General features: G+C 37.0%; 5 protein-coding genes across 6 annotated transcripts; 2 read left to right on the forward strand and 3 right to left on the reverse strand.

Annotated features, from left to right (window-relative positions):
- Positions 1 to 18559: 18559 nt before the first annotated feature.
- On the reverse strand, positions 18560 to 34846 carry LOC110935650 (putative germin-like protein 2-1). 2 transcript variants are annotated; one of them, XM_035989707.1, is made up of 3 exons: positions 34701 to 34846; positions 34078 to 34615; positions 18560 to 18688 (listed from the first exon to the last, which is right to left on the reverse strand). In XM_035989707.1, the coding sequence occupies exons 1-2, from the start codon at positions 34810 to 34812 to the stop codon at positions 34080 to 34082; spliced, it is 648 nt and encodes a 215-aa protein (XP_035845600.1). In that variant the 5' UTR covers positions 34813 to 34846; the 3' UTR covers positions 18560 to 18688; positions 34078 to 34079. The 2 variants fall into 2 exon arrangements, with proteins under 2 accessions (XP_035845600.1, XP_022033719.1); XM_022178027.2 differs by lacking the exon at positions 18560 to 18688 and having other exon boundaries at positions 33955 to 34615.
- LOC110935651 (putative germin-like protein 2-1) lies at positions 18561 to 19456 on the reverse strand. Its single transcript, XM_022178029.2, has 2 exons — positions 19311 to 19456; positions 18561 to 19226 (listed from the first exon to the last, which is right to left on the reverse strand). The coding sequence occupies exons 1-2, from the start codon at positions 19420 to 19422 to the stop codon at positions 18691 to 18693; spliced, it is 648 nt and encodes a 215-aa protein (XP_022033721.1). The 5' UTR covers positions 19423 to 19456; the 3' UTR covers positions 18561 to 18690.
- On the reverse strand, positions 21083 to 21925 carry LOC110932826. The gene has a single exon (XM_022176082.1). The coding sequence runs from the start codon at positions 21923 to 21925 to the stop codon at positions 21083 to 21085; it is 843 nt and encodes a 280-aa protein (XP_022031774.1).
- Positions 34847 to 40843: 5997 nt separating the features above from the next.
- LOC118491415 (transcription factor bHLH53-like) lies at positions 40844 to 42698 on the forward strand. The gene is made up of 3 exons (XM_035989189.1): positions 40844 to 41174; positions 41876 to 42292; positions 42564 to 42698. Exons 1-3 carry the CDS (start codon positions 40857 to 40859, stop codon positions 42696 to 42698), a joined length of 870 nt encoding a protein of 289 aa, XP_035845082.1. The 5' UTR covers positions 40844 to 40856.
- Positions 42699 to 47438: 4740 nt separating this feature from the next.
- Positions 47439 to 51902, forward strand: LOC110935649 (uncharacterized protein At2g34160). The gene is made up of 5 exons (XM_022178025.2): positions 47439 to 47666; positions 47845 to 47893; positions 49793 to 49855; positions 49943 to 50007; positions 51586 to 51902. Exons 1-5 carry the CDS (start codon positions 47547 to 47549, stop codon positions 51679 to 51681), a joined length of 393 nt encoding a protein of 130 aa, XP_022033717.1. The 5' UTR covers positions 47439 to 47546; the 3' UTR covers positions 51682 to 51902.
- The last annotated feature ends 20187 nt before the right edge of the window (positions 51903 to 72089 follow it).

The following is a 72089-nucleotide window of genomic DNA, read 5'->3' on the forward strand; positions in this document are numbered from 1 at the left end:
CTTTTATAAGGGGGGTGGACTTGTAACACCCCAGTTTTCGTATGTCTTAATATAATAAATTAATAGTGAGAATTTAACGACAAAGAATGGTAAATATAAATTTTTACCATTATACCCTAAAATATAAATTTATGAATAGGTTAACTAAGAATGTATGAAAATAAAAGTTTAACTATCAAGTATAATGCTCAATATTTGAGGGACCAAAGTTGGACAATTAGAAAGACAATTTAATTAAATTTCACAACACAAAACACACACATCAGATATGTGTGTGCGTGTATGTGCGACCAGAAGGGGGCAAGGGAAGAACAAACCCTCAACAACACAAATCAATCAAATTGAAAGGGGATTTGGGGTCTAGATGAATGTATGAGATAAGAATGGTGATCATCTAAGTGTTTCTTGTATCAAGTAAGTCAAATTTTGCAATTTGGTGATGTTTGATTTAATGGGTTTAGTATAATTCGTGAATGTATTGCTAAATTCAGTATGATTAACAGTTTCTAAGGAGATTTAGACATCACTAGATGCTAAATTTTAGTATGAACATGATTAGGGCAAAAACCCACTTGCATGTCAAATAATGCTTGGAAATTGTGAAGTTTGGTATGTTAAATTGATGATTGAATTATGAAATTGTTATGAATATAGATTTAGAATTGTATGTTCTTGATTTGAATGATAGATCCTAACATGGTAGTATGTTTATGTTGCTCAAGAGTGAACTATGAAAGTTGTGCTTAAAATGCTTGTACATTATGCTAGTCTAGTGATATGCACACCATGTGTTTGACAAAATGCCTAAGTGAGTTAGTTATGGCTTTTGCATGAATACTTGTTAAGATGATGCAACTTTCTCATGATAATGATGTATGTAACTACTAAACGCCATAACATACCATAAGGATTGTGAAATTAATGTTGAAAGAAAGCTAAAGTACGGGATTATGACATATAGGCACAAAGAAGGAAGAAGGCGCAAGTCACTCAAAGGCACAATCATCACAAGATCGCGGTAAGTTCATATGAACTTTATGTACTATGTTGGTAGATTATGAATGACACTATTTAGAACTATGATTTTAGTGTAACTTCCCTTTATGAATCTTGAATGTATAAATGTAAAGAGCTTGTATGGAGAAATGTCCGAAAGACCAAGTTTGTGGTTAAATTTAAAGGATCCGTCAATTTGGAATAAATGTTAAATAGAATGATAGTTGGAGTGTTTAGGAATTAGATTTGTTATATGGGTCAAATGGGGTAAGTACATGAAGGAATGATATGCGATGATACATCACTAACAAATTGGAAAAATGGAATGATGAAGGTTTTCTGAATGAAGGCAAATATGCTAGTAGGGTATCATGCTATGTTAACGGGTGAAAGGAATATGGAATTAAAGGATTGTAATTGTTATGTGATTTGAACTAACAAGTGTTTGTTGTTATGAATGTTAGGTAAATCTCATGCTTGATTGCGGCGCATTCGGAGCGAACACACAATTGTCAACCTTTACACGCTTCCGGTTCATGTTGTTGATGATGAATGGGTCAAAAACTCTGTTTTGTCATATGATGTTAAATTGTGTTTAGCATGTTAGTAAGTAGCTAGAACTTTTAAATCTTTTGGTACATTTGTACAAAATTGTCCATGTTGAACCTTATGGTCACAACATTGTAGTTTTGAAAGGTGTCGTAGTTCATAATTAAGATGATGTTGTTAAAGGCAGGGAAAAGTTAAATTTTCGAACGGGTCATGTCAAATTTTTTTTAGAAATTGTATAAAATTACGTTGTACATCGTAAAGGAAAACGTGGGCGTTTCAATAACTAACGGGTCGTTTTAGAAAACAGAATGATTCACTCAGTATTTCCCCGCTGACAAAACCTTTTTCAAACATGTTTCAGGTGATCTGTGTGATCCAGGAAAAGTGCAGTAAAGCACTACAAGCTCAGAGAAGTGGCTCATTGTGAATAAATAAATAAAACATGTTTTGGCAAATAATGATTTCTGTGTGAAATCAACGTATTGTAAATTATGGGAATTTATCCCTAACAACTTTGTGTAATATATTAAACGAGAAATTTTTACGGTGAAAAGATCCTGTAATAAAAGACTTCCGCTGCCGCATAAATCAGATACCACGGGTACCACTGGACTGCTCGCGGCTCCCGATTCCGTCCAGGGTGGGTCGGGGGTCGCGACAATTGCTGTTTTCTGAACTTCTTTGATTTGTGCCCTTAAATCTACTTGTAGATTAATCCTCAGAGCACGGACTCGTTTCTGTTTCTCATGGTACTTACGACTTAAGGCATCTGCAACTACATTTGCCTTTCCTTCGTGATATTCTATCACAGTCGTAATCGCTTAGCATCTCCATCCATCTTCTTTGCCTCATGTTTAACTCTTTTTGCCCAAATATATATCTTAAACTCTTATGATCTGTATAAACAGTAAACTTACTTCCATACAAATAATGTCTCCATATCTTAAGGGCAAAAATTATGGCTCCTAGTTCTAGATCATGAGTCGTATAATTCTCTTCGTGCTTTTTCAATTGTCTAGAAGCATACGCAATTACCTTCTTGCGTTGCATTAACACACATCCGTATCCTAATTTTGAAGCATCACAATATACTTCAAAGTCTTCTGTTCCTTTGGGTAAAGCTAAGATTGGTGCATTCGTCAATCTATGCTTTAAAATCTTAAAAGCTTCTTCTTGTCTAGGTCCCTATTCAAACTTAGCAGCTTTATAGGTTAACTTAGTTAAAGGTACGGCTATCTTAGAAAAATCTTTGATAAATCGTCTATAGTATCCAGTTAAGCCTAGAAAACTTCTTATCTCCATAGCTGTTTGTGGGATTTTCCACTTTGTAATTGCTTCTATCTTAGCAGGATCTACATGGATACCTTCATGATTTACCACATGACCTAAGAATTGTACTTCTTGCAGCCAAAATTCACACTTCGAGAATTTGGCATAAAGCCTTTCTTTTCTTAACAAAGTTAAGAGAACGTGTAAGTGTTCACAATGTTCTTTTTGGCTTTTGGAGTAAATAAGTATATCGTCGATGAAAACGATCACAAATTTATCCAAGTATGGTTTACAGATTCGATTCATCATGTCCATGAATGCTGCTGGGGCATTTGTTAATCCAAAGGGCATGACTGTAAACTCATAATGACCATACCTAGTTCTGAAGGCAGTTTTAGGTATGTCTTCTTCTTGTACCTTCAACTGATGATATCCAGATCTTAAATCTATCTTAGAGAAATACCTAGCTCCTTGCAATTGATCAAAAAGATCATCAATCCTAGGTAGTGGGTATCGATTCTTAATCGTAACCTTATTCAATTCTCTATAATCGATACACATTCTCATCGATCCATCTTTCTTTTTCACAAACAATACTGGTGCACCCCAAGGGGATGAACTCGGTTGTATGAATCCTTTGCCTAATAATTCATCTAATTGCTTTTTCAATTCTAGCATTTCGGTAGGTGCTAATCTATAGGGTGCTTTGGCTATTGGTGCAGTACCTGGAATTAAATGAATTCTAAATTCTACTCCTCTATTAGGTGGTAATCCAGGTAATTCTTCTGGAAAAATGTCTGGGTATTCTGAGACTATTGGAATATCCTGAAGTTCCTTATCTTTAGTGTTAATGATTACTGAAATCATATACACCATTTCCTGCTTTCTCGAATAGCTTACCAATTTTATTACTGAAATAAATTTCAGTGGCTTTCGAGGTTTATCTCCAGTAATTAAAATTACTTCTCCTGTCGGGGTTTGAATTTCTACTGCATTTTTATCACATAGGATTCGTGCATGGTTGGCTATTAACCAATCCATTCCTAATACTACATCGAATCCGGCTAAATTCATTGGTAACAGATTTGCAGAAAACTTATGGCCTAATAGTTCTATTTTTCCTTCTTGCCAGACTTTATCTATTTTCACAGAATTTCCTTCTGCGGTTTCAACTGTGAAAATTTGCCTAAGAGTGGTTAAAGGTAACTTGAGAGCTTGACAAAATGAAGTATTAATAAAACTTTGGTTCGCACCAGAGTCAAATAATACTTTTGCAAATACGTCATGTACTAGGAACGTACCAGCTATCACATCTGGAATGAGTTCGGCTTCTTGAGTGGTCAGCTGGAATGCACGTACATTTTTCTTGGTTATTCCTTCAGCTTGTTTAGCTTTGTTGTCTACTGGTTTAGCTAGCTTAGGACATTCGGATTGAAAATGTCCCCTTTCTCTGCAGTTATAACAAATTCTTGTTTTCTTCCTGCAGTCTTCTTCACGATGTCCTTTTGCCTTGCAAAAATTGCAAACTATATTGCATTGTCCATAATGCTTCTTTTTGCAATTTCTGCAGAAAGGAGGTGATGAGGATTGCCCTGTTCCTCTTTTCTTGATAATACCCATACGAAATCCTTGGGTAATCTTCTGAGCTATTTCCTTCTTCCGGTCTTCCTCTCTTGTGCGCACCAATTCATCTGTTAGGGTGTTAGCTAATTCTACCGCATCGTCAATGGTAAGAGGTCTCGCAGCTTTAACGATGTTTCGGATTTCACTAATTAACCCCCAGATGTAGCGGGAAATGAGTACCGGTTCTGGTGAAGCCAGTGTTGGCACCACCCTTGTGTATTCAAAGAATGTCGAAGTATAGCCCCGGCAATCTACCCCTGTCATGCGGTGACTTAGGAATTTGTTTGCCATTTGATTTTTTTTCATATTCGGGACAGAATTTTCTTTCTACCAGATTCTTAAATTCTTCCCAACTCATGGCATAGGCTATTCTTCTTCCTTTGGCCTGGAGGACCGTGTTCCACCATTCTAGTGCTCCTTCTTTGAACAGATTTGATGCATACATCACTTGATCCTCTTCGGCACATTTGCTTATTGCAATTACTGCTTCGGTTTTCTCTAACCAGCGCAGTGTTGCAGTTGCCCCTTCGTTACCTGCAAATTCAGTGGGTTTGCAAGCAAGAAACTCTTTGTAAGTGCAACCAGGCGTTGCAGCTTTTATTCTCTTAGGGAGTGGGGCCTGTTGCGGATCATGATCGTCATGATTGCCGCCTCCATTTATGCTGTTACTGCCGTTATCTTCCGGAATACGTTTACTAGGAATTAATTGTGGTTCGGCAGGTTTCTGAACAGCAGCCACAATTTCTGGAATAGCATGGGCTATTCCTTGGGCGATAAAGTGCTCAATATCTTGTCGGGTTATATATTGATCTTCCGGTTCTTGCTCAGATTGATTTACTTCATTAATTGGTTCATTGTTAGCGTTTTCCATCTGCTAATTAGTAGAAATTTATTAGTGTCTAACTTATTACTAACAAATTTAGCACAGATAAACACATAAATTACTACAACATACAAACATAACCAAAATTGTCGATTTCTCGACTTTCATTTTGTTATTGTATATTGTATATGCCTCCGTACACACCGTATCTTACAAAGTTTTATTGCCCATTTTACAGAATCAGTTTTACTATATTAGTTATAATACAGACAAACTTTTTCCAGCCCTTCCTATCTTTTGGTCTACTGGCAGTTTCAGTAACGACGCTCCCTCTCGTCGTACTTCCAAGAGATCTGCTCCCCCATTTCCCGGATCCTATTCCCGGTGCCTATCAGTTCTTCACCAAACTGAGGATTAGGGATAGGTTCTGGGTCAAACTGTGGGAGAAAACTATAGGGACTATTAACTATATTTTGAAATTGCCAGTCATTAGTCCACCATTCCTCCATTTGGCCTAATGGTCTGGTGTGAACTAGTGGGTCTGGAATAGCTGGCCCTAGGTTTAGTGGGAATTGGGCTGTAGCCGGGTAAGAGAAGAGATTATCGTTGATAGGCTCTAGAACATCACAATTATCCAGTAGGCGGTCTATTTCGTCCTGGAACGTGATTTCCTCAGACTGTTTAGAGCTTTCTCCGATCTCTATTCCCTTTTGCTTTAGGTCTATTCCTAATTCCTTTTCTGGTGGTTTCGAACTTTCTCCAGTTTCTATTTCCTTTCCCTTGTTCATGCTCACAAGATTTTCTATTTTGGGAAGTCTCCTAGTGGTTGGTTTCCTACGGCGTACTTTCCTCCACCCTACGTATCTTCTTTTCTTTTTAGGTTTGGCTTTTTCCAGCGGTGGAGCTTTGAATTCCACAGGTTCTTCTATGTCAGCAATGTAACCAGTAAAGTCGTAAGAGACTTCGATAGGCACTGGATATAAGTTGAGATTCTGGAATGCTTCCGATATCTCATTCATGCTGCATAGTATATATGCAAAATACAAGAATGTAATGTTAAAACTTTGGGACAAAGTTTAACAAACAAACACTGAAGTTTTATTGCATACTAATTTATACAAAGGACAACAGAAATAAACACACTAGGATTTTATTTATTTACTGGATTGTGATTTCTCTTACTAGACCCAATTTATCGGATATTTAGAGGTTGGCATTTTCTGCTACAGTAGCTAGCATATAGAGATTTGCCCATTTCTTGTCTATTTTATCTTCCCAAGGTGTAATATTACCCAATTCTTGGACTTCTGGGTTAAGCCTAACTCTCTTGGTTCGAGGTTTCTTTTTCTCCTGACTCTTTTTAAGTATCGAATCCCTTTTCTCTGGGGAAAGAGGATTCTCATAGTTTGCCTTGCGGACAAAGATTCCTTCTTCTAGGTTTACTGGGTTCATAGAAGAAGATGCAATATCTAATTTGTGGTAGATAGCAGACAGCTTTTGTTTACCCATACTGTAACTAACAAATAATCAGTTAATATAACAAATAATCACAGAATGATAACTAGTAGGATTAAGTATTTTGTCAAATACTTAATTCCGTAATAGGCTTAAATCAGTGGCTCGCTCAGTGGCTCAATAGTTATTAATTATTAGCTCTGATACCACCTTCTGTCACGCCCCCCGACCCACCCTGGACGGAATCGGGAGTCGCGAGCAGTCCAGTGGTACCCGTGGTATATGATTTATGCGGCAGCGGAAGTCTTTTATTACAGGATCTTTTCACCGTAAAAATTGCTCGTTTAATATATTACGCAAAGCTTTTAGGGATAAATTCCCATAATTTACAATACGTTGATTTCACTCAGAAATCATTATTTGTCAAGACATGTTTTATTTATTTATTTACAATGAGCCACTTCTCTGAGCTTGTAGTGCTTTACTGCACTTTTCCTGGATCACACAGATCACCTGAAACATGTTTGAAAAAGGTTTTGTCAGCGGGGAAATACTGAGTGAATCATTCCGTTTTTCTAAAACGACCCGTTAGTTATAATTTACAGTATTAAGGGGAATTACAATGTTTCTGATATCAAACCAACTACCCACAGTATTTGTCACTCGACCAACCATTGGCTAGCCCATTTGTCCAATGGTGTCTGTGACTGTGGTCAGATCACCCCTTGGCCACCCGTTCGTACAAGTGTGACGGGAAATAAGTAATGTATACAAAACCCCACATACCGGCTGTAATATGGTGATTACATAGACTTAATCCCTGTAATTATAACCTTTGAAAATAACTTGGAGTTTTGTAAACTTACTCACAAACTGTGAGAAAACAGTTTAAAAGAAGAATGACTCACATTGCAGATTAACGAGCAATAGATATAAGCCTACTGATTAGCCTTGATTAAACCTAGTTTAACACAATGCACACACAGGCAGGTTAGTAACTAATACAGCAGTTACGTCAATTCACGAGATTAAACCCTCACAACGATTAATCAGTGCAATACTCGATAATTCAGTCGGATTCACAATGAATAACAGAGCATAGTCCAAATTCGAACAGCACTCTAATATTCAAGTCGAAATCACGACGAATAATCAAAGTACAAGCTCAATTGAGCAGCACCCGGATTATTGTTGGATAGTTATAATCGATCGGACGTTGAATCGTAATAGCGATCGAGTTATTACCCTGATTGTGGCAGCACCTCGTGATCGTGTGTGTGTGTTGTGAACTGTAATCGATCTAACTCGACGTACAGACAGCGATTCTACGTCTCTTTTGTTTCAACAGTTAAGTGCCAAGGCCGGCTATTTATAGCCAGAAATTCGACTTGCTTACGGACCGTATGCCTAACCTCTTACGGTCCGTAAGGGAACCTGGTCTGCTTACGGTCCGTAAGGACCAACCTTTACGGTCCGTAAAGGGTGCAGCCTACTTCCTAGCCTAGCTGAGTTCGGTTGTAGCCTTGGTGAATCAAAAATTTCAACCAATCAGCATCTAGCAACGACTTAAATTAGATAATTATCAATTAGGGTTTGCCCCCCTCGAGTTTTAGGGGCCCTGATCCTGATTCCGATTGTTCCGGAAATTTCAGGGTTTATGCCAAATTATTTGGGTGTCTTAATTAGGGTTTTCTTATTGGATAATTGTTATCCTAATTACGGGTTTTAGTGACAGTTGTTACATCTTTTCAACAATTTTCCTTTTAATTTCATCTTCATTTCTGTCTTTGAACGTGTCAGCAAATGAAGGAAATGTTTCGTCAACTCCAGCATAATGAAAATCAATTTCATCTTCGGATGAATCTGAAGCATCTTCAACAATCACATCATCATAATGATCAGCTTCATAGGCATATCTAGGCTCGAAATCTTTTGCTGAAGACTGAGGAATCTCATCCTCAATATCAAACTTAAACTTTCCATCTTCTAATCCCAACTCTTCTAGCATTTCAGCTCTGGTTCTCCTAACTTCAACTTCACCTTCTTGTTGAACATTCAAATAAATGACAGTTGGGTTTGACAGAAATACCTAATCAGCATGTTGCTTTCCAGATGATGAAGCTTCATTTTGTACGTCATCCTCTTGTTCGTTGATCTCATCATTCATCAACTCATTGATTCTTTCTTGAACAATTGGATCTCTGATTAATAACCCTGAAGCACCTTAATCGTTATCATCATCGCCTTTATCGTCTTTATCATCATTATCATCAGGCTTGTCATCCATTTTATCATCAATATTATCTGCATCTTCTTCTTCTTCGTCTCCAAATAGCTCTACATCTGAATCATCGTCAACGATTTCTCCACGAGCTTTCTTTGCCTTTCTTCGCCTTTCTTTTATTATCATTTCACGAGAAATTTCTTGAACACTATAAGGCACTGAAGAGGCATCAACAACAAGCACAAACTGATTTGTCTTCCATTCCAGCAACAATACTTCTCTAGCCTTTTTCTTCCTTTGAATAATAGCCACTTTTCTAAGAACATTGTCAGCATCAAAAGGTTCAGAAGACTCACCAACTATCATGAAGTCTTGATCAATTTGTTCTTGAATATTTTCTTATTCTTGAACATCTTCATCTTCAGCTTCAACCATTTCAATATCTTCTTGATTTGATGAACCACCAACTTTAGGTTGACTTGATGATCCACCAGCTTCTTGAATATCTTCAATCACACTTTTGTTCTTTTGGGTGGCTTCTTCAGCTAGATGTCTTTCTCGTTCCATTCTTCTTTCCTCAGCTCTTTTCACTTCTATTTCATTGAATGCAGCATGAACATCCATCTTTAAATGACTTTCCATGACAGAGTATAACATATGAAGTTGTTCATCTTTCACCACTTTGTCTGCCTTCATGGCTTCCATCTCTAACTTTATTGCATTCATTTCATTTGCTGAAGCTTCACTCATTTCGCTGAGAAGCTGATTGAGCGTTTGTATCACATCTTCCAAGTTCTTTATCTTAACATTCAATGAAGCAATTTCAGCTGTCAGAAGTTCAAACACTTTCGTATTGTCCTGAGCTTCATTCTTCATCTTGTTCATCGTTTCTTCTTGTTCTATCAATACTACTCTGATTTGATCGTGAGCTTTCATCAGATTATCAACTTTTTCTTCAGAATATCACGCTCTGCTTTAGTTTTGGCTTTTTCTTTTTCCAGCTTGTTGACCTTTTGTAATAATTCGTTGACAGCTTCATTGTTGAACATGTCATAATCATCTTCAGGGATGTCTTCAGTGAATATCCCTGTTGCAGTATGAAGCCCTTCAAACATGTAATCAAAACCTGTTTCCTTTTGTTGAGACGATTCTGGTTTATCTTGTGGAGGAGGTCGAGGAGTAGCAGCTTTGAACCCAGTGATTTCAACATAATCATCATCTCCTGTTCTTTTTTCAGCTTCTGCTACTGGTTCTTCAACACTTTGCACCTCAGGTTCTTTTAGGTTTTCAACACTTTGAGTCTTTTCAGCTTTAAGAACCTTTAATTTCTGAAATGTTTTTCTTTCTTTCCTCCTTTTTCTTTAGATGGTTCAGCACCAGCTTTCTTTGCTCTAACTTGCCTTGGAATAACTCCAGCTTGAACAGCTTTTCTCTTCTTTCTTTGATTCTTTGGTTCATCTGGTTCATAAGACAAATCTTCTTCATCAGATGTTTTCTTTTTCTTCAAAGGCTTTTTCTTCAGCTGAGCTTTCCCTCTTCCAAGAGTTGTTGGATCCAATTCAGATTCAGATTGTGTAGCTTCAGAATCATCTTCGCTTGAACTATCCTGAACCTCAACCTCAGGTTCAACTGATGTAAGATTTTCAACTTGAACACTCGATCTTTGAGCCTTTTGAGCTGCTGCTTCCTCATTCTTTTTCACATAGCTTTCAAATGATTGATTCAAGAGATCAACTCCCTGCTTAATAGCTACAGACGGCTCCAAGACAGTTTCATCTATCAGCCTTTGTTGTGGTTCTCCAGAAGACCCTACAAAACAAATATTGACAGAATTGTTAGAAACATTTAACAAGCATAAATTCTAACTGTCTTAAAACTCCCCCTTTCACTATACCATTTTCTCCATCCTTCGGAATAGAAACTACAGGGGATGACTTAGGTGTTCTCTTTCTTTTTCTATCTCTTACACACCACCATCTTGTCTTCTTCTCAACCATCTCATTCATCTTTGCATCTTCATTGTCGGAATCACTATTCTCATGTCTCCATTTCTCATTCTCAGGAGCAACATATTCTGTATCCTTGATTTTGCATATCATTTGTTTCGTTTTTGCATCATTTTCTTTGGTGATTCTTGAAATTGTATCATTATTTACGTTTCTCATATCCATGATGTCACTTTTGCTCTTTGGAAGATCCTTGATCTTATTATTTATCAGCATCATGATGAAACTTGGGTACATGATATATCTATCTCCTTTATCTTGGCAATTCTCTTTCATGTACTCAAAGATTACTTGAGAAATGTTGTACTTTCTGTTCAATACCAGGCTAGTGACGATGTTCATGATGTAATCAGGTACTTCATCATAAGCTCCTTTTCTGTGTGACAATGAATGTACCAAGCAGTGCAACAAGTATCTGTAAGCCTTTGAGAAACTTGTTTTAAGCATTTTTCCATTAAGATGACCGGTAAATCCCATTCTGCACCACAATCCTTTAGCAAGGCGTTCAGACATGATTGTTGGATCATCATCAGAATCTTGTAAGTCTAGAACTCTCCTAATATCTCCAACACCAAACTCAAATTCTACATCTATGTCTTTTCCAGTTTGGTCTTTCTTTCTCAAAACTGCGTGTATCATCTTGTCTGATTCTTCAAATCTTGTTGTGTTCCAGAAAGCTCTAATATGAGATTCATAAATTGCGGTTCTGTCAGACAAAGCCTTCGCAACTCTGCTTTCTCTTAAAAATTTTGCCATCTTTTCAACCACCGTACCCTCTGTGTTTTCAGCATCAATCACGCAATATACATTGTGACCTTTGTCTGTATCCTTTCCTCTTCCCTGTAAGTATATGCATTATTAATCATTTGCACAGGTATTGAGACATAAGGATGAAAGATGAAAATTTTGAAAATTTTACTAACACTGAGAATCTCTATGTGATAGTACTAAAGAATCGGATGGCTTATCCGATCGGTTAGCATTGCTGTCCGATAGGTTGGCACATTGTGAAATTGTTCTGGTAATGGCTGATCGATCGGTTAGCATGTTTTGTTTGAATCAGTTAACAATGTTGTCCGATCGGTGAGCAACGCTGTTCGATCGGCTGGCTATGCTGTCCGATCGGCTAGTGATGCTGTCCGATCGGTTATGTTGTCCGATCGAACTGTTACATGGCATAGATATCAAGGAATGATTAAATGTTGTCCGATCGGCTAGCAATGTGGTCCGATCGGTTGGCAAATCTGTTTGAACATCAATGAAGTGATAAGAATGTTGTCCGATCGGTTAGGCTGACCGATCGGCTAGCAAATGTTGTTCGATCGGTTAGGCTGTCTGATCGCCTGACAGGATATTTTGAACAGCAACGGAATGATAAGTATGATGTCCGATCGGTTAGCAAATGCTGACCGATCGGTCGGCACCTTTGTGCAGATTTCAATGAAATGTTAAGAATGTTGTCCGATCGGCTTTGCTGTCCGATCGGCTAGCAAATGTTGTTCGATCGGCTAGCAATGCTGATCGATTGACTAGGCTGTCCGATCGGCTATGCTGATCGAACGACTAGGCTGTCCGATCGGCTATGCTGATCGAACGACTAGGCTGTCCGATCGGCTATGTTGATCGAACAACTAGGTTGTCTGATTGGCTATGCTGACCGATCGGCTAGCATCATAACATAAAAAAAATTTATAACACAATCAGGCATGAATTCCAAGGCATGAATTATCCTATCAAGCAACAATACTTGAACACATACACTGATTGCTGTCCGATCGGCTAGGCTAGCCGATCGGCTGGCATCTCGTTAAAGAGCAGTTAAGAACACACAAGAGACTCAAAAATTTTCAGACAAATCAAAAGAAATTGAACACAGATCCGTGTACATAATCTTGTCGCGATCAAAACCCTATGTTCAATATAGTCTAATTCGTCTTAATCAGGGCTTAATTTCACAAAAACCCCGCTGACATCCATAACGTCTAAATATTAGATCTACACAGATTAAACATGTTTTAACACAAATTGAACTGGTAAATCTATAGATCTAAGCAATCCGAGCAAAACCCTATGTTTGATTCTCAACAAAAGTTGCTAAAACTCCCTAGATCTAAGTTTAAAGATCCGACAGCTACGAACATGAAGAACACTTAGAAATTTATCAGATTTGGATGTGAAATACGTACCTTCGGCATTATGAATGATGTGCAAACCAACAAACCAATGATCTAACCCCAAAGAGAATCAAGAATCAAGGAAATCAGAAGAAAAATTTGAGAGAGAATAGGTCAGCCGATCGAATATGGTAACCGTTTGACTGAGACCTTGACCGCCTATTTATAGGTGGCCTTGACACGGCTTGGCTGTTCGATCGGCTAGCAATGCTGGCCGATCGGTCAGCCTGTCCGATCCAAGTGATCCTTTTGACTCTCAATATTTTGACCTTTTGACTTTTTGATTTTATCAGTGTTTGAGAAATCCACTTAAGCATCTAGGTCCAAGTTAATGACCCTATGTACTTAATTTGCCTACCAAGTTCAACTTAATGACCTTGGTTAAGCCGAGACAAAAACATACTGATATTTTGATCAATCTTTTTCTGAAAATTTACAAGTTTCAAATTAATGAAGTTGCATAGACTTTGCATTTTCTTTGGTTCTATCAAGATTAGCTCCCAACCCATCTTCCAGTTTAGAAGAACTTCCTACATCTGCATCAGACTGTGAATCTGAAGATCAGCTCTCTGCTTTGGTTTGTCGGAAAATAAAGCAGAAATGTAAAATCTTTTTTAATTTTGAATAAAGTTTCTAAACAAGTAATGAAGTAAAGGAATAAAATGCAGAATTTGTAAACTATTTACAAACATAATTTTGGTGAGCGTGTTAGGGAATCATATCAGCTACCAATAAGACACAAGTACCGTTAAGCTTGATAACATTATAAGCATTAAACAATTCACATTGATTGTCAATATACTGATCCGTTTTAAATTTTCATACAAATTTCAATCTGTTCAGGATACGAATTAAGTGAATTTATGACTTAGCTAATACGCGTGTCCCACCTCTTGAATATACTCCCGTATCCAGATCCCAATATTCAGTCCTACAGGTGAGTATACCTAGATGATATCTGTTAAGGGGTGAATGCGAAACCGTGAGAGCTCAGGTCAGAACTTCCGTTCAGCAGAGAGATGACGGTTCAACTTTAGGTGTGTTCCCTTTAGAGAATATTTTCTTCAACAGCATATGATTAGCATTTTTCAATGTTTCATCATTTTTATGCTGAGGGTGAGCTTTATTTCAAGCAAGCGCAAAGTATTATACGGGGACTAGGCCATTGCTTCCGCAAAATCAGAAGTCCCGGAATAATACCCCAGATATCACTAAGTATAAAGACCTGGTATCTCAGAAAGAGGAATCTTTCAAACAAGATTTCGGGGGTTACCCATATATCCGAGAGATGTTCCCCACAAAATAAGTAAGTAAAGATTTTATGTTTATATCCCAAACAAATTTACTAAGTGTATAAAAACCTATTGGCACATCATCAGCGAGACTGTTTAATGCTATATTCATTACAAATCTTTAGCATACTATAACTGTCTAGCTGATGTACTAATTCTTCTCGAGAATATATGACTCCGTGTCTTGCCAGCTCCAACTTTAAATGCCCAAATCGCTCAATCATCTTAGAAACAGACTCATTTTTTAAACATCTGAACAAGTCAAACTCTTTTCTTAATAACTTCATTTTGTTTTTGACTATTTCAGCAGTACCAACACATTTTATTCTTAATTTTTCCCATAGATCTTTTGCGTTTGTGTATTCAATCAATGAGATTATGTCGTCTCTCACTGACTGGTGAATCAATGCTATGCACTTCTGCTCAGCCACAAAATTTTCTATATCTTCAGTTTCTGTCAGATTTTCACAATCTAGTCTTCCATTGTTGAAGCCATTCTTTAAACTTTTCCAGCTCGGGTACGCAGATGCTTTTAACCATTCATCAAATCTTTTGGCCCACCTGTTATATTCTTCGATCGCCATCAACTTTGGTGGTTTGTTATATGTACTATACGCGCTCTCCACACTTAATGCATCAGACAGAGTTTTCTTCGCACTCGGAGTATTTTCATTTGTTCGGTTTAACGTATCATCTCCCGTGTTTCCTGCAAAGGCATACATATCACTGAAAGGATTCATGAACTCGTCCATTTTCAAGTACCTGAAACAATTAACAAACACTTAGACAAATCTTTGTGATTTTCAAAAAATTTAACACAAGTGCACTTGGATCGAATGACTTGTTCGATCGGACAGTACACAACAGTTTACACTCAATCGGTTAGCTTGTTCGATCGATTAGCTTGTTCGATCGGTCAGCTTGTTCGATTGGATGATAAACAGATGAATGTAACAGCTATCAATTACCGTCCGATCGGTCGGCTTGTCCGATCGGTCGGCTTGTCCGATCGGTCGGCTTGTCCGATCGGTCGGCTTGTCCGATCGGCTAGCAATATGACGTAAGCAAAAGATAACAATTATCAACAATGCTGTCCAACCGATCAACTTGTCCGATCGGCTAACACTGATGATGTCAGCAACATAATCTATGAGCAATCTAACTCAAGTCATCCGTACAGTTTGTCCGAACGAGTTGATGATGTCAGCAAGTCTAAGAACAGCTAGGTCGTCCGAACGGCTGACATCAGCAACTAAGAACAGTTTTTCATAGTGTTTGATGAATTTAAACAAGTTTTTGAGGGAATTTTGTTACGAAAACTTGAAGGATTATACTTCTTCTGATTGCGAATCGATCTATAACAGATTTATCAAATTTTAACCGTAAAATCACTCCTAATTTTAAGTTTTTCCGATTTTATGGTGACAAATTGAGAAACAAAGCTAGAAATGAGTAGAAAGTAGAAGAATCTGTCAAATTTCCGGTGAAATTTGAGTCGAATCGGCAGAAAAAGCAAATTTCCGGTGAAATTTGGCTCTAAATCGGCAAAAGAAGCTCGAATTTCGGTGAATTCGTTGTCGTAGATCTCGATTCAGCTCCCTGAATGCTCTGATACCACTTGTAGGTCCCTTTGATAGGATCTGATCGACGGAAACTTAGATGAATCGGATTTGATCAATGCGCGGAATTCATTGAATCAAACTACAGATATACGATAAGAAATTCAACTCTGAAATGTTGTCTGATCTTTCATTTATCGAATATGAAAATACACAAGTGCCTTTGAAAGCTCAGAATGACATGAGTTCTCCAGAGAGTCAAAATAGCAAAAGTTACAAATGAGTTATTCAGACAGCTATTTATAGGCAGCAGTATCAGGATAGGATGAGTGTTGGCCGATCGGCTGGGCTAGCCGATCGGCTGACATTGCTGTCCGATCAGACACCCTGTCCGATCGGCTGGGCTAGCCGATCGGTTGGCATAGTCAACATAAGTCAGCACTTAACACTAACGCGCCATATCCTGACCTGCTAGACTAACTAACATACATACATACAAAAATTGTTCACAGACTTTACAAAATATGACTACATACTGACGGAAGCTACAGACGTTTACACTAACACAATCCTCAAGCTCAGGTAATTTAGATCTCAATCATGTTCCGGTAGAAATGGATATATGCAACCGAATATTACAAGTCGCAAAATTAGCAAGTGCACAAACTCAGGTCACGCAAATTAAGTGAGGTCGCAAAATTAGCAAGCGCACCAACTCGGGTCACAAATTTGTACCGCTTAAATTACTTTGCAAACTGGCAGCAAATTTTGTAAGCGGCTCCATTAGGTTGCAAAATAGTCGCAAAATTGAATACAAATAATTTCAAATTGAGTATAAACATTCCAGTCAAAACCGTGAAAAATAGTAAATGGTCAACTAAAAAATAATTTAAGCGTTGGTTGTAACATTAGCTGTTGGGAAATTTCAGTTGATCAGATAGGCGTGTAATCACTCTCAGATCAAATTATTTCGGTGGTTCACCCGAAAATTTCAATCGGCCCCAGCCAGGGGCTTTGCCCCTTGGACCCCGCCAGGGGCTGCCACCCCTTGGACCCTGCTCCCAGGGGCGCTGCCCCCTTGGAACCCGCGCACACTTTGAATTATAATAACTCAAACAAGCGTACACTCCCGCACCTCCTAACTTGTTTGATGTGTATTATTATTCGTTTCGATCACCAAGTCAATCCCTGATTACACTAAAATATCTAACATTAGCCAACATTATAACTCGGTCACGAAAATGGTAAACTAAAATAAATATTTAAGTGTTGGTCGTAACATGTATATATATTATATTATATTATATTTTATATTTTATATTAATTTATATTTATAACATGATGAATAGTAATTGTTTTGGCTTTTGTTATTTTGTCTTTTTGTGTTTTTTTTTTTCGTAGTAAATTTTAAGAGTTTTTGTTTTATAATAAAGTTTTGGTTTTTCATTATTTTGCCAAAAAGTTAAAAAAAGCTTATTTTTTGTTAGTTTTGTTTTATGTTTTTTTTCTCGAATTTGTTCGTCGTTCGCTTGCTACTTAGCACAGTGTTTTCTAATCAAATTGGTTCCCTCAAGTTTTTTTCCTTCTTGACTTTCTAATACATGTAGGTATAAATCCGTCTTTGTGCACGTGTCACGTGAGCCAACTGGTGTTACAAATACGTGTTTTTATTTTACACTTTTTCCGGTTTTGGTTGTCATGCCATTGGTACTTAGAATGGTTTTACGCCCTCCCTGAAACGTTGGTAACAGTGGCGGACATATAGTGTTAATAGGGGTAGCACGGGCTACCACTCAACCCTGTATTCGTAGTGTAAAAATACCCCTAACTCCAATTCTGTACTGTATAAATACCCCTCAACTCCGTTTCTGTTATATAAAGGATACCCCTGATCCTAAAAAAAAGTAAGATACCCCTAACTTTTTGTGTTAGTTCCGCCACTAGTTGGTAACATGGTTTTGCTCCCCCTCACCGCAATGCGGGGGGGGGGGGGGGGGGGGGGGGGCTCCTTTAATAAAGAAGTCATCCGTATTCATGTGATGTATATAACAGGAAACAGTTTACACTTGGTCTTAATTAGTCCTATTTGATTGTAATAGTTTATAACATGTAAGGGAAGGGGGTGGTCACTAGTGATAGAATTCTATCACTCACAAGCACCAATCAGTTCCGCCATATCATCAACCATTTTTCCATCACTCACAACCTTTTTTTAGTGGGGGTGGTCATCACTCACCACCACACCCAACAATTTCCCCCAAAACAACAATTACACTCACAAAAAAAAAAAACCATCACGCGTGGAGAAAATAACGAAAATGAATTTCGTGGAAAATATAACGCGTGAAACTTTGTTATGGGGGTGAAAAAATACAATATAACACGTTGAAGTTTGGTTTCCGTGATATTATCACGTACCGCCCCCGGGCTCTAACAAACGTCATTTTAATATTCCAGTTCCACATATTACATGTGTTCAAAATTGTAATTTAGTTGAAGATATACTCCATTGTTTTTATTGAATACGACATCCTAAAAACTTGATGCAACACAGCAAATAGAAAAGTGTTTGAAAGACATATATTATAAACCACAACCAGAAAAATAATATTCTTATTCACCTTTAAATATAAACAATAAGAAACGAAACAATGTTACAGAATTCAAAATTGCAAGCTAAAGAGATCAACATCCTATGATCACACAAACATAAATGTTCAGAATTTTGACTGGATTTGCTGAACAACTTTGATGTCAACTTGAAAGGCCTTTGCAAGAACATCCACATCGATACCAGGGTTTGATCCAAACACAGCATTTGCAATAGTAATCACACCTGGATTTTGACTACTCAAACCCGCAATAGCAAGAGCATACCCATTTCCGATGTTTTTTTGGAAGTGAATTAGACCTTGTGGAAACACGAACACGTCACCCTTCTCAAGTACTTGTGTGATGAGGCGGTTTTCAGGGTTAGACGTGACAAAACCAACCAGAAGACGACCTTCAATGACAGTCAAGACTTCAGTGGCACGAGGGTGCGTGTGTGGTGGATTAATACCCCATGGAGCAAAGTCAATACGAACCATGGATATACCAAGAGTGTTGAGTCCGGGTAACTGTGCTACAGTCACAGAAGTCACATTAGAGCCAACGTCATTATGCGTGTTTCCCATTAGGTGAAGCCCTCTAAAAAGAAAATCATCCGCTTTCACAAGCTTTGCATCTTTGCAAACCACACCATTCACGAATACTGCATAAAAAAATTAGAAGCCTTATCTCAGGACACCTATAAATATTGCATACCATAAAATCATAAGTTGTGATAATTTTTTACCTGGGCTATTAGGATCAGCCACACAGAAATCCTGGAGAGGACTAGGGTCAGAAGCGAAAGCAATCGAACATGTTGTCAACAAGAGACCGAATATAAGAAAACGAGACATCATTAGCGAGAGGTGAAAAGCTTGTTTGCTAGAAACTTTGGTAGCTCAAGAAATCTATGAAACCAAGGATGTAACTTGGTAATGTATATATAGTAAAACCATAGGATTATTATAAGGCATTATATGTTGTTTGGCCATGAATAGGTATAAGTTTGTGGAAAGAGTAAAATTACGAAGAAGTCATCAAATACATTCTCATAAGATATATTCAACTAATCAACTTTTGTTTAGTTCCAACTCAGAAGGATAACATGCACTATGATAATTTATTTGGTTTCTTTAATCAATTTTATATTAAAATTAATTGTGTTGAAGCATTGAAGTTTTATTATGAATTGAATTGGTCTAGAAAGTTGAACTAATCTCATAACCAAATTATATATATATATATATATATATATATATATATAAAGTGCACCTCTACTGTTAGTCATCACCTGTAGCGAGCCTAGAGCTATTCGCATCTTATTTGAAATTGGGTCAAAAATAAACTTAAACCGAGCCGTGCTTAAAGGAATACGGGCCCGAGCCCAAACCTAATTAAAAATAAGCTTGTTTAGTAATGAGTCTGTTCTTCACTTATGGAGCTCGAGTCGGCTCGTATGCATAAAGGAGATTCTTATTTATATAATTTTAATTAATTGATGAACTATATACTAATAAATTATTATTTATATAGACAAAAGATCAAATACAAATACCCTTATCATACAAAACGTACGAATGGGGTGAAAATGTAAAAAAATGTGGTGGCATTTTTGTAATTATTAATCGTTGAGTAATTATCAAAATTACCCTACAAATGATCTTGTAAGGTAATTTTGATCTTGTAGGTTAATTTTGGAAAATATTCTTATAGAGTAATTTTGATCTTATAAGGTAATTTTGAAAAATGTTCTTGTAGGGTAATTTTGATTGTGTAGAGTAATTTTGTAGAGTATCGTAATTGCTCTACAAATGATCTTGTATGGTAATTTTGATCATATAAGATAATTTTGATCTTGTTCGGTAATTTTATAGAGTATCATTACAAGTGTATCAAGATTACTCTGCAAGTTCCAAAATTACACTACAAAAACATTTTACAAAATTACTCAACAAGATCATTTGTAGAGTAATTTTGATAATTACCCTACAAGCAAATAATTACGAAAATGGCATCGCGTTTTTTTTTCATGTTTTTCGTACGTTTTGTACGATAAGGCTGTTTGTACGTGAACTTAACTTTATTTATATAATTGTGATAATAAATGAATTAAAATTTGATTATATTTAGATAATTATGTAATACATAAAGTTACTAAAAATAATAATACACTCAAATTAATTAATGAATAATAAACAAGCCAAGTACGAGTCGAGCTCGAGCTTGAGAAAATACTCACGAGCAGAGGTTGACCTGACATAAGTTAGTCGAGCTTGATCGGTGCATTTTAGAAACACTCTACGTTATATTAATTAGCTTATAAATGCATTGATAATAGGGTAAAATTGGATTCTTTGATGTTTTATTATCATGTGAGTTAAAATGAAACAAGTTTATATAATATTAGTAACCTAACTTTTTTTTTTTGAACGGCCAACAAATTTTATTCATTAATCAAAAGGGCCAACCAAATGTTAGCCCACACCACATTACAGCCAGTTTTTTAAAAATACTACATTACATCCATTTCCCATAATTTTCAAAATTACACCAATCTACCCAACTTATCTCTTTAAACCTCGAGCGGCTACCGATCCATAAAAACCCCAATTGCTTTATCTCGTTCATTATTTGGTCGACTTTAACTTCTTTCCCATCAAACACCAAGTCATTTCTACTTCTCCACACAACCCATAGTGCTATCTGCATAATGCCATATATAAGTTTCCTCCATTTTTTACAACCTCTAACCTGTTTGTGCCAACCCAAAATATCCTTAATTCCAAACCCATAGATACCTGATATCTTGCACCATTTCGACACCAGATCCCATACCTTCTGTGCCAGCTCACATCCCACGAATAAATGGTCCACATCCTCATCATACAAGCCACATATTTTACACCGTATTTCACCGACGATGACGTTCCTTCGAGCTAGAGCTACAAGAGTTGGAACCCGATCTAAGGATAACCTCCAAGCTAAAAAGTTAACCTTTATCGGTATCCAGTTATTCCATTCGAACTCATTCCCCAAGTCTGTAAACCGAGCCGCTTGTATGCTATTTTTTAGACTCTTAACCGAAAACATCCCAGATTCTTCGAGACTCCAGCTCCAGCGATCCTCCCCATTCCCCAATACTGCTGCACCCAGTTCCGAAGTCAGCGTCTGTAATTCAGCCGCTTCATCTGGCGTAACCGGCTGCCGTAACCAGTTAAAATCCAACACTATCCCTCCATCTACTACTTTTACCCGCTCCGATATCCTTGCATTTTTTACTCTTTCTAAGCAATACAATCCTGGGAACCTGCTTTGTAGTGTGTCTTCTCCTAACCAACATTCTTTCCAAAAAGCTACCATACTGTTTTCTCCAGGATTAGCCCGGCAACATCTAACCAGACTTATCCCAAATTCTTCTAGATCACCAGCCACTTTAAACACTTGTTTCCACGGCCCTTCAATTGTTAACTTCCTTGGTATAGGGTTCCACGTTCTCTCGCTATGATGGATGCTCCATATAACCTTACGCCACAAGCTCTCTGGATCTGTTTTGAACCTCCACCACCATTTGGCAAGCATAGCCAAATTTGCATCTTTCAGTGACCCAACCCCCACCCCCTAGATCCTTTGGAGTCATAACATTCGGCCAAGCAACCCAACACATCTTTCCTTTCTCCGGTGTTATTCCCCATAAGAACTCCCGTCTTAACCTCTCTAGCTGATCAATTACACCCGACGGAGCTCTATATAGAGAAAAGTAGTACGTAGGGAGAGCATTCAGTACCGATTTTATCAAGGTCAGTCTTCCTCCAAAGGACAGTGTGTTCGCTTTCCAAATCGCTAGCCTTTTCCGGAATACGTCTACAACCGGCTGCCAATTCTTGATTAGATTCATGTTAGCCCCCACTTGGAGCCCCAAATGTTTGAAAGGGAAACTTCCAACTCTACACCCCAATGTATTCGCCAAACCTTGTATTCTATTGTTATCAACATTTATTCCAAAAACACTGCTTTTTGACAGATTAACCCGGAGACCCGAGGCTAAGAAAAAACATCTTAATATTCTTCTTAAATTATGCACACTGGCACCCTCCCAATTCCCTACAAAGATAACGTCGTCTGCATATAAAAAATGAGATAATACCTCACCGTTGTTTACGAACCTAATACCTTCGTATAAACCAATGTTGCACGCCTTCTTCATTACCCCTGTTAAGGCTTCCATTGCAATTATGAACAAGAACGGGGACAGCGGGTCGCCTTGTCTCAATCCTCTACCACATGCGAATTCCTGTGTCGGTGACCCATTAACTAAAACTGAAGCCCGCGCATTAATAACCGTCGCCATGACCCATCTTCTATATAAAAGCGGGAACTTCATTTGATCCATAATATCTTCCATAAATCCCCAGTTCAGAGAGTCGTATGCCTTTTCTATATCCACCTTGAAAATAAAACCTTCCTTTTTATTCGATCTCAGCCATGGAACTAGCTCATTTAAAACAAGAGGCCCATCCAAGATGCTTCTATTTGCAAGAAAAGCGGTTTGTTCTTCTGAGATTAATTCGTTAATCACCATTTTCATTCGATTCGCCAAAGCCTTGGATATAACCTTGTTTATACATCCAATGAGACTGATTGGCCTATAATCCCCCAACCCACCCGGATCCGTGCACTTTGGTACCAATGCTATGAATGAAGAAGTACAACCTTGCGAGATGGTCGCATTCAGCTGAAATTCTTCAGAAACCTTCACAAAATCCTCTTGCAGAGACCCCCAACATCGTCTAATGAACCTAAAATTAATCCCGTCCGGACCCGGCGCCTTGTCTCCCTCACAATCCCACACAGCATCTTTAATTTCACATAGAGAAAAAGGGGCTACCAGGGCTTCGGCATCTGCTTCCGAAATCATCTTCATTACCGGGCACAGCAATCCTGGTCGATCATTATACGGTTCCTTGAACTTCTCAGCGAAGAAAGAGCAAACCGAATCCTTTATAAGCGGTGGAGCCGTCTCCCATATACCATTTATCATTAGGCCGTTTATCCTATTAGAACACTGATTAGCATTGACCACCTTGTGGAAAAAGTTTGTGCTCTCATCACCTTCCAATGCCCACTTTATCCGGGACTTTTGTCTCAAATCCATAGCCTTCACCTTATCCACTTCCATGATTACTTTTTTACATTCAGCCCTTGTATCCAGTTCATTTGGGGAGAGAAGCCTCTCTTCCGCTTTAACCTCCAATTCCTCCAAAATTGCAATCTTTTTTTTGTATATCGCCTCCTTTTCAGCCTTGATCACATTTACCCGTTCTTTGATCTTAAATTTTATCCACTTCAACTTAACAGCTAATCCCAAATCCGATGGGCCATCAAACACAAAACTTGACAATGATTGTCGAGTGAACTCCAAAACACCTGGCAGGTCCAGCCATGAGTTGAAGATTCTCGTTGGTATAGGCCCATAATCTGGAGATGTTAAGGACATGAGGACCGGGCAATGGTCGGAAACCACGTTTGACAAAGCAACAACCGAGGCTGTAGGCCACTTATCTCGGAAGTCTCTACATACCAGGAACCGGTCCAGTTTGCTTTTATGAAGACCGTTATCTGAATGGTAAGTGAACTTTCGCCCCCCATTTGATATTCCAACAGATCTGCTAGTTCAATAAATTTGTTGAAATACGCCGCATTTATACCCACAAATTCTGAATTGAATCTCTCACCTGGATCTCTAACGTCATTGAAATCCCCACCAAATACCCACATGCCTTCCAGTGATCTTCTCAGTACAACAAACTCTTCCCACAAGGCTCTCCTTTCCGTCGGATCATTGTAAGCATAAACATTTACGATGTTTAATAGTTCCCCCGTGTGTTTTAAACATCCTTGTACTAAGATAAACCTTTGATTTTTAATTACATCGATACACTCAAAAATAGCCGGATCCCACATGCTCACTAAACCCCCTGACCTTCCAACAGCATCCACATGAGCCATTTCAAACCTTGACCTCCCCCAATATTTGCCAATCGTAGAGTCTGTTATACCCCCCATTTTTGTTTCCTGAATTTCTAAAAAATGAACCCCGTGAGATGTTTTCAACCCCCTTATCCAATCTATCTTCCTCTGGTCCCTGACCCCCCTTAAATTGATAGTCATAAAATTCATTGGAAACCTGATTGTTCTCCAATAATAAGCTCACTTACCTGCTTATCATATCCACCAAGCTGAAATCCAACTAGCGATCCCACAATCTTAGTATTGTTTACCTCATCTTGCACCGCCCGATCTTCCATTTGGATCTGATCTGCTTCCCCAGAGTTGTCTCTCGGCTCAGTCTCTCGATCCCCAAAACCTCGGTTGGCCACACCGTTAACATTTGAGACGTCCTGGTCCTCCTCGATCACCCCTGTAACTGGCAATTGTTCCTGACTGTACGGCATCTCAGTAGCAGACGCCACTGGTTGTGTCTCCTTATTTAGGTCAAACGACCTTTCTAGATTGCGAATATGACAGAACGCCGGTTGCTCCCCTCTATTTTCTTCTGGACACCATACTTGTGGGCTTCTAGCCCTTCTAGGCCTCTTCCTAGATTGTGTACCTGGATCCAGGCCTAACACTGGATTAGTCTCCATTGGGCTTAAGCATTCAAAGTTTTCTTTCTGGGCCCCACCCCCATAGACATCCGCTTTTCTCACTTCCTTGGTCCCTACGTCCGCCGCTCTTTCTCTCTCCTGGTTCCCATGCAACTCTTGCATGGATTGCATCGTGTCCGGTTCCCCATGCACACGATCGTTCAACTTCGTCCCTTCGACTTCTTTTGGCACCTTCTCTATCACCGGCGATCCTTGGACTTCTTTCTCCGGCGAGGCTTCATCACCTTCCTTCAGTTCCCCATCTTCCAGATCCTCATCCAACTCATTTCCGTTTTCACCAAACATCGATTCCTCCGGCGACATTGACTCCGATATCATTGTGTTTATTACGTTCTCCTGGAACCATCCACTACCAGTCTCCGATACCCTGACTATGTACCTGTTGTTCTTCCAGACTATCTCCACTTCCTCATTAACAAGGCCGATATTGCTAGTGAGCACCTGACAAACTCCGCACGATACATCTGAATCAGCCCAAGAGAAATCAGATCCTTTTATAATTCTTCCAAAAACGAGCCCCAATCTGATCAAAAACTTCATAATCCCGGAACTGGACAGGTAGCCCAGTTATTTTCAGTTCAGTAACCCGTTCAATTTTAACATCTTGGCCTACCCATACCACAGCACTAGCGAAATGCTCACCCCACAATTCTTCCTTTCTGCTTAAAAATTGGTATGCTTCTTCCTTATCCTTCATGACGACCATAAAATGCAAGCCCCCTACATAACATAACGGTGCATCTGCATAGCCCCCCCCCCCTATTCAGCATAGACCTCATGTAACCGATTGCTTTGACGTCCTTTGCTTCACCAATGATTGACCTTCCTAGACAATGGTTATTATACACCGGTAGTTTATCCTTCATGACAATGACTTTCCTATTCTTCATGGTTTGACCTTTGTCACCCGTCAACATATCCTTGTAGGAAACATCCTTTACTACATTAGTCGGTTGCCATTTTTTGACCTCCACCGGCTTCTGTTGGTGATAATGTTGATACCTATAAGGTGTCGGACCGCTACCACCTTGCTGTTGCTGGTTTCCAAACCTCCTATGGTCCCGATCATATAGTGCAATTGATGCGTTAATCTTCGCTTCATATATCTTGACCGTGTTCAGACCCGCCAATACATTCTTAGCGTTTTCAACCCCTTCATACCTAACGAAGCCAAAGAAGTTCCCTTTAACGTCCCTCTTCTTTGCCACATAGGCATCCGTAACTACACCAAAAGGTTGGCAAACCTTCCGTAACATCGTTCTAGACACACCTCCTGGAAGGTTCGATACGAAGAACGTGGTCTCCTTCAAACCTTTTGTTCCCCCGGCCTTGCTCCGGTACGGGATATCTATCCATTCTCCATCCCTTCTACTGTTTCCGGCATACCCCATGTTTAGCGAATGAATTTAGCCACAAAAGACTAGCTACCAACCACGCAGAATACACTCCCCTAGCTCCTCCAAAACAAGCAAACGAAACAATGGCAACTCGACCCTAAGGGTGTTAATGGGATTCGAATCGATCTAGCTAAACTATACTAAGATAGCCGCGATCAATATCAGACCCACTAAGCCCCGAAGAAATCCAGCGACCACTGTGGGAAGAGAGGGTAGAGGAGGTTACGTTCAACGTGCCGAGAAAAGGAAAGCGGCCGAGTGGGGGAGATGCAAGGACAAGATAGAATACAAGGTACAAAACCGTAACTTCCAGGAGAAGAACGGGACCTCACACGCTATTCCGACGAGGCAAAACTCCGGTTAACACTCCGGCGACTCTTCGAGAGAAAGAGAGAGAAAAAATTCTTGATTTAAGGAATACAGATATACTTGTTTCTAGACGATTATTAGTAACCTAACTATAAGATGAAATAATTATCATGATAATACAAAGTAAGTAAATAAAAGAAAAAGACTTCGTTGACTTCACATCTAATAAAATTAATTAGTAGTTTAATTATTTTGAGTAATGATGTGATTTAATTGTTTTTTAAATGTATGCAGGTCTTCTATCAACGAATGGTATGCAAAGTGGTCATAAATTAATTTTAGTGGGCTCAATCAATTATAGTGACATGTTGTAAGAGTTAAAGATTAATGGGCTTGTGTTGGGACTTTTCGTAAAGATCACAAGGAATTAATAAAGTGGCAGCAGCCCAAGTAAGAGGTCGGTGGAGAAGATATATTTGACAACTTTTATAGAAGAGAATGAATTGGCAGCCGTCACAGGAGGAACATCAGGGACGAATTAAAGTTCACTTTTCAGCATTATTTTCATCTTTCATCCATTCAAACATGTTCGATTAATACGGGATGATAACCGAAGTTGAACGGACTACCATGAACGGCTAAATCTTTCGGTGACTTCCGCCTGGATTAACGTTTACGCTGTTTGACATAATCATTTGTTTTTCTGATTATTGTAAACTGGTACAGCTTAACCACTTGTGTTGGATTATTGGTTAACGTTTCTTGTGTTTGAATTATTTGTCATTTATTAAGCGTATTGGCAACTTTCTTGCGTTGTTAGCGGGTTGGTAAATTGGTGGGTAATTGATACAATCAAACGGGTTATTAGGTTGCATAGTGAATCTTAAAAACTATCTCTATTAACTAATCAAATTCATTAATTCCGAGGCCATGTCTATGTGGTGTTTTGAATCAGAAAACGGATTTTTATATTAAAACGGGTATTCGGGATTCTGGGTAGAGGTTACTTCTTCTCATCTTCTCTTGATAACACTTTTCATGACAAATTGTGCTTCTTTACAATCAAACAAACAAACCCCCAATTTAGATAGTTTAGTTTTAATTAATTTCTTTAACACTGACCACAAATTCCCCGTGATACGATACCCTACTTACACTATATACGTAGTTTAATTAGGTTTTTGATTGACTTTGACGACAGTCATCAGAGCTCGCTCTAGCCCGGCTCGGCTCTTTTGCACGCTTAAGCGAGCCCCATCATAGTCCAATGGCAGGCCCAGTTATTAGGCTGGGCAGCCCGGGCAATGGCCGAGGCTCAAAACTAAAAGGGGCCCAAAATATAAAATTTTGTTTATGTATATTACATAAATAATATGGGACTACACGATATAATACAATAGTTAGCATTCCATTTGGTTTTTTTTTTGAGTTTAGTTACTAAAAGTTGGGTGTTCGATTCTTGGTTTTGCAGTTTTTTTCTACCTTTTTTTTTCTGTAGCTGGCCGGTTGTCCTTTAAGTTTCTTTATTTATTTCCTAGTTTTAGAAATTTTTGTTTGTGATACAACTTTTCATGTTCTATTTTTTACACATTAAATTTAAGTTATCCCTGAATTAATACTAGAGTTTTATGCTCATATTTTGGTGTTTATCAGTGAAATTAATAAATCTTGTTGCTAGCAATATTGCTAGTAGGGATCTTGCTTGTTTGATTTTTTAGCTATCTGTTTATGGGTGATGTAGCTGTTTATAATAATAATAACAATAATAATAGCTATAATAATAATAACTTTTATTTATTCTACTATCATTAATAACATGATTATTATAACTGATATTATTATTTTTAATATAATAATGGTGGGGTGGGAGTTTGGGGCATGGGTTGACCCCCCTCCCCCCCCCCCCCCCCCCGGGGCTGGTGAGTGACGTGTCCGTATGGTATGGTGGGACGGGGGGTTTGAGGCGTGGATTGGTTAAAATTGAAAAAAAAAACCTAAAATTAAAAAATACACCTATAGCCTAGCCAACAAGCCAATAAGAGCCGGCCACATAGGATCGCTAGCATGCCCCACGCCTGGCCTTAAACTCCCGCCCAAGGGGCCACGTCCAAACCCAAGCCTACCCGAGGTGGTGACTTGGGCGTTTCTCTCCAACTCACGCCCCAACCCCGGCCCATACCCCCATAGTCTTATCAACTTTGCTCTTCCACACGCAATTATTGTTCAATTTTTGTTTTTTTATTGGCCAACACCACCACCACTACCCCCCCCCCCCCCTCTCTTCTTGATACTCTCTACACTCTCTCTCTCTCTCTCTATCCTATTACTACCCACTACACACACGACCACTGACCACCCCTTTTTCTTTTCCTGTCTTCTTAATGTAAGCACAAGCATACTTCTAGAGATGGAGAGAAATAACTGATTTTGTTTTTGCCAAACACCTTCTTAGAATGTTGGTTTAGCGGTGGTTTTACCGTTAAACGCCTCATCGCACCGCCTTGCTTGCCGAAACCCTGGAAAGTCGTTTATATAGTCAGAACATGCTAATGTTGGTTGTAGGTAGAAGAAATCGGTAAACAGAAACGAAAAGAGTTGTGTCAGAATTAGCGACCGATTTGCGACTGAAAACCGGAAAATTAGCAACCAAAAACTGGCCAGTTGCAACCAAAATTTGTGACGGCAAAAAAACGGTCGCAAAATTAACAACTGATTTGCGACTAAAATTATTGGTCTCAAATTTAGCAGCTAACAAAGATTCGGTCGCAAAACGGTCGCAAATTTTGCAACTGCCTTTTTCTGGTGGTAGATCCACCACAATATTTACTATTTAAAACTAAAGTGCAAATCCCGGTTGTAAATTCGGTCACAAAATTTGCAACCGTGTTTTTCAGTCGCAAAAAATATATGAATAATAATAAAGAAAATAAAACTTAGAAATATAAGGGATAGTACAAGTGACAAGGCATGTGATCGCACGCCAGGCTATGTTCAGTAAAGCCTCATGATGAACAATCGTGCAGGAGACAAGAAGTACAAAAGGACAGTGACGTGTCACCAATCACTGTGCGCCATTCACTGCTTCATGATATCTATTAACCGCTAATGACAGGCCCGACAACAAAGACAACGTGGATCCAATAATCGTGTGCCATCTTCCCATATGCTTGCAAACACTAACGGTTGTGTCTAGGGGAACAAATGGGATATTCCTTGATGTCGTCGTTAAGCCCAAGGCCCATCAGCCCATCTCATTCGTTACTCTCTCCGGCTATAAATATAGGACTTCACCTCCAAGTTTAAGGATCGCTCTTTTACTCTCTCACTTAATACACACATTTATTATCCTCAAAAAAAGTTTGTATTCTCACCCGAATGGTGGTTACAAGGAGAACACCCCAATCATCCTCCTTGTAATGAGATTCACGGTGTTGTGTTGTTTTACAGGATCAAGCAGTTATTAGATGAGTAAAAAAGAAAATTAACCATTTTAAACGAGACTAATCGTTCAAGTTAACCTTCAGATTAACTAGATGTTTCTTCATCAAAACCAATAAATCATGACCCCTAATTCTCATGAACGCATGCCATTTGTTGCTCACTCCATTCATTGGGCTTCTTCCCTTTTTAACATCATAAACGTATAGTTAATACTTGTTAAAAACATTACCTTCGTTAAAAACATTACCTTTTAAATACTGAAATATGCCAATGGCCGGAATCAAGTGGCGGATCCAAAAACTTTTTTCAATGGGTTCATTTGGTGGATTCTCACTAATTTTATTCAACACCATATAAGGTTCTCAGTATTTTTTTCATTTTTTTTCCAAACTGAGTGGGTCCATGTGAACCCACAAAACAAGTCTAGATCCGCCACTACCGGCATCCAACTTAAACAAGACACTCAGCTAAACAAAACACCAATGGCCAAACAACCACGGATCAACCATCAAGCTCAGGTAATCTAGATCTCAATCATGCTCCGGTACAAATGGATATATACAACCAAATATTACAACTCATAAAGCAATCGCAAATTAAGTGAAGTCGCAAAATTAGCAAGCACACCAACTCAGATCACAAAGTTGTACTGCTTGAATAACTTTGCAAACTGGTAGCAAACTTTGTGGGCGGCTCAATTAGGTTGCAAAATAGTCACAAAATTGAAAATAAATAATTTCAAATCGAGTATAAAAGTGAAAATAGTAAAAGGTCAACTAAAATAAATATTTAAGCGTTGGTTGTAACATTTGCCAACATTACAACTCGGTCTCGAAAATGGTAAACTAAAATAAATATTTAAGCGTGTGTTATAACATTTGCTAACATTATAACTCGGTCACGAAGAAAAAACGATTACTCATATATAAATTCATAACATCTTTTACAAATAGTAACTCTTTTGGCTTTCTGTGTTGTTTTTTTTTTTTTTATTTTTTTTTTGGCATACTAAATTTTAAGAGTTTTGTTTTGTAATAAAATTTTAGTTTTTTTTTTTTTTACTTCGCCTAAAAGTTAAATGAGTTTATGTTCTTTTAGTTTAGTTTTACGTTTTTTCTTTTATTTTGCCTAAAAGTTAAATGAGTTTATGTTCTTTTAGTTTAGTTTTACGTTTTTTCTTGAATTTGGTCGTCGTTCGGTTGCAGCACGGTGTTTGTTGCTTAAATTTGGTCCCTCGAGTTCTTTAGCCCCTAGACTTTCTAATACATGTCGGTATAAATTCGTCTTTTTCTACATGTTACGTAAGCCAATTGGTGCTAGAAATTCGTGTTTTTATTTTACACTTTTCTCAGTTTTGGTAGTCAATCCGTTGATACTTAGCATGGTTTTAGGCCCTCTTTGCAACGTTGGTAACATGGTTTTACGCCCCCATGGCTACGCGGGGGGACTAGCTCTCCTTTAATAAAGAAGTCATCCCTATTCATGTGATGTATATAACAGCAAACAGTTTAGGGTGAGAGGGGCACTCCCCTCTTAGGAAAGTCCCCTCTCTTACGCACACCCAATCAGGTTATGCCACGTCAACTCCCCTCTTAAACTCCCCTCACACCCCAATTTGATGGCGGCACTCCCCTCTTAGGGGACTTGCTTTTTTATTTTTTATTATTTTTTTATTTGTTGTAATTATGCATGTTTATAAATTAAAAAAATATTAATAAAAATTAAATAAAATTTAATAAAAGACATTTCATTAAATTAAAAATAAAAATTACATTCAAACTAGAAAAATAAAAATTACATTCAAACTAGAAAAATAAAAAAACAAACTACTCGTCGTCGGAACTCACTTCAAGGTGAGGTAGATCTAAACGTCCGAGATGCTCAACGAGATAGTGTTTTAGTCTCCAATACGTTTCTTCGTCAATGACCTCGCTATAAGTTGTATCATCGAAGACGGGTTCGACTGGAGGATCTTGAATGTGTACCGGTGCTATCGCCCTTCCGTCGTCTTTTATAATCATGTTATGTAAAATAAGGCACGTATACACGATGGACCTTATCTTTTTCACCGTTTTGGAACGCATTGGACGATTTAGTATTCCCCACTTCGCCTTTAACACACCAAACGCCCGTTCCACATCTTTTCTTGCGGCCTCATGTTGCCTCTTGAACTTTTTTTCATTCGGGATGTGAGGATATGGAAAAGACTTCACAAACACGGACCAGCTAGGGTAGATCCCATCAGTAAGATAATACCCGCATTTGTATAAGTGGTCGTTCACCTGAAATGGACAATTTGGCGCCGTTCCGTTTCGTTGAGTAAGAAATAATGGAGATTGTTGCAGCACGTTGATGTCGTTTTGTGAACCCGCCGGGCCACAAAAAGCATGCCAAATCCACAAATCTTGAGACGCCACCGCTTCTAACATAACCGTCGGGTATTGATGATCGCCTCTCATATATTGTCCACGCAATTCTGTGGGGCACATTCTCCAGACGAAGTGTGTACAATCCAGACTACCCAACATACCAGGTAGGTGATGTCTCTCCTCATGAGCCTGATACAATAACGCAACGTCGTGGCTCGTTTGTCTACGTAAGAATTCACCGGCATACATTGTACAGACCATCTCGCAGAAATATTCAAGGCACTCACGAGAGGTCCTTTCAGACATATTTAAATACTCGTCGTTTTCGTCTGGTGGGTTACCGGTTGCAAGTTGTTTAATCGCAGAAGTAACCTTTTGCAACGGCGTGAAACTTTTCTTCATTCTCCCGTCCAAGCCCTCTTGAAACCACTCGTTATTCGCTTCCACGTCACTAACAATTTTTACGAACAAAGACTTGTACATACGAAACCTCTGACGAAAAATATCGTCATTAAATTTTGGATTTTCGACAAAATAATCGGCCATGAGTGTCTCATGGACTCCCACACGATCTCGACGGAAAATTTTTTTTTACTAGACGATGCCGTGTCTAGTAGCTCCGCTTGTTGGATGAGATTTTGGAAGAAAATTAAGCTACCATCGCTTGACGATGAATCTTCATCGTCGGGAAAGTCGGGTAGGGGAGAAAAAAACGGGAACTTGGAATCCATTTTGTGTTGTATTTGATAGATTTTTAGAGTGAGTTTGAGAATGGGTGTGGTAAAAAATTAGATTAAGTTGGTTATTTATATTGTTAAAATTGGATTTTTTTTAAAAGGACCGTTGCCCAACGTCTCTCCTCAATCCTTGTGCAATTCAGCGCGGTGTCTCCCCCCCCCCCCCCGATTCCCCTCCCCGAATTGGCTCCCCGCGGTGATGGCGACGGTGTTCCCGATCGGGGAATGGGGTCACCAATCCCGCTCCCCGCTAGTGCCCCGTACACCCTTACACATGATCTTAATTAGTCCTATTTGATTGTAATAGTTTATAACATGTAACAAAGGTCATTTTAATATTCCAGTTCAACATATTACATGTGTTCAAAATTGTAATTTAGTTGAAGATATATTCCATTGTTTTTATTGAATACGACATCCTAAAAACTTGATGCAACACAGCAAGTAGAAAAGTGTTTGAAAGACATATTATAAACCACAATCAGAAAAATAATATTCTTATTCACCTTTAAATATAAACAATAAGAAACGAAACAATGTTACAGAATTCAAAATTACAAGCTAAAGAGATCAACATCCTATCATCACATAAATGTTCAGAATTTTGACTGGATTTGCTGAACAACTTTGATGTCAACTTGAAAGGCCTTTGCAAGAACATCCACATCGATATCAGGATTCGATCCAAACACAGCATTTGCAATAGTAATCACACCTGGATTTTGACTACTCAAACCCGCAATAGCAAGAGCATACCCATTTCCGATGTTTTTTTGGAAGTGAATTAGACCTTGTGGAAACACGAACACATCACCCTTCTCAAGTACTTGCGTGATGAGGCGGTTTTCAGGGTTAGACGTGACAAAACCGACTAGAAGACGACCTTCAATGACAGTCAAGACTTCAGTGGCACGAGGGTGCGTGTGTGGTGGATTAATACCCCATGGAGCAAAGTCAATACGAACCATGGATATACCAAGAGTGTTGAGTCCGGGTAACTGTGCTACAGTCACAGAAGTCACATTAGAGCCAACGTCATTATGCGTGTTTCCCATTAGGTGAAGCCCCCTAAAAAGAAAATCATCCGCTTTCACAAGCTTGGCATCTTTGCAAACCACACCATTTACGAATACTGCATAAAAAAAATTAGAAGCCTTATTTCAGGACACCTATAAATATTGCATACCATAAAATCATAAGTTGTGATAATCTTTTACCTGGGCTATTAGGATCAGCCACACAGAAATCCTGGAGAGGACTAGGGTCAGAAGCGAAAGCAATCGAACATGTTGTCAACAAGAGACCGAATATGAGAAAACGAGACATCATTAGCGAGCGGCGAAAAGCTTGTTTGCTAGAAACTTTGGTAGCTCAAGAAATCTATGAAACCAAGGATGTAACTTGGTAATGTATATATAGTAAAACCATAGGATTAATGTTTGGCCATGAATAGGTATAAGTTTGTGGAAAGAGTAAAATTACGAAGAAGTCATCAAATACATTCTCATAAGATATATTCAACTAATCAACTTTTGTTCAGTTTCAAATTAGAAGGATAACATGCACTATGATAATTTACTTGGTTTCTTTAATAAATTTTATATTAAAATTAATTGTGTTGGAGTGTTGAAGTTTTATTATGAATTGAATTGAACTAGTGTTACTAAATCCGCGCGTTGCGCGGTGGGTGAGTATCAGTTCGTTTAACTACGGTACTGACACTTGTTATAGCACCAATAGAGAAAAAAAATTCATGATATGACCAAAAATATACCAACACGGCGGGAATTTAATCGGTATCGATTTATTTTGTTACGCAACCTACACTCCTTACAGCAACCCATAGAGGAAAAAAAAATCTTGATATGATCAAAAAATACTGGCACGTGAATTACATCGATAAAAAACAAATGCAAGTTACATAAGATATATAAAAGAACAACATATCACATACAAAAACCCACTAAATAACGCGTATAAAAAACTTTTAAAATTGTCTTTGCTTATTAATAATATACAATGAATGAATTGAATTGGTTACAAAATATGTATATTTAATTATAAAATAATATTTGGTTTGAAATGGCATCTGCTGAAATTAATCATAAAATAATATTTGGTTTGAAATGGTATCTGCTGAAAATAATATAGAAAATGATGATTTCGACTTTGTTAGTTTTCGTGAACACCTAAACTTTCATGATTAATTCATTTTTCAAGTTATTTATTATTATACATATCATCTTTGTGTATATTTACATACATATAATGTATAAATGGGGCTGATAAATGAGTGCATTAACACCTTTCTTTTCTACCTGAAAATATTTTTCTCACTTTAATCAGGAATTATCTATAATAAATAGATGAATAAGAAAATTAAATATATATTAATATAAAAGTATGATATTAACGTTTTTTCTTTTTTTTTGTTAAAATTGGTTACTACAGTGTATGCCGATACTGGTAAGGAACCAAACTTTTTTTTTGAGTTCTCCTTCCGTTATAATACTTAAAGGGTCTGTTTGGTATGGTGTAATGGAATGGACGAAGGAATGGAATGGACGAGGTAATGGAATGGACGAGGGAATGCAATGGATTATTACCATTCCATGTCTTGTTTGGTTACCATGTGTGAATGAAATGAGTTATTATTGTGTATTGTTCGGTAGGCAAGAAAAACAGAATAATAAAATCAGCGGTGAGTGGTGGTGGTGGTGGTGGTCGGTGGTAGTGATTGTGGGTGGTTATAGGTGGCGGTGGTGGGTGTCGGCGGCGACGATGGGTGGTGGTGGTGGCAGCGAGTGGCGGTGCGGCGGCGATGACGAGTGGTGGTGGTGGCAAAGTGGCTGTTGGTGGTGGGTGGCAGCAGAGGTGGCAATTGGTGGTGGCGGTGGCGGTTGGTGGTGGCGGTGGTGGTGGCGCCGACGATGGTGGTGGGCGGCGGCGAGTGTCGTTGGCGGTTGGTCACAACTGTGGGTGATAATGGTGGCGAGTGGGTGACGCCGGCGGCGGTGGCTGTTGGGGTGAGGTGGTGGCAGGTGGCGGCGATGGCGTCGGTGGTGGGTGGTGGTGGTGGTGGTGGTGGTGGGTTGTGGCGAAGGTAGTGGGTTGTGGTGTTGTTAATAAATGGTGTAAGAGGGGATGAAATGGAAAAAAAACATGGGGGGTGGAAGGAATGATTTTGAGGGAATGGAATGCATTTTGGAATGAGTGATTCCATTCCATTGACCAACCAAACACCCTTTTCTTCATTCCCTCGTAATCATTCATTCCATTCCATCTCTCATTCCAGCATACCAAACACTACCTTAAGGTTGTTACCATAACAAGCTAAACCGATACTGACCGATTCTTTCCATGTAACTTCTAACGAATATTTTTGGTTTAGTTTGAATTTAATAAACGTATACTTTACAGTTTTTTATTGAAATATTATTATTACATTTACTATATATTTTATAGAGGAATATTAAATTTTAATAATCTTAACTATTCGTCGTTGGTCGCTAACAGTCTCAACTTCAAAAATTACCACTGCTAGTCCCAACTATTAACATATTAGCCTCCAATGGACCCTGACTAACAGAACTTTAACGTCATTAGTCTTCGGTCACTAAAAAAACTTTTTCGCCAGAAAAATGTTCCTATATGTCCAATCTAAAGTTACAAAGAGGTTTTAGACGAAAATGTTGAATTTTCCGACTAAAAAGTTGAGTTTTTCAGCGACCTCAATAATTATGACTTTTACTAGAAAAAAGGTTTCTAAAGGTCCGTAATAAGGTTATAAAGAGGTTTGGGACGAAAAGGTTGAGTTTTTCGGACAAAAACGTTTTTCCGGCGACAGGAGACTAACGACGTTATGGTTTTGTTAGTCAAGGTCCGTTGGAGGCTAATATATTAATAGTTGGACTGTCAATGGTTATTTTTAAAGTTGGAATTGTTGACGGCCAACGACAAATAATTAGGATTAGTAAAATCCAATACTCCTTTTATATATTATACTGATTCAAACCTCCTCTAATAAACGAAGTTGCACGTAATAATATACAACTTATCTAAGAACAGACGAACACGTCATTACAATTTATCTAAGAACAGACGAACACGTCATTACAATTTATCTAAGAACAAACGAACACGTCATTAAAGTAATTTTAGTTTTTTTATTATTTTTTATGTGGGGTTTGTTCACGTTTGGAATTAGTTATTCTTTTCTATAATAATGTTTTACGTTTTAATTTAAACTCGACTATACTACATTTTAATTTTCTACTTCATTTTTTTAAGGTTGGTGAATTGGTTATCTATTTTTCAAATTGTTTATTGTGATTTACATAGCCAGAGTATCACTTAATGAAAATTGTAATATTTTTTATTTTAATAGTCACTTTTACTAGAACAAGTTTTTTTTTTTTTCTAAATCAAACATTCCTGTAAAATGAATAAACAAATTAGTGATGAGTCCTACAAGATTGTCACTCCTGTTTAAATCCCAAATCAAATTTGCTTATACGACTAGTCAAACGGGGACTATCATTTTTCCCGTTTCGTTTTCAAGCTAATGAAGTAGAAACAAATGAACAGGTCAGTTTTGAGCGAGTTAAAAGAACTTATGTAAATCCGTAAAAAAACTATTGTTGTTCGCATCTTCTTGCTCAATGGCTTTCTAGATCATTCCAACGGGTTAAATCATTGAACGAGACCAGCCTAGTTTACAAAACAATATAAAAACACCTGAAATAAGTTGTTCTTAATAACTCGAAGATTATTTTTGCTAAACAAGCTAATTAGAGGAGTTTACCACAAGTGATATTCATACGTAGGGCTAATAGTGTCCAATAGTATATAATTGGAGGTTCTTAAAGTAAATAACTCCTACAAGTAAGGATTACAGTTATTGACCAAATCATTGCCCTCGTTTTTAAGTGTTCCCACTTCTGCATTTTAGGAAAATAACCTCCTCGTAACCCGCCGCCACCCAGGGTTAATTATGTAATTCTAGACACTTAATTGTAATTACCTTCACATGGATTTGACAATATTGTGCTTTTTGTTACGTATTATCAACTCTTAATTGTTAAAAAATAATTTAAGTTAAGTTATAGTACATTTTCAAGAGATATAAACATACAAACTGGTCTTAAAGTAAGAAGTGAAGGAGACATTTTTTTTTTATTTTTTAGATATCTGCCTAAATATGATATTTAGTTGCAAAATGTAAAAAAAAATAAAAAAAATCATGTATTTACTCTAGTAGAGTAATTATGTGTAACTACTCTAGGGTAAATATAATTACTCAACTAATCTTATTTACACAATTTTTTTATATATATTATGGTATTAAAATACGTGTTTATTAAGATGAGCAAAAAAAATAAAAATAAAAAAAATTATCCTTCACTTCTTAGGTTAAGTCAATTTATATGTTAAGACACATTTGTACCGGAACCTAACTCTATGCTTGTATAAACATAACTGGATTACATCTTTAAGACTATCGCTAATTATAATTATATCAGTGGTGAAGGTTGAGATTTCCGACCAGGGACGAAAGTCACCGGACCTAAAAATTTTCTATAAAACTGGGGTGGTCAAAAACGTATTTACTTAAAATTTCTATACAAAAACTAAAAACTCTCCACTATTGAGCGAAAAGTTCGGGGGTTGGCCGCCCCCTCCTGACCCTTAAAAGCTTCGTCCATGATTGAAGTTATACACTAAATACTAGTGATAGTTTTGTGGGTCAACACAACTTTAACTATGAGGTCTACAACACAAAGTGCTAATCAGCATTTTGTTGGTAAGAATGAAACAAAAGGTCGATGATGCTTGTTGATAACTTTCACTATCTTTGTAGGTGATTTAAGAATGCATTTTGATTGGTCATGATACTAGACTACTAGTACTTTGTATGGATAACACGATAAAAGATTAAGGCAAATTGGAAAATAATAATGTCATCTTTCTGAAATGGTATATTATAGAGGTATAGAGATAACATCTCACAATAATTAGTGTTTTATAGTCTAATAAGATGGATTTGAGTTGAAATTAAACATGATATAACATTAGAATTATTTTACTTTGTATTCCTTCTCTTTCTTAGTTATCAAATAACTGAGTTTTGATGTTAACGTTACATTACATGTAACAATAACTTTTCATTATGAAAATACATGCTACGAAATGATGGAAAATACTTTAATTCCACTTAATCTGAAATTATTTAATCTAAGCAAATTAGCAAACAAATAAAGTAGATTTTATGTCTTTATATTTTTTGTGGTTAGAATAAAGTAGACTAAAGTTCTGACCCATATAATTCATGCATAATCACTTTATATCGCATAACTTAATAAAATAAAAGTTTAACAACTCGAATGAGATTTTGATAATGTTAACATATCTAATGAGATTTTTATATAAATCATGTAAGTTTTATATAAAAATAACAAATATGATGAGATCAGTGGCGGATCTAGGATTCCGACCAAGGGGTAACGTGTTATAAATAAGCCGTAACGAAATTGAAAAGATGTCAAATTTTTCCAAAATTTACACTAATTTTTCCAATTTTTTTCCGACCAATGGGTAGCGGGAGTTACCCCTACCAAAGAGGTAGGTCCGCCCCTGGATGAGATTACAAGAAATTCAAACAAAAAAACAACACATGACCTAATTATGTGGTTTTTCTTTTGAGAAAAGCAAAAATTAACACATTCACGCATAAAATGGGAAATCATGCAAGTCTTTTATTAGTCTGGAGTAAGTAGACAAACCAAATGAAAACATAAAATCATCTTTTTCTCTAGTGTTTATTGGGAGGGAAAAATTGTGTAATTAATTAGACCACATCCATATTATTTTTTACTACCTTTTTTTTTCTTGTTGACCCATTATTTCTTTACATATTGTAAAATGTCTTATTTTTATATAATAACTGTCTATACAAAGATTTAGAGTTAAAACTAATTATTTATAATTATGTCAATTAAAATGGTTATTTAAATAGCTTTCTTAAAACTTTCCATACAAAAATAAAAAATTATACATACTTTCTAACAATTTCATCTTAGTGTAACTTTTTATTAAATCTCATAAGCATCATTGTTAGTTTATATTTTATAACTCTATATACGTACGGTGGATATACCAATATGTCATTTATCATAGCATAAGGTTATCAAATATAAATTAACCCCAAATTTCTCCTAATGACTAGGAGATCAGTTTAACCCCTATTGACCAATTCACCCACGTTTCTAACCGTTAACTCCCCCCCCCCCCCCCCCCCCCCCAAACTCCTTATATAAGCTAAGGTCCACTGTTCTTCCACAACACAGCTCTTTCATTCATTCCATTGTTTGTCAATGGCTGCTCCAACTTTCTCACCGTTTAATGACCATTTTACCCTTTACGATACTTGCATTATTAACAATGCAAGCTTCAACAATGGTTTCAACAACAATAATGTCCACTTTCATTATCCTGTCACTTACCCTACTTTGTCATCTTCTTATAATCCATTAGCTACCCAACAACAACTCGTACCGGCCCCGTTACCGGACCTTACTCAATCGTTCGGCTTCGGTCATGAATACTATTCGAATTTGATCGGTCCTGATGTGTGTGATGAAGGAGGGTTCTTTTTTATGGATCCGGTTGAGCCAATGCAGTTATGCAGCCAGGTATATATGGCAAATAACCTATTCATATATGTTTTCTTTGTGTTTAACAATAATTTTGTTATATTTAACGTTGTGAATTACTTTTTTTTAATCACTTCTGTCCCTGACACTAGCTTTGTTAGATTTAACGTTGTGAATTACTTTTTTTCAATAACTTCCGTCCCTAATGCTAGCTTTGTTAGATTTAACGTTGTGGATTACTTTTTTTAATCATTTTCGTCTCTAACACTAGCTTTGTTAGATTTTTTTAGCTAGTTTTTTACACGATCAAAATTTTTTAATCATTCTCGTGTCTTTAAGGGTAGGTTTTTTAGATTTTTTTGAGTTGTTTTTTTTAGAATGAACAATTGGTTTTTTTATAAATTGAAAAAAAATATATGTATAAACCCTAATAACCCCTTGACACTATGTTGGTAGATTTTCTCACTTAGTTTTTTAAATGACAAAAAAACCCTTGTTTGTTAAAAAGTTGTTTTTAAAAAAAAAATTAAAAATATATAAACCATGATAACTCTGGATCCGTCTATTAGATTTTTTTCATTTAGTACTTTCTTAAAATGATTATAATATCATGTCAAAGTGTTTAAAAATATATATATGTATAAACCTTAATACCCTTGTTTGTTAAAAATAAAATAAAAAATATATATAAACTCTAGTTATTATGTATAATGTATTAAAATTTGTGATCATGCATGCAGCCGGATTATTATCCATATCCATCATATCCAGTCGTTCAAGATGTAACCCCCATGGAGGAGATGCAGCCAGAACTCCTACCGCCATTGCCCGAAATCTACGATGGCGGTGGTTCTTCTACTGCAGTGCCAAGCCCAGTTAGGGGTAATCTCTACAGTGGGGTAGGGTTTAACGCTACTCAAGGAGAGGAAAGGAGTGTGCAAATGAAGGAGAATAGCGATGGACGGGGAAGAGTATCCGCGCAAAGTATGGCGGCGAGGGTGAGGCGAAGGAAGATAAGTGAAAAGACATCCGAGCTCGGGAAACTGGTTCCCGGAGGTCATCGGATGACAACCGCCGAGATGTTTCAGGCGGCTTTTAAGTACATTAAGTTCTTGCAAGCTCAAGTTGGTGTTCTTGAGCAAATGCCCTCATCTCCGGTATTTCACTACTTAATTTTTAGTTTTTTTTCTTGTTTTAGCAAGTTAACAAGAGTTAAGGGGCCAAAATGGTAATTCATAAAACAATAAGGTATAAATGAAATTTATAAATTTGTGCATGATGTTTTTTGCATGCATTAATTTCACCGCTAAAGTTTTAGTTTTTTATTTGGGCTCGTGAAAAAAAGTTAGGGGTCAAAATTGTTATAGAGAAAACTATAAGGTTAAAAATGAAATTTATGAATTTATGCATGATGTTATTTGCATGTAGGGGCTCGGTTCGGAACTCCAAGCTTTGCTGACGTGTCCTACGGTACAAGAGAAGTTATACGCTGCGGGGAAGTGCATCGTATCGCAGACACTTGGCGAAACCTTAGCCGATGATCATCAAAGAACGAAGAATTAATCAACGTTTTGACTATGATTTAGGAGTAGATTAGTGGGTTTTAACGATTTAGGAGGATGATTAGTAAGTGTGAGTTAGTTGTTAAAAAGAAATAACCTTAACTTAGTTTTGGTTTTGATAGATTTAGAGCTAGCATTAACTTTGTCATTGTATCTATCACTTTGACTTTTAATGAAATTAATTTAAAGTGTTTTGATAACTGTCGAACTCGATCTCTTAGATTTATAACCCCGTGTATTACACAGGCTTGAATAAATAAATTTTATATACTAAATAATAAAACAATATATCTTTAAAACCTCATTTATAGAACGAGTTAAATAAATATAATTTTATATATTAAATAATAAAAAATTATATCTATAAGAATCTTATTGTACAGGTTGAATAAATGTAATTTTATATATCAAACAATAAAAAAAATACATCTTTAAAAATATGCGCATTACATGGTTTGAATAAATGTAATTTTCTGTACTAAATAATAAAAAATATATATTCTTAAAAAACTCATGTATTGTACGAATTGAGTAAATCTAATTTTATATATCAAATAATAAAAAGTTATATCTTAAAAATCTAAATTTTTGTTAATAAAATGTTTTTGTTTAACAATTTCAAATCAAAATAAAATCCATAAATTATAGATTAGATTTAAAACACATTTTAGACTTTAGATTTACAATCAAAATAAAATTCTAATATAATATTTAAATCTTTTTAATTTAAAATTTATTAATAAATTATCGATGCCCTCATTGAATAACATGTGTTCCAAATCAGGTTTATTTTATTATATAGTATAGATGTGTAGCGGAAGACACAAATAATGCTCATACTTTTGGATGTTTTACGTCATGTGGCAGTGCAGTTAGCAACGGGGTATTATGAGACGTTTTTCATAAATGGGTGTAGTGGAGGTAATGCCCAGTAATGCCCCTGCAATTATTCCTCATTATTAATTTTTTATATTAATTTTTTATACTTCTCATTGGTCAAGTTTACAAGTTTCCCGTAAGCCAAGGTGTTTTATAAAGCACGCCAAAAGCAAAAAAAAAAAAAAAAAAATCCCAGAAAAAGGCCCACCGCAGTGGTTCTTGACATTTTCGAGGTAATTCACGCCCAAATACTGCCCCACTACGGTGGTCTTATACTAGTTCAGTCTTTGTTCTCAATCAGGGGCGGACCTACCTCTTTGGTAGGGGTAACCCCCGCTACCCCTTGGTCGGAAAAAAATTAGAAAAATTAGTGTGAATTTTGGAAAAATTTAACGTTTTTTCGATTTCGTTACGGCTTATTTATAACACGTTACCCCTTGGTCGGAATCCTAGATCCGCCACTGTTCTCAATTATACACTATTTAAGTTCTAGAGTAGCATTATTTATGTATTACTATTGACGTGAGTCGATGTTTCTATTAGATTAATAATTAATAATATGATTTAGCTTATTTATTTTACAAACTTTGTATAATACTTAAATAATAATCTTAAATTTTCTAAGACGCAAGTGCTTGAATACGAGTTAGACGACTTGAACCATTTCATTTCTTTCACTATTAGTTAACTTGTACCCATTTAATTGATTTATTTATTAATATTAATAAAGTAAACTTTAAATTCTTTTTTTTGAACGGTAAATTTGGATCATTGACGGATCACTGGAGTATTATCGTGCCACCAGCGGAACCGCCCGATCATATCCATCTCCACTAGGCATAATGCCTATATACCAATTCAGAAGGAAACCCAATAAATATGGGAAAACCCCCTTGTTGGAATCGAACCCATGACCTATTGCTCCAAAAGTTTTATCCCACCCCCAAGATGCCACTAGGCTATAAGGGTGTAAGGGGCACTCCCCTAAGAGGGGAGTCCCCTCTCTTACGCATAACCAATCCTCGTGTGCCACGTCAACTCCCCTCTTAAACTCCCCTAACACCCTAAATTGATGGCGGCACTCCCCTCTTAGGGTGAAGGGGGTGCTCACCTAATAGGTGAGTCCCCTCTCTTACGCCAAACCAATCCCCGTGTGCCACGTCAAGTCCCCTCTTAAACTCCCCTAACACCCCAATTTGATGGCGCCACTCCCCTCTTAGGTGAATTGGATTTAAAAAAAAAAAAAAAGGAAAGCTGTGATTGGTCACTCCCTCTCTCTCTCCTCCCTCTCTCTTCGGTGAGCCGCCACCGTTCCTCTCTCCTCTCTCTACTCACCGCATCGATGGCGGTGTTTTTGCCGACCGGTGAAACACATCCCCGAAGGGGTTTTCGGTGTGCACCCCGCATGCCCTTAGGTGACTTGGTTTTTTATTAAAAAAAAAAGGAAATTTCTCATTGGTCCAACCCTTCCCTCTCTCCTCCCTCTCTTTGGTGAATCCCCACCGATTTTGATCCCCTATCTTGGTCACCGATTCATTGGCGGCACCTCCACTCTTCGGTGGAGGAGGTCCCCGCTCTTAGTCCCTGAATACGCCCCGATCACCCTAAGGCCATATTGGTTTTAAAGTTAGGAACCAATAGGTTTTAAAGTTAGGAACCAATAGGTTTTTTCGCTTTTCCTTGCACTTTTAGGTTTAAATGAATTTGATTTTTTTGGTTCCTAACTTTAAAACCTAAAAGTGCAAGGAAAAGCGAAAAAAACCTTTAGTACACGATAAACGTAACTACTAAGTGCAAGGAAAAGCGAAAAAACCTGTAGTACAAGGAAAAGCGAAAAAACCTATTCGTTCCTAACTTTAAAGTTAGGAACCAATAGGTTTTAAAGGTCGTAACTTTAAAACCCCCAAGATGTCACTAGCTTATAATACCATATTGGTTCCTAACAAAAACCTATTGGTTCCTAACTTTAAAACCTAAAAGTGCAAGGAAAAGCGAAAAAACCTTTAGAACACGATAAACGTAACTATTAAGTATTAGATATTTAGGATGTAATAATCAACTTTTCTAGTAAGGGTATAAGTGAGTCGAGCTTGAGCTCGTTTGTGATTGCTTTTGGCTCATTTAACTCGGAAGAGTTCAAGTTTGGCTCGTCTCGAGCTCTATCTTTAATACTCGGTCTCGGTTTGTGAATAGTTTTTTGAGTTTGAGTTTGTTTATTTATTATTTTTATAATTATTAGTTATTAATCAATTGGCTCGTCTCGAGCTCTATCTTTAATACTCGATCTCGGTCTGTGAATAGTTTTTTGAGATTTGAGTTTGTTTATTTATTATTTTTATAATTATTAGTTATTAATCAAAATCTATACTATATAATAAAAGAAACCACTTTTGAACACATGTCATCATATTAGGGCATCTGAGCCCTCAACGTCTTCTAATTAATTATAGATAACTCTCCTATTAAATATTATTTAGTTTAATATCTTATGGATAATTAATATTTAGTTTAATCTTTTCTTCTCATTTATAATATTATTTAGAGAAAATTATGATTTTGGCTCCTATACTTATATCACTTTTACCCTTTTAGCCTAATTTTTTTTTTTTGAACATCTGAGCCCTCACGTCTTCTTTTCTAATCCTTTTGGCCCCTAACACTAACCTCATCCACTAAATGTTAGGGGCCAAAAGGGTTAAAAAAGACGTTAGGGGCCAAAAAGGTTAGAAAAAAGACGTTGGGGACTTAGATGTTAAAAAATTCTTTTTTGGGGTAAAAGGGTAAAAATGATATAACCACGGGGCCAAAATCATAATTTTATTTTTTGATGTATAAAATTAGATTTATTCAATTCGTACAATACACGAGGTTTTTAAGGATATATATATATATATATATATATATATATATTTTTATTATTTAGTAAAGAAAATTACATTTATTCAAACCGTGTAATACAAATATTTTTAAAGATGCAATTTTTTTTATTTGGTATATAAAATTACATTTATTCAATCCGTTTAATAAATGAGGTTTTTTAAAGATGTATTATTTTATTATTTGGTAAACAGTATTACATTTATTCAACTCGTGTAATACATGTGGTTTTGAAAATATAACTTTTTTATTTTATATATAAAATTACATTTATTCAACCTCTAAAATATTGTTCTTATAGATATAACTTTTTATTATTTAATATATAAAATTATATTTATTCAACTCGTGCAATAAAGAAGGTTTTTAAATATATATTATTTTATTATTTAGTATATAAAATTTATTTATTCAACCCGTGTAATACACGGGGTCATAACCTAGTAAATACATATTTAAATATACTTAATTAATAATTATCTTTTATATACTTACAAAATATATGTATAATTTCAATATACAACATAATTATCTTATTAATTAATAACAGGTTTGTGAGCCTACTTGAGGCTCACTTATTAAGCCGGCATAATTTTTAGTATCAAGATCGAGCTCAACCCATTTAGGTGCGACATGAATCAAACTTTTAACCAATCAATCTCATTTAGGTGCAACTTGAATCAAGCAACGAATCAATCTCAAACAACTCACGACAAGTTTGTCTGTTTTTTTTTTTTTTTTGAACGACAACGAATATGCCAACCACTGTGACACCGGGCGCTGTGGCCAAGGTCGACTACTCGACCGCCGCCAGCCGTTTGGCTTTCCTAGATGTACGGAAACCCGATCTCCACTTCCCAAAGATACAACAGTGGAATAATCGATAAATCATCACCTCTTATCTAAGTCAAACCGACGCCACCCGTATTCGCTATTCATCTTCATGCCACATAAAATAATAAAAAGAGTGGAAATTGAACGTGGAATCACAAGAAACATCGAATTCTTATACAGGCTTCTTCATTCTCACACACCCATCCGCACACGCAACATCGGGAGCTAGGGTTTGCAGAGCTCGAACCGATCGAAGAAGATGGAAGAGGTTACAGAGGGATTAAACAACATAAACATCTCCAACGATTCTTACCGGAAAAACCGAATTCAAGTTTCCAACACCAAAAAGCCTCTTTTCTTTTACGTCAATCTCGCAAAGGTAAATTCATCCAAAACAATCAACAACTTCGCCCTGTAAATTCAATTTTCTCCGAATTAGAATACTAAATTAGATTAATTCGATTCTATAATCAAATTTCCTGTTTGTTTATGGTCTCAATTGTGATATTCCGTACAGTTTTTATGCTTTTTATAGTTTTTTTTTTTTTAATTTGCAGAGGTATATGCAGCAACACAATGAAGTTGAGCTATCAGCTCTTGGAATGGGTATTGTTTAACATATCTTCATACATTACACCTTTTTCGCTTTTACTTTCGACAATTATATGTTTATACTAGGTTAAAATTCGTGTAGTACACGGTTGAACAGAGGGAATAGTATATAGTTAGTAATGAAAATTTAGGAATTATACAACGATGTTTTGAGATTAGATTTATTTACAAAAGTAAAAGATAGAAGACGAAAGGGTGCAATAAGGCTGCAGGGTGTGGAGGCGCCACCCCTGCCACCTCACCTTCTCTGGCGCTGGTGGGGCTCCATCACCCATACCGGGGGGGCATGGTGGTTTCGTCAAGATGTTAACGAGAGAAAGGGGCGCTATAAGGGGAAAAAAGGCGGCTGAGATAGGTTAAAGGGGTCGCTATAGTGTAAAGGGGGCTTTATCCCACACCCTGCAAGTTAAAGGGAGAGGCCTTAAAGCCCCTGTGTGACGTGGCGTTGATAAAGCCCCTCCCACACCCTCCAGCCTAAGAGAACCGAGAAAAAGAATTTTGAGTTCATAGAACTGTGACATGTGACGTAACAAACATGTCCAAATAGGGCCAATTAGGGAAATTTGCGAAATAGACATGTTTATCTACAAATCTATCAAACTAAGCATTGACTTTCAGTCAGCCTGCGCTGTAATAGTCATGTCCAAATAAGGCCAATTAGGAGATGACAAATAGAGACCGTTGGCTAAGACAGTTAGGATTCAGCTGGTACAAAACCTCATGGTTAACTGGTTAAGTGCAAAGTGGGTCCACGTGGGAGCTAACCGCTTTTAGCCACCGGCGGCTAGGATCTAGGTCCCACTTATGCACCTGTATTGATTTGATTGGCTGTTTACGTAGACTCTATTGCTTGGTTTTAAAAAGCGAGAGGCGCACAAAAGCGACGAGGTCTGAAACCGAGGCGCAAAACGTAAAGCGGCGGGCTTTTCGTACCCGAGGCGCAAGCTATTTATATATATATTTTTTATATATCCCATAGGTTTTTAGCTTTCCCTACCCAAAATATAGCTATAAGTAATAGGTTTTTGTATGATTTTAGCTGCATGTACAAGCCGAAAAACCCAAGGTACAAGAGGCGCGCGCCTCAGGCCAAAAAAGCCTAGAAAAATCCCAAAAAGCGTGGCCTTTTGGGGCTTCTTGTAATTACTCTTAGGCGCTGAGCGAAAAAGCCCCAGGGTGTGCGCCTTGCGCGGCGCGCTTTTTATAACCAAGCTCTATGTAGTTTTCAAGGTTTTTTGTGCCAGCTAAATCCTAGCCAACTTAGCCAGCGGGCTTATCTGGTGTTACCTGATTGGTTGGTTCTGGATACGTCTATTATTGTGTAGGCTAAAAGTCAAAGCTTATTTTGGCAAAAGAGATAAGTCAAAATGTCTACTTTTCGTTTTTCATGGCTCTTTAGATTATGGATGTAATGTAAGATTATGAAAGCAAATTAGAATCTTTAGTATACAAATATGCTATATGATCCTCTGTTGCAAAGATTGTTAGCATATAAGGGTGTAAGGAGTGGTTAAACACTTGAGAGTGACAAACTAAAAAATCAACCAATCAGAGTGCGCCACGTCAATCAGTGAAAAGTGTTTAAACTTTGTTGAAAAGTGTTGGCAATGGTTAGACACTTGGTGAAGTGGTAAACTTTTTTTTTTAAAAAAGGAAAAAGGTGTGATTGGTTGAGAGATGGCATGGACCCCACCCACACTACCCTCTCTCTCTCCTCCGATCATCTCCCCGAATCGTCAACCCTTCCCCGCATCCGCAACCTTCACCGAGCGGCAAACCCACCGGCGGCGGTGTTACCGCGCGGCAAAGGCGGTTTGCCGAGTGGGTTTGCCGCCCACTCCGTATACCCTAATATAGTTTCGTTTGCTCATATGAAGTTGATCTCTATTGCAGCAATTGCAACTGTTGTCACTGTGGCTGAAATCCTGAAGAACAACGGCTTTGCTGTTGAAAAGAGTGAGTTATGCTTGTTAAATTAAATCAACTACTAAAATGTGTGACTTTCGGTTTGTATCTGAATACTCATGATATCTTAATGTACAGAAATAATGACATCAACTGTTGAAATGAATGGTGAATCTAGGGGCAGACCGGTCCAAAAGGCCAAGGCAAGTATCAATGGCTTGTCATTATAAATGTGGTTTCAAAACCGTCTGAAAATACACATAATACGTGAATGGGTTTAATTTTAGTCAGTGTTTGTTTTACATGTAAAGCCATGAATAATCAGAATTTGCCTAATACTTATACAAATGATTACCCGATTAAACAACTTTAAACAACAGAAGCACCATCAAAACATAGATCTCATGCAGCCCGTTTTGGCGTTTTGCAAACGGCAATGCCAAACACCCCTTCAAAACATATTGGGTCATATGAGGTTGAAAGTCACTTAAAATGTATTTTTTTTACATCATACAACCTAAATTGATTCGCTTAAAAGATGCAATATTATTGTTGTCAGTGGCGGACCCAGGATTTTTTTTCAACGGGGTCCATTTTTTTCGGTGTTCAAAATTTTCATAACAAAACGTTAAAATTTTCGGGTCGGGTCATAGCGAGGTTTGAACTAGATTAAAAAAAAAAAAAAAAACAGGAAAAACGAGCTATATAAGGATTGAGCCCATGACCTCTTGTTGGTAAAGAGAGGGATTTACCACTACACCAGGTTTCCTTTTTCTTTCTATGGTGTCCACCTAATTGTATGTAAGGGTTCTTATACAATTTAATATGCCGAATCTACTAATTTTTTAAAAACTTTGGGGTCCGGGGACCCCGACCCACTCTATGTGGGTCCGCCCCTGATTGTTGTAAGGGCGCGCTCAATATGGAACCAACTTTAAGTAGAAAACCAGGAGAATTGCATAAGCACTTGTACATAAGCACTTGTACGTAGTGCTGGTCAAATATAGTTCTAGATAATTAGATAGAACGATAGTTCATTATGCGGTTACATATAGGGGTGTTCAAAAAACTCATGGCTCGCAGTTCGCTCGAAAAAAGTTCGAAAAAAGCTCGGCTCGAAATTGGCTTGTTTGTAAACGAGCCGAGGTCGAGCTTGGTCTGGCTCGGCTCGGCTCGTGAGCTCGTGAGTCGGCTCGATAAGGTTTAAGTCCTTCATTTTTTTGTCCCACATCGTTTAGAAGACAAAAACTAAGTGAGTATTTCTCTTATAAAAGAAGGTAAATAAAATGTACAATTATAGCCCTTAGTATATGAAAAGATTAATTTTTTAGGGCTTTTTAATTAGTAAATTTCGCGGTTCTTTATTAGTTCGCGTTAGATCGAGCCGAGCCGAGCTAGCTCGAATTTTAATCGAGTCGAGCTCAAGCCTCAATTCTCAGCTCGATTTGAAATTCGAGCTCGAGCCGAGCCAGCTCGAATTCAGTTTGAGCCGAGCTCGAGCTGGGTCGAGCTCGGCTCGTTTACAGCCCTAGTTACATAACGGTCTTATGTATGCACTTAAAATTGGTTCGGATTGGACTGGCCATCTATTATTGTGAATGTATATTTTTTGTAGTAATATTGCAGCTGGTTTGAGACACGAAGAAAAAAGTGCTTATGCTCGACTCAATCTGACCCTTTATGACCCAATCTAAAACATTACTTTCTCTCACCCTAACGTGCCTATGTCGCAACCTTTTATCATTAGTAATTTTACTTTCCGTATTTGTTTATTTACTCAGATCGAAATTGTGCTGGGAAAGACTGAAAATTTCGACGAGTTAATGGCTGCTGCACAAGAGGAGAGGGAATTGGGATATGCCGAGGAGCAAAGCTGAACATAGAGAGTCTAGTTGTTTATGTTATTATTTGGTTTGTTTGGTTTGCATTGAGATTGTTTTTTATTTGTTTAATTGTTTTAAGACCGATTTTGGTTAACAAAACTTTTGATTTTGGAAAAGTGAAGTCAAAAAATAGAAGTGCTATTAGAAACATAAGCTTAGGGTGGAGACTTTGGAGCCTGTAATAATATGAGCTAAGCCGAGCCTTCTTGACTATATTTCAAACTGAGTTTGTATTTGGCTCATCTCTAACTCAAGCCATCTCGTGGCTTGTCGAGTTGAAAGTTTTATTGTCATACAAAGTATTACATAATTAACAAGTTTAATAACAGTATTAAGTATTAATTTATACACGGGGGCTACTAAATGTACCATCTTTTGTTACTTTTTATACCCCTTTCTATAAAATCATATTTAAACTTGTCATATTTACCCCTTAAAGAAGTCATATTTTTTTAAAAGTATTCTTTTTGTTACAAAACAAATTCAAAAGTGTAAAAATATATTGTAGACGTTTTTTTAATTGTTTATTTTTTATGTTTATTTAAAAAACGTTATTTTTTAAAAAGTTTTCAGGTATTTTTTACACTTTCTCAAATAATATTTTGATTATGTTTTCATTTATTGCACATCTTTACAAATTACTAATAACGTTTTTCACATAAAAACAGTAAGAGTTAATTACATAGTTAGTCCCTGTGGTTTGCACAAAATAACATACTTAGGTACTAATAGTTTAAAATCACCTTCTAAAGTATTAACTTTTCATTTTGTAACGTTTGGAGGTATTAACTTTTAGGGTATTAACATAGTTAGTCCCTGTGGTTTGCACAAAATAACATATTTAGGTACTAATAGAATGTGATTTTAAACCTACAAATAACGCTAATACCCTCAAATGTTACAAAATGAAAAGTTAATACCCTAGAATGTGATTTTAAACTATTAGTACCTAAGTATGTTACTTTGTGCAAAGCACAGAGACTAACTATGTAATTAACTCAAACAATAATAAAAAAGTTTTGAATTTTAGTTTTGATAAAAGTCTGCATTATATTTTTTTCTCGTCTAATTTGTATTTTAAATGTCTTATATTTATTATTTTTAATTATTTAAAATGTTTTTTTTTAATTTTGGAACGACTTGAAGTGGGTATCTGATGTGCGGTCGAAAACCGATGATTATTCGTAATTAAGTTTATACTTTTACGTGACTTTGGGTTTCGAGTGACCTACTGTTGATTACAAAAAAAATCTACATATATTTTCGAAATCAACCAGTTTAATATATTTTTTAAATGAAGAAGAGAAAAATATTTATGAATCAAACCTATCCATTTGTTTTGCTTTAGAAAAGTGTTCACTTCGATCCAAGTCTTAAATTGGTTTTAACTTATTTATAATATACTCTTTACACTAATTAAATTTGAATTTATATAGATTGTTAAGTTATAGTTTGATAAAATAATTTTAGTACCTATTGTTTATTTGTTCACTTACATAGATGGTTTGAATGATTAATATGTGCTAGGGTTGTAAACGCTATTTTAAAAGAATTTTTTTTACTTTTTTGATAAATAAAAATTGTTAATTATATTATAAACACGTCTAAAGTATTATAAAGATAAAAGTAAGACCTTTAAAATACAAAGTAGACGAGGAAAAACATAATATAGATTTTTTTTAAAAAGAAAGTTCAAAAGCTTTTTTATTATTTTTATAAGAAAAAATGTTATTATTTATTTGTAAAGATATTCAATAAAAAAAACATAATCAAAATACTATTTGAGAAAGTGTCTTTAGAAACAATATATGAAAACTTTTTAAAAATATGATTTAAATAAAAATTAAATATGTAAAAAAATGTCTGTAATCTTTTTTTACACTTTTGAAATTTGTTTTGTAACAAAAGAATATTTTTTAAAATGATGATTTGTATAGGGGGTAAATATTACAAGTTTTAATATGATTTTATAAAAATGAGGTATAAAAAGTAATAAGAGAGGGTACATTTAGCTTACCCTTATACAACTTTCATATGATACACTTATCACACTACTAAACTAGAATATACTCTTTGGTGTGATTCTCCTTTACAAGAGGATAATACTAGTTGTCAATAATGTCCGCTTTAGGGCATTCATCGATGACAAGAGTGTTAGTTAAATTTGAAAACATGTTTGATATCAATACCCGATCACCAAACCTCATACCTACTGTTTCATTAGCATAATTAATTATAGCATAAGCAGTTGCTAGAAACACTCTACCTAGTATGGTCGTGGGTTTTACGTCCTTGACACTTGTTACATAATCCACTACCAAAAAGTCAACTGGGTAATAACAAGGAAAGATCTTTACCTAAACCACTCTTGTAACCCCCTTCCAGACAGTTAACGTGCTTTATATAGACCGTAAAGACACGAATGAGTGAATCAATGAAACCTAAAGAGATGATAGAATAAAATTCACTTTCAATATAAAAAACTAGTTATTAAAGTCCTTAATACATACCCAATTAAAAAGTGACCAAAGGTTGGAAATCAAATGTAATACATAAAAGATTTCGTCTACACCAAGTGATGTAAGAGATTAGCCAAGCATGACCATAGTTTGACGAAAGCCCTTACTATCGATCTTGGATCCTGAGACTACTACCCACTCTAATTCTAACTATTGTGGTGTAAGATTATGGTGGTCGAAGTGAGAGAAATGGTTTGTCAAGGGATGATTTGCAAGTGAGCCAAGCACCTCTATTTATAGTTGGAAATAGTGGGTTCACACGGCCCCGTGCCTGGTAGGCACGGCCCCGTGTCCTTATCCTTCTCTGTCTTCATTTAATGCACGTGTCAGCCCATTTGTACACACAACCCCGTGTGTCAACGGCACGGCCCCGTGGCCCTTGTACTTGCTGTACGAACCCAGATTTGCAAATCTGAGAGTTGACCATGGCCCGTGTCTAGGTGACACGGTCCCGTATCCCTTATCGGTTTTTGTTTGTCCTTTTTTTTCAGAGAATCTTGAGTGGGGCACGACCCCATGCCTGGTAGGCACGAACCCAAGTTAGGCTTCTAGATTGTTGTTTTTGTTCTTGGGGTGAAGCTTGGAAGGTCGGTATAGTGTATCAACTTCCCTCATTCGTATTTATGTTGGTTTTTGTTGTTAATTTGTTCCTTTTCTTCGTTTAAGCTCCTAATCATGAAAATCAAAAGTAAACAAAGAAACACACTTTTTCCAACACTAGTACTGAAAATGGTTGTTTTTATACCGTATTTGATACAATTTATATGTTGCATTTGGCGCATATCAGAGATCGATTAAAAAATGGCTAATGTCACACGACGGTGATGATGATGGTATGCAAATAGATACTACATCAGGATCCGAAAACCTAATTGAGTTGATTAAAACAAAATATTGGTTGAACCTGAAGGTTGAATGGATGAACCGGGTTCTTAAGTACATCTTGAACACCAGCCTTGAAGATGCAACTAAGGCAGACTTCTGCTTGGAGATGTTTTTAAGTTGTGATATGAATCATTGCAATGCTGGAATGCTTCCCTCAAACGTGAATCAATTGTCGTATGGAGTACTTCCTGGACCCTCAACGTTACAGGTATTTATTTAGTTCTTTTTTTATCGTTTGGGCTTCATTAATTTTCTTTTGATAGATATGGGAAATAGTGTTAAAAAGGAGTTTGAAACACCAATATTGCTCATTCTGCTTGGCTTGTAGTTTCAATAATTCAAGTTGAGTGACCCTTTTCATAGCAACGGGAATTCCAAAGATATGCCTTGAAGGATCCAATGTGTTCTGGTCAACTCAACCTAGAAAGACCTTCACATTTGATCGCTCCCCAATTCACAAATCCTAACTAAACCCATTTGTAGATTTTTAGAGTAGTTTTTCAAATCATTTGCAGGTGTTTTGGATCAGATCAGAAGGTATTTTGGTGAGTTTTTTTTTAAACTAATATGGGCGTATTTATTCTTCATTTCCGACGACTTCTTTTTCCGCTGTATTTACCAAAGGTGACTTTGGGGTTGGTGGCTTTGTCACGGTGTTTTGAAACACGCTCTGTCGTGTTTATTTTCTATCGATTTTTATAATGGCGTATTTAAAAGTCAGAAAGAGAGTAGAAAGAGAACAACTTTACGATGTGTTCCCGAGTTTCTTAAAGGAGAGAAAATAAAGAATTGAAAGATAACAATTTTTAGTTGAGTTCTAGAGTTTCATTAAAGGATAGAAAATAAGAAAATGAAGAGAAAAGAAAGGGAGGAAATCCTTCCATTTCTCTCCTTAGTTAACTCGAAAACACAACGATAGATTCACTGTTTGGAGATTATTTTTATCCACAGTCGTAACCATCTTCAAACCATCGTACACTAGTTGATTCGCCACCACCTTGCAACATCCACTCTTCTGTTCACCACCGCAAACACCACACATAACCACCACCTTTCACTTCAACGCCGCCAACAACCCCATCTCGCCACCCATGAACAACCACCACACCACAACACCATCATTCAACACCTAACCTCCACCACTCTTTTAACCAAACCACCTTCCACGTCCACCCATCACTTTGTTGTTCTCATTTTAAGAGGGAGAGGGAGATAGTGAGAAAGTGAGAGAGAGAAAGTGGGGTGCTTCAAAATGAAGCAACCTAACACAAAGCCACACCATATATACCAAGGAAGTGTACAACACAACAAAACAAACTAACAACCAAATATAATACAAACAACCTAAGGTACAAATCAACAATGTACAAGCATGTTGCTAATTATACATATGTACAATTACCAACTTGGGTAATGTCTCTTTTGTATAAACTTCAGGTCTGTTAGAAATTTTATTTAAGAAAACGACTTGGTTATGTCTCTTTTTGTTTAAACCTCACGTCAGCTAGAAAATTTATTTAATAAAACAACTTGGGTTACATTTCTTTTTGTTTAAACATCTCGTTTCCTAGAAATTTATTTATAACGTCTCTTTTGTTTAAACATCGTGTCTGTTAGAAAATTTATTTAAGAAAACAACTTGGTTATATCTCTTTTTCTTTAAACCTCCCGTCCGTTAAAAAAAATTATTTAATAAAACAACTTGGGTTACGTTTCTTTTTGTTTAAACATCTCGTCCGCTAGAAAATTTATTTATAATGTCTCTTTAGTTTAAACATCGTGTGTGTTAGAAAATTTATTAATTTAACATCGTGTCTGCTAGAAAGTTTATTTATCATGTCTCTTTTGTTTAAACATCGCGTTTGTTAAAAATTTTGGTTATGAAAACAACTTGGATTAAGTCTCTTTGGTTTAAACATCACATCGTTTAGAAAATTTATTTAAGAATAACATATGCCTCTTTTGATTAAACCTTACGTTTGTTAGAAAGTTTATTTACCAGGTTTGTATTGTTTAAGCTTGAATTGTTCCTTTATTAAATTAATTACTGTAATTTAAACCATATTCCTAAAATATTATAAACCGCCACCACTCTAAATCGTTCTTTTATTAATTTTCTATTGAATGACATCAGTTGATTTTTTAAATATATATGTTATTACTATTAGTAGCATATTGACCCGTCGCACGTTGCAGCAACGTCAAAACTTAAGATAACTCAAATTTATATTGTCAAATATATTGTAAAACTACATAACTTATTGTTTAAGATAACTCAAATTTATATTGTCAAATATATTGTAAAACTACATAACTTATTGTTAGAACACACTTACACATACGCTAGACAAACATCAAATATACCTGTAATGCATAGAAACTCATAAAAAATAAACTCATATCTTTTAGTCATGTAACAATTGATTTTGAGTAATTGCTATGATTTGCAATTTGATCACAAGACTGTCCGAAAAGGCAAAAATAGACATAATTCATGAATGGGCTTAGTTTTGGGCTTTTTTTAAATCTTAAACTGGTCACATGGAAACAAAATATTGAAGGGGGGTGTTTGGGATGTGGTTATTACGTTTTGAAGTCATAGGTAATCGGTTGACTGATTAGATACAGGGATGAGCATAGTACCAACCGGTATCGAAAATCTTCAAAAACGGGTACCGGTACCGAATATACCCGATACGGTTCGGTACCAGTATTTGAGGGGTAAAACCAGTAAATACCGTTACCGAACTGATACCGAAAACATTAAAAGTCGGTACCAAAACTGTTTCGGTTTCAGTATCGGTACCCGTTACCATTTGTTCATCCATATTTAGGTATATTGAAAGTAATCATGATTCTAATTACCTGGGTATTTATAGTTAAATAATCACTTTATAAGTAGCTACAACAAAAATGATTCGTTTCATTTTAAATATTTACGATCACGGTTCATTTGACATGTAAATCTATAAATAATCAGAATGTGCCAAATACATATACAACTAATTACCTGATTAAACAACTTCAAACAACAAAGCATATGGGGTCATATGGGGTTGAAAGTCACTTAAAATGTAATTTTTAAATCATACAACCTAAATGGAGTCACTTAAAAATACAATATTATTATTGTAAGGGCGCGTTCAATATGAAGCCAACTTTAAGTAGAGAACCAAGAGAATTGTACAAGCACTTGTATGTAGTGCTGGCCAAATGTAGTTGATTATACGGTTACATAATGGTCTTATATATCATAGTTAAAGCGATAGGTACACATACGTATGCACTTAAAATTGGTTCTGATTGGACGACCATCTATTATTGTGAATGTATATTTTTTGTAGTAATATTATAACTGTTCTGAGTTATGAAGAAACAAGTGGTTATGGTCTCGATTCAACCTGACCCTTTATGACCCGATCTAAAACATTGCTTTCTCTGACCCTAACGTGCCTATGTTGCTACCTTATCATTAGTAATTTTACTTTTCCGTGTTTGATTATTTTCTTAGATCGAAATTGTGCTAGGAAAGACTGAAAATTTCGACGAGTTAATGGCAGCTGCACAAGAGGAAATGGAGTTGGGATATGTTGTGGAGCAAAGCTAAAATCTAGTTGTTTATGTTATCATTTGTTCTGTTTGGTTGCAATGAGATTGTTTTTTTTTTTTTATTTTTTAAATTGTTTTAAGACCATTTTGGTTAACATAACTTTTAATTTTAGAAAAGTAAAGTCTACAAAAAGAAGTGTTGTTAGAAAAATAAGCTTAGGGTTAGTTACTTTGGAGCCTGTAATAATACGAGCCGAGCCTTCTCGACTATATCTTCAACTAAGTTTGTATTTGGCTCATCTCTAACTCGAGCCATCTCGTGGCTTGTCGAGTTGAATATTTTTATTGTTACATAAAGCATTACATAAATAATAAGTTTAATAACAGTATTAAGTTATACAAGTTTCATATAAAACACTACTAAATAACCAATGCTTAACATGCAAGTTACTTGACATTTGAGCCAAACCAGCCTTCGTTTTTATATGAACAAGCTATATTAAGCTTGACCTTGGTTATGCTAGAACATTTATATGAGTTTGTGCCAATCTAATAAATAATACTTAGCTGGCAAGAGCCAAAATTTATCTCAATATATTTCCTTTAAAATTACTCACGTGTATAATTAATATTATCTATGACAGATATATATAATTGTATCTTTTTATCAAACATTTCTGTACAAGAGCTCTAGTCTTTAATCACATGTTTTATGTAAAACTCTGTGATTCTAATATAGTTTTTATCTTCAGGTTAGGGCTGTAAACGAAGCGAATGTTTAGCGAATAATTCGTGAACCATTCGGTGGGAAGTTCGTTTATGTTCGTTCTAAATGAACGAACATGAACATGAAATTTCGTTTGATAAGTTAAATGAATTAACATGAACATAGGTCCCGTTTGTTTAATTGTGTTCGTGAAAGTTCGGTAACATGATCGTGAACATTCGTTCATCTTCGTGCGTAAACATTCATTCATGAGATTTTTCTACTTTTATTTATTTTATCTAAACTTTTTATATTCCTTAACTTTTATTTATTTTATTATCCTAAAAATTAAAATAGGAAAATATATTCCCACTGCATTTATGCACTGTTCCCTTTTCCTTCCTCAATGTTCAAATTGACGAACACTATCGACCTCTGTTCCACGATTATGGCATCAAGTTTCATCTGCTCCCTCCGCCATCCAACTCTAGCCTCCGTCGGTTTAACGGATTCTATTTATGTTCGTTTGTGTTCGTGAACTGTTCGTGAGCACGTTCATTTCCTTAATGGACGAATACGAACATAAAATCTCGTTCAGTAAGTGTTCATGAGTCGTTCGTAAACGCACTTGTTTACTTAACGAACGAACACAGACAAGACCTGATTCGTGTTCCTTCTGTTCGTTTACAGCCATAGTTCAGATAGAGTTTTTGTTGGAAAAATAAGTGAAAATAACATTTTTCACAAATATAGGAAAATGATTTTTTCCTATTTTGGACTAGAAATAAATATAATAAAATGAGCGGGTTTTATATATTTATTTGTGGGTTTGTGTTCTATGTTGGAAGAGCTTCGCTACGAACTAAACCACGTCCAAAACCGAGCTAAGATGAATGAGATATCGATGCTCAGAGTTGGGTGTTTGAAACATTGAATGCTGAAACAAAAGGGAAAGTAGCACCTTGTCCCACATCGGAGGAGAGATGGAACTTAAATGGGTATTTAAGGTGGAACTCTCCATCCTTATTGTTTCATGGAAGCACACGCTAGTGTCTTCGCGAAAGGTGCGGAGCACCCTAACTTGCACTCGCACCCGGCGATGAGGCGCAATGTGGCGCACTTTGCACTTTGCACTTCGCTCACACGCACGCACGCTCGCATCGCCGCGAGCCGCTTGAGAGCCGCCTTTGTATTTTTGACCGCGTGCGCGTGGTGGAGCACAAAGGTTGCAAGGACCAAGTGGTAGGTGATGCGGCGCATGGCGTGGCAGGCGCATGCGGGCGCGAGTACACATGGGTAGGAGGCGCGCATGGTGCTTGGGTCCTGCTGTGTCGTGCGCGGCGCACCAGGGTGAGCCAATACGGCGCGACTGTGTGGCACGCTCGTATAGGCTCACAGGTGACGTGGCGCACGCGCGCATGGTAGTTAGCCAAGAGGACGCACCGCGCATGGGCGTGCAGACCTGTGCGTGCGCGCACCAGGGTGACAGTGCAGTTTCAGTCCAGCTTCGTAACTGACGAGTTAAAAGGCTTTGACTGAGAATTAAATGACGTATTAAATTGCATTGAAGACGTTTAATGCAATTTAAACCTCTCATTTAATTCGTTTTTGGCTGCTTCAAACCGGGAGCTGTATAAATACAGCTCTATACCTTGCTGTAAAAAACCACGAAAACCCAGCTACACAACAGCTTATGCAAACAACTCTCTTCCTACTTCTAATCTTTTTCCTGCAGTTATCAAGGTAACCTTCGGGTTGTAGGCGAATTCCGGCAGTACTTCTGCTCCGGCTGTTGTACCCTGGGAAACAAAACGAGTACTCCTGGGAGACTCGGAATTTGTTTTAAGGGAAGCGTGTGATCACGTGCCTCAGCCACTCTGCTTCTGCTCCATTTCTTGTATTTGCTTGTTTCAGTTGTAATAGTATTGTTTATTTTCTGCTTTCTTTGTATTGTAATCAGTAATAAAATCTATTTATTTTATTTTATTACGTGAACGGTTCCTACAATCTTAAAACAAATTTCTAAAACCGTTCGTGTAATCAAAACCATTCTGTTTGTGATTCAAACCATTTTTTTTTCACTCAGTTTGTGTTTTAAAAACAGATTTTTTTTAATTTTCATCTTCAAAGGAGCGACTTTGGTTGAAAACTATTTTGGTTACATTCAGATTTGGTCTTCAAAGTTGGACTTAGAAGCCAATCAGTAAGTTCTAAAATTAAAATTTTCTGTTTTTTGGTCTTCAAAGTTGGACTTAGAAGCCGAAACAGTAAATTGTGGTAAAATTAAAATTTATTAGTTTACTTGTGGTTTTTGCGTAAATCAGAATGTTTTAACTAAACTTTAAAATTTTAATTTTCAGCATGTCGAACGAAAACATCAACATTAACAACACCACAAATGTTGTGATCGGAACCCCCCTCAACGCCACCACTGTGGGAGCGTCCACAGTGGCCAATCACGCTGAACGACCCGAGAAGTTCTCGGGTCTACACTTCAAGCGGTGGCAGCAGAAGATGTTCTTCTACCTAACCACCATGAACCTTGCGAGGTTCTTAACTGAATCCGCTCCCCAACCTGCGGAAGGGGAGACCAGCGCTCAGGCTCTGAGCGCGGTAGAGGCTTGGAAGCACTCGGATTTCATTTGTCGAGGCTATGTGTTAAACGGGCTTTCGGATGCATTGTATAACGTGTGCTACAATGTCAAGACTTCCAAAGATCTTTGGGATGCCTTGGACAAGAAGTACAAAACGGAGGATGCTGGCACAAAGAAATTTGTGGTAGCCCGTTTTTTGGACTTCAAAATGGTTGATTCTAAAACAGTTATGAATCAAGTCCAAGAATTCCAAATTATACTTCATGATATCTTTGCGGAAGGCATGATACTTAGCGAGACATTCCAAGTGGCAACGATGATTGAAAAGTTACCTCCTAGTTGGGTTGATTTTAAGAATTATCTTAAACACAAACGAAAGGAGATGACTATAGAGGACCTTATTGTTCGTCTTCGGATTGAAGAGGATAATAGAATTGCCCAAAAAGGCAGCCTTGCGCAGACTAGTGCTAGCGCAAATCTGATGGAGCATGGGCAATCCTCTAAGGGCGCGAAGGGCAAGGGAAAAAAGGACAAAGGGAAAGCAAAGGCTAGCAAACTTGGACCGAAGAAAGGGGTTGCGAAAAAGAAACCTCAAACGTTCCAAGGGACTTGTTACAACTGTGACGAGCCGGGGCATCGGGCTAACCAATGCAAGAAACCAAAGCGTGAGCGTGCGCACATGGTGGATGAAGACGGAATGCCTTTGGTGGCAATGATTTCCGACAAAACCGCAATGTTGGATGAGGTCAATGCTGTGACCAACACTCCAAAAGGCTGGTGGGTTGATACGGGAGCGACCCGTCATGTGTGCCCAGACAGGAGCCTCTTTACCACCTTCAAGGAGCTTGCGGGAGATAAGAAGCTGTACATGGGAAATGCAGCCACCGCAGACATCAAGGGTGAAGGAACAGTGATCTTGAAGTGGACTTCGGGGAAGGAGCTCACTGTAAGCAACGTGTTGTACGTCCCAGACTTGCGTAAGAGCCTAGTCTCGGGATGGTTGCTTAATAAGTTTGGATTTCGTTTAGTTTTTGAGAGCGATCAATTTGTACTAACTAAACGAGGAATGTATGTAGGCAAGGGCTATGCCCAAGATGGTATGTTCAAATTGAATGTAATGGCTGTCAAAAAGAACATGAATAAAATTGCTACTACTTCTACTTATATGCTTGAGTTTTCTGAATCGAATAAATGGCATGGTAGATTAGGTCACGTTAATTTTAATTCTATACACCGTTTAATCAATTTAAATTGTATACCAACATTCCATATTGATTCACATTATAAATGTAAAACTTGCGTAGAATCCAAACTTACAAGAACATCATCGAAATCGGTTAAACGAATAACCGAACCCCTTGATTTAATTCACACCGATATTTGTGATTTAAAAGCGGTACCTAGAAGAGGTGGAAATAAGTACTTCATCACGTTTATTGACGATAGTACTAAATATTGCTATGTATATTTACTAAAAAGTAAAGATGAAGCAATAAGTAAATTTATCTTGTATAAAAATGAAGTTGAGAATCAACTTCAAAAGAAGATAAAAGCTTTGCGAAGCGACCGAGGAGGCGAATATGTTGCACCTTTTGCCGATATATGTGCAAAAAGTGGCATTGTACATGAGTGTACACCTCCTTATTCTCCACAATCAAATGGCGTGGCGGAACGAAAGAACCGCACATTGAAAGAAATGATGAACGCCATGTTGATAAGTTCTGGGGTGAGCCAGGAAATGTGGGGGGAAGCCATTCTCTCGGCTAATTATCTTTTGAATAAGATACCACTCAAAAAGAGAGACGAAACTCCATATGAGTTATGGAAAAGGAAGAAACCTTCATACAAATACTTGAAAGTGTGGGGGTGCCTAGCAAAGGTGATTGTACCACCTCCTAAGGCTCTTAGGATAGGACCCAAACTGTTGATTGCATATTTATTGGGTATGTGCATCAAAGTAGTGCACATCGCTTTCTTGTACATGAGTCCAAGAATCCTGATGTACACGTAAACACTATCATAGAGGTGAATCCTAACGTTGTGTCTTACTTTGAAAATGTGTTTCCTTTGAGAAGACAAACACATGCAACGTCATCAACACCTAATTTTGAAGTAGGTGAAAGTTCATCTACATCAGTTGATGAGGTAGTTCATGATAAGACACATGAACGACCTGAGGTTGAAGAAAGTGATCGTAGGCGAAGCAAAAGGCCAAAGGTTGAAAAATCCTTCGGCCCAGACTTCGTTAGCTATATGGTTGAGGGCAAGCCCAATACATATCGCGAAATGGTTTCCTCTTCAGAAGGACCTCAATGGAAAGAAGCAATAAGAAATGAAATAGATTCTATATTGCAAAATCATACTTGGGAGTTAGTAGATCTTCCACCTGGTTGCAAACCACTTGGATATCGTTGGATATTCAAAAGGAAGATGAAAACTGATGGAAGTATTGATAAGTACAAGGCTAGGTTGGTGATTAAAGGATTTAGACAAAAGGAAGGTCTGGATTACTTTGATACCTACTCGCCTGTGACGCGCATAACCTCGATTAGATTGGTTCTTGCTATAGCGGCTTTAAGAAATTTGGAAGTTCACCAAATGGATGTTAAAACCGCATTTCTAAATGGCGATTTAGAAGAAGAGATTTACATGGAGCAACCTTAAGGTTTCTCCGCCCCAGGTCAAGAGGGAAAAGTATGTAAACTCGTCAAGTCTTTGTATGGCTTAAAGCAAGCACCAAAACAATGGCACCAAAAGTTTGATCATGTCATGATTGACAATGGTTTCAAAATAAATGAGTGCGACAAATGTGTTTATTTCAAAGACACAAATGAAGGTTATGTGATCTTATGCCTTTACGTAGATGATATGCTTATCATTGGGAGTAATGATATCAAAGCTACTAAAAGCATGCTGAAAGCGAGATTTGACATGAAAGACATGGGTTTAGCGGATGTGATTCTTGGAGTAAAGATCATAAGAACCCAAGATGGTCTTGTGTTAAGTCAATCTCACTATGTGGATAAAATTCTTGAAAAATTCAACTCGGGAGATACGAGTGTAGCTCGAACTCCAGTTGATACCTCCCAACATCTCAAGAAGAATAAAGGAGAGGGAGTTGCTCAGTTAGAGTATTCAAGAATTATTGGCAGTCTAATGTATCTAATGACATGTACTAGACCCGACTTGGCTTACGCGGTGAGTAGGCTAAGTAGATACACCAGTAATTCGTGCGCGGATCATTGGAAGGCTATCACGAGGGTGCTTAGATACATAAGATACACAAGAGATTATGGACTGCATTATACCCGACAACCAGCAGTGATCGAAGGATACACTGATGCAAACTGGATATCGGATAATAAAGATTCCAAATCGACAAGTGGTTACGTGTTTACACTTGGAGGAGCTGCTATTGCTTGGAAGTCTTCTAAGCAAACGGTCATAGCAAGATCCACAATGGAATCCGAATTTATCGCCTTGGATAAGTCAGGCGAGAAGGCGGAATGGCTACGTCAATTCGTGGAAGATATTCTAAGATGGCCAAAGCCTTTTCCAGCCATATGTGTACATTGTGATAGCCAATCAGCGGTTGGTAGAGCTCAAAGCTTGATGTACAATGGCAGATCAAGGCATATGCGACGTAGACATAACACGATACGACAACTACTCTCAACAGGTGTTATCACAATTTTATGTGAGATCAACGGATAACATTGCGGACCCGTTTACGAAAGGCTTAAGCAGAGAGTTAGTAGAAACGTCGTCAAGAGGAATAGGACTAAAGCCCGTGGTAAATGGGAATATGAGGGAAACCTAACTTAGTTGACTTGAGATCCCAAGATCTAAGTTCAATAGGACAACTTAATCATATTACCAAAACGGATCATTGTGGGGGAGTACCCCAAACAAAACAAAAATGGAGTTAAATATACATCCTAGTCCATTCCAATCAATGACATTGAAGTGAGGATAAGCATATTAAGGTTAATGATTTCGGGAAATCAAATAACCATGCTGCTTTTAATGATTCATGGGAATCACCTATGTCAGAGAGAAGTGGGGTCGCTTCAAATGGATTTGTGGGGTGCGCAAATCCTAGAGCTCTCGCAGAACCAGGCTAGTGTTCCAGGACCATAATAGGACACGACAATGAGGAGTTGGCCAAACCAGGGAGAGTATTGCGTGAAGTCTATTGTCGTTTACACAAATGGGGGTATGTTCAAGGACATCGCGTCTACACACCGCTAGTAAGCTAAGTACGCTTCACAAAAGAAGGTTCAAATGTGACAACCTACCTATCTTGCAATAATCAACTGTCGAAGTTTATCGTTGAAAAGTGTAAGGAAAAGATCCATTTCCATACATGTGGGGGATTATTGGAAATTTGATGAAAATAGCATTTTTCATGTGGGGGATTGTTGGAAAAATAAGTGAAAATAGCATTTTTCACAAATATAGGAAAATGACTTTTTCCTATTTTGGACTAGAAATAAATATAATAAAATGAGCGGGTTTTATATATTTATTTATGGGTTTGTGTTCTATGTTGGAAGAGCTTCGCTACGAACTAAACCACGTCCAAAACCGAGCTAAGATGAATGAGATATCGATTCTCAAAGTTGGGTGTTTGAAACATTGAATGCTGAAACAAAAGGGAAAACAGCACCTTGTCCCACATCGGAGGAGAGATGGAACTTAAATGGGTATTTAAGGTGGAACTCTCCATCCTTATTGTTTCATGGAAGCACACACTAGTGTCCTCGCGAAGGGTGCGGAGCACCCTAACTCGCACTCGCACACGCTCGCGCGCGCGCGCGCGTGGCGTGAGCGATGAGGCGCAATGTGGCTCTTTGATGGCGCACTTTGAACTTCGCACGCTCGCATCGCCGCGATCCGCTTGAGAGCCGCCTTTATATTTTTGACCGCGTGCGCGTGGTGGAACACAAGGGTTGCAAGGACCAAGTGGTAGGTGATGCGGCGCGAGGCGTGCGGTTGCGCGCATGGTGCTTGGGTCCTGCTGTGTCGTGGGCGGCGCACCAGAGTGAGCCAATACGGCGCGACTGTGTGGCGCGCTCGTATAGGCTCACAGGTGACGTGGCACACGCGCGCATGGACTTGAGCCAGTGTGGCGCATGCGCGCATGGCAGTGAGCCAAGAGGACGCACCGCGCATGGGCGTACAGACCTGGGCGCGCGCGCATCAGGGTGACAGTGCGGTTTCAGTCCAGCTTCGTAACTGACGAGTTAAAAGGCTTTGACTGAGAATTAAATGACGTATTAAATTGCATTGAAGACGTTTAATGCAATTTAAACCTCTCATTTAATTCGTTTTTGGCTGTTTCAAACCGGGAGCTGTATAAATACAACTCCATACCTTGCTGTAAAAAACCACGAAAACCCAGCTACACAACAGCTTATGCAAACAACTCTCTTCCTACTTCTAATTCTTTTCCTGCAGTTATCAACGTAACCTTCGGGTTGTAGGCGAATTCGGGCAGTACTTCTGCTCCGGCTGTTGTACCCTGGGAAACAAAACGAGTACTCCTGGGAGACTCGGAATTTGTTTTAAGGGAAGCGTGTGATCACGTACCTCAGCCACTCTGCTTCTACTCCATTTCTTGTATTTGCTTGTTTCAGTTGTAACAGTATTGTTTATTTTCTGCTTTCTTTGTATTATAATCAGTAATAAAATTTGTTTATTTTATTTTATTACGTGAACGGTTCCTACAGTTTTGAACCTGGAGATATCCTTATAAGCGGTCTTTCTGTGTCATGGAATAGAAATTTTACTAGGTAAGGTTGGTTGATGATGATTTACTATTATCGTCTTTTTCTACCGTGTAATTTAGAAAATCAAACACATGTAATGAATAAAGCTATGATTTTCTAGAATATTTAGACAACTGTCTTGGTGAAATCATATCACTTACTATTATTATATTGAGATTTAACTCATTTGTTTATGTTTTCTTTGAATAAAACATATAGATATTAACGCTTTGAGTTATTTAATAGTTTGTAAGATTTTCATAATATTCGTTTGGTGAAAGTATCTGTCACACGTTTATATTCTTTTTATCAGTTAATAAAAAATAGGGGTGTACAAATAGCGGTACGATTTGGTTTTTACCTTTAATCATATCCATAACCGCTAGCTTCAAATGAAGTGAAGGGTACATAAACTTATTGCATGGGGACAAAATAAAGCGCTACTTTTTTTATTTTTTCATCTTTTTTTTTGTCTTTATGTCTTTTTTGTGTTTCTTTTATACTTTTACCACTGAATTTTCGGCATTAACACTTATAACCTCTTAATTTTTAAAGAATTTGTAATCAAGTTTTACGTGTTATTTATGTACGTGTCAGTATAAATTCAAGTTGATTTACGTTTCGACATAAATTTTCTCCGAAAATGAGTTGCGTCAAATATAATATGTTCTTATGCTTGTTATTGTGTACGTTTTTAGTTGGTCTACGTTTTGATGTAATATTTTTTTCGAAAATGAGTTAGGTCAAATATAATATTTTTTGGTGCTTATTTTTATGTACGTTTTCAGGTGGTCTACATTTGACGTAAATTTTGTTAGGAAACGACTTGGGTCAAATATAATACGTTTCTGTGCTTATTTTTATGTATGTTTTCAGTTGGTCTACGTTTTAACGTAAATTTTGTTAGGAAACGACTTGGGTCAAGTATAATACGTTTTCATTAGACAATATAAGTTCGAGTCACTTTACGTTTCGACATCACCGCAACGTACCGTACTATTCTTTAACTTAAAAAACAATATTTTCTTATATGCTTATTTTTATGCACGTGACGGTATAAATTCAAGTTGGTTTACATTTAGATATAAATTTTCATTAAAGATATATTAAGATGGCGTTTATGTTTCCATTTACAATTAACTTAAAATCAACCCCCACCATGCCCAATTTAATTTTTTTTTATGGTTTTTGGTGGATGTAAAACATGTATAAATATTCTTTTGGGTGTATTCTTTCGGTTGCTATACTGAGCCAAAAGGGATATCGACCGAAACCCGCAGCGTAACGCGGGTAATCTTACTAGTTATATATATTTTTTAAAATAAAAAAAAACATTTAATGATAAATAGAGCTATAGAAGAGAATAGATGGGGAGTAATATTCTTTTTTTGTGTATTGTCGATGTTATGCATATAGCAATAGATTTGTTTTTCATTTTTTTGGTAACAAATTTAGATAAATAGAAGAGAACAGATGGGGAATAATATTCTTTTTTTTTTTTGTGTATTGTTGATATAGCAATAGATTTGTTTTTCCATTATTTTTTGAGTTAAATGCTTGGTTGGTCTTTGTGGTTTGCAAAAATTGCAGATTTGGTCCCAGTGGTTTACTAATTACACGCGTGGTCCCAAAACTTGTCAAAAATGCACTCGGTTGGTCCCCAGCCCTAACTTCAGTTAAATTTCTCAGTTAAGTCCATGTTAAATGACCAAAATACCCTTGCTTATTAACTCTCTTTATAACTGCATCATCTTTAAGTCCCTGCGTTCGCATCACCAAAAACAACAACCTCATCATCTTTAAGTCCCTGCGTTCTCATCATCTTTAAGTCTCTTTATAAATGACCAAATTTCTCAGTTAAGTCCATGGTAATGGTGGTGATTTTGTTCAGGTTACAATGTTCCGGAATTCATCTTACCGTCGGCCACATCAAGAAATCATCATCAAAAACAACAACAACCTCGTCATCACCTGAAAACAATCCACATCGGCCAGAGAAAACGGCTCGAGCGAAAACTTAAAAAGAGAGGAGTGTGTTGAAAATTTACCCGATTACACGGCTGCCGGACTCCACTGTCGCCGCCGCCGCCGCTGCATCTAGCGGCTCCACCGCCGTCGCACGCCACACTCTCTGATCTCTCTCTCTCCGCGATGTGAGACGGTAGGAGGTTGGGGGTGTCGCTTCACCGGGTGAAACCAGCGCCGGCATCGATGTCGGTGGTTACTCCGGTCGTCTTTGCCGTTCGAGAGAAAGAGGGAGGGATCGAGATGGTGCAGGTGAGATGTGGGTGTGTATGTTGAACTTGAGAGGTGGTGGGGAAGGATCTGGGTGTGGTTTGTGTTTCATCTGTGTGTATGTGTTTGTTGAGGAGATCCATGAGAGTATTTGGTACCTGTGTTTTTGTTTTGAGGGTTAGGGTTTCCCTTCTCCTTAAATGAAGAACATAAAAGGTGCAGAGAAGAATTGAAAAGGGGTCTCAGTGGTGGTGATGATGCAGAGTTATAAAGAGAGTTAATAAGCAAGGGTATTTTGGTCATTTAACATGAATTTAACTAAGAAATTTAACTGAAGTTAGGGCTGGGGACCAACCGAGTGCATTTTTGACAAGTTTTGGGACCACGCGTGTAATTAGTAAACCACTGGGACCACTGCAATTTTTGCAAACCACAGGGACCAACCAAGCATTTAACTCTTAGTTTTTTAGTAATTAGATAACATCTTAAATGTTAGGAGAGATGTAAATATTCATGAATAATTTGTCTTTATTCTGCTTTAAATTGCAATTGCAATTCTTATCAAACGGAACGTAATTAAATACTTCAATCAGTTTTTCTAATTTGGATCCTACGGGCATTTGTCCACCCTACCTATAAGGCTATAAGCTGTCTCCACCATAGCTAGCTTTGGTTATAGAATTTTCTTAACTGTAATCAAAACCGGACTTCATTTAGTTTATCGCTTATGAGACTCTGTTATGGTTTTGTTTTAGTCAATTAATCGATCTAAGTTTAAACTAAAAATTTAAGTAAATAAACATATTAGACAATTACTGTCTCAGTTACAAACGTTTTTATAAGTAAAAACAAAAAAATACACATGCATAAAATGAGTTAAATTTTATACAATAATTATTTTTAAACATTTCAAAACTAATTATATAACATAAAAAGCTTTTGTATATGTTTTTATTTTATGTATATAGAGTTTGATTCTTTGAACATGTATATTTTATATATAGATGTATTTTAAAAGCATGTCTTAAATCATTTTGGTTCGGTTAACGTTCAATTATGGAAGACCTTTAATCATATCCATAACTGCCTTATCGGTTAATTAAATAGCATTATACATAATTGTCGGTTATCAGTTAATTCGGTTTGATGGCGGTTTAGTTATCATTTAATTTTGGTTAACAGTTAAGGTTTGCTCACCCCTTACACAAAAATACATCTTTCTACTTGTGTACAATGAACAAAGTATTCATTTTGGAGCCTGTATAATTATACATTCTATATAATATGGAGAAAATAGTACAGTAAACAACAAAATCACCACTACGTTAAAATCTTTAGAACAAAAAAAGTTATAGAAATTAACGTACTCTTTTATGTTTAGAGGCTCATATATTACTCTCTATAGTTTTACATGAGTGTGTAGAAAAATAAAAAATAAAATAAGTTTTTGTAATAAGATAGAAATAGTTATAGAGGGTTGGATGTGAGAGATCTTTAAAAAATAAACAAAATTTATTAAAGTTGTTTTTTATTAGATTATTATATAGATAAAAATAAAGGGCTCCAGTGTGAATCCTGTAACTTAGGGGCTGTTTGGTAGCCTCTGAATAGTCATTAAGAGGCTACTGAAACCATTAAGAATTTTACCAATGAGAAGGTAGAAGAATGTGACATGTGATGATTTACCATTCAGAGGTTACCTCTTAACCATTCAGACTTGAGGTTACTTCTTATTCATTCAGAGATTTTAAACCATTAAGAGATAGCATCTGAATGGTCATTAAGAGGCTACCAAACAGTCCCTTAATTTAACAACTCTTGAAAACATATTTACTCAATACTCACCGACATACGATCCATATTTAAGTCACATGTTATTATTTTCAAGTCTCTTTCTTGAATAAACAACAACCGGTATCTCTCACTCGATATATGGCCACAGTCTCAGGACCACCACCTTTCCCCATTACATCTAATTTAATAAAAAAATATCAAATTTTATCGGTAAATCATGAGTTTCTCAAGATATTTTTTAAACTAATAAAATATATAGTAATATATATTTTTTCACTATAAATACATGAACAGGGTGTGTGACTCGTATATATATCTTGATAAGGGGCTGTTTGTTTACCTCTTAATG

This window comes from Helianthus annuus, chromosome 4 (genome assembly GCF_002127325.2).
Source record: "Helianthus annuus cultivar XRQ/B chromosome 4, HanXRQr2.0-SUNRISE, whole genome shotgun sequence".
NCBI classification, from domain to species: Eukaryota; Viridiplantae; Streptophyta; class Magnoliopsida; order Asterales; family Asteraceae; genus Helianthus; species Helianthus annuus.

Excerpts from the sequence above, each read along its gene's own strand:
- LOC118491415 (XM_035989189.1), top strand. The coding sequence starts at position 40,857 with ATGGCTGCTCCAACTTTCTCACCGTTTAATGACCATTTTACCCTTTAC. Across the intron at positions 41,175-41,875 it reads CAATGCAGTTATGCAGCCAG|CCGGATTATTATCCATATCC; the intron begins GTATATATGGCA and ends TCATGCATGCAG. Across the intron at positions 42,293-42,563 it reads AGCAAATGCCCTCATCTCCG|GGGCTCGGTTCGGAACTCCA; the intron begins GTATTTCACTAC and ends ATTTGCATGTAG.
- LOC110935651 (XM_022178029.2), bottom strand. The coding sequence starts at position 19,422 with ATGATGTCTCGTTTTCTTATATTCGGTCTCTTGTTGACAACATGTTCG. Across the intron at positions 19,227-19,310 it reads GGCTGATCCTAATAGCCCAG|TATTCGTGAATGGTGTGGTT; the intron begins GTAAAAAATTAT and ends TTTTTTATGCAG.
- LOC110935649 (XM_022178025.2), top strand. The coding sequence starts at position 47,547 with ATGGAAGAGGTTACAGAGGGATTAAACAACATAAACATCTCCAACGAT. Across the intron at positions 47,667-47,844 it reads TTTACGTCAATCTCGCAAAG|AGGTATATGCAGCAACACAA; the intron begins GTAAATTCATCC and ends TTTAATTTGCAG. Across the intron at positions 47,894-49,792 it reads GCTATCAGCTCTTGGAATGG|CAATTGCAACTGTTGTCACT; the intron begins GTATTGTTTAAC and ends TCTCTATTGCAG.
- LOC110935650 (XM_035989707.1), bottom strand. The coding sequence starts at position 34,812 with ATGATGTCTCGTTTTCTCATATTCGGTCTCTTGTTGACAACATGTTCG. Across the intron at positions 34,616-34,700 it reads GGCTGATCCTAATAGCCCAG|TATTCGTAAATGGTGTGGTT; the intron begins GTAAAAGATTAT and ends TTTTTTATGCAG.
- LOC110932826 (XM_022176082.1), bottom strand. The coding sequence starts at position 21,925 with ATGGTAGCTTTTTGGAAAGAATGTTGGTTAGGAGAAGACACACTACAA.